Source organism: Camelus ferus, chromosome 20, assembly GCF_009834535.1.
Source record: "Camelus ferus isolate YT-003-E chromosome 20, BCGSAC_Cfer_1.0, whole genome shotgun sequence".
Classification (NCBI taxonomy): Eukaryota; Metazoa; Chordata; class Mammalia; order Artiodactyla; family Camelidae; genus Camelus; species Camelus ferus.
In genome coordinates, this window is record NC_045715.1 from 27,478,299 (window position 1) to 27,550,387 (window position 72,089).

At 46.7% G+C, this 72,089-nt stretch overlaps 1 long non-coding RNA gene across 2 annotated transcripts; it reads right to left on the minus strand.

Annotated features, from left to right (window-relative positions):
* Positions 1-5,414: 5,414 nt before the first annotated feature.
* On the minus strand, positions 5,415-31,395 carry LOC116658273. 2 transcript variants are annotated; one of them, XR_004313578.1, is made up of 5 exons: positions 30,223-31,395; positions 26,914-27,015; positions 8,009-8,115; positions 6,965-7,065; positions 5,415-6,402 (listed from the first exon to the last, which is right to left on the minus strand). It is a non-coding gene; the product is annotated as an uncharacterized LOC116658273 (long non-coding RNA). The 2 variants fall into 2 exon arrangements; XR_004313577.1 differs by having other exon boundaries at positions 6,965-8,115.
* Positions 31,396-72,089: the final 40,694 nt, after the last annotated feature.

Here is a 72,089-nt window from a genome sequence, read left to right on the forward strand (position 1 = left end):
GGGAGAAGGAGGGCGCTGCAGGGGCCACATACCCGGAGATCCAGGGTGACCTGGGCCACCCGTCAGGGGTATAAAGCAGTGTGAACCTAGGTGTGTAGGGGAAAGGGGACTGGCCCACCATAAGGAGAACAGGGCAAGATGGTGGCTACTTCCTAATGGTTTATGGGGCTTACATCACTGTGAGGTGGGGGATGTGAAGGCCAGCCCACAATACACACTGAAAACTGCAAAGGCAATGCCAAGACCAGGCTCCAGTGGCTTCCGCTGCTGGTGCCGGTGGTCCAGGCTGTTTATGAAGGGGCTGAGGCATTCAAGTGGCCCTGGTAACACAGGGCATGTGGGCAAAGTGGAGGTCATGCATTCTAAGAACCGGGTCAATATACTGACTACCACTGCCGAGGTCTGAGGTTTCAGTGTTGACCCAGTGACATGGGTTCTGTCAAACCAGGCAATATACTTTAAGTAAACCAAGGCATTGGAAAAACAATATTGAAATAGCTTCTGGGAGGCTCAGGCCATGTGAAGGGCCTGAGGTGTGGGTGTGGCCCCAGGGACCTGTGGGAAGACAGGCTGGGCAGTCAGGATACTCTGAGATTTCCAAGGCAATGCAACGACTAACTTGTAAGGGCTTCCGTGGCTGACGGTCCAGGTGCCTGGATCAGGGCTGAGTTACTGGTGTGGCCCCAGAGATGAGGCGGACATGGAGCAAATGTGCGCCCCAACTCACAGGGTTGACAGATAAAATACAAGATGCCAAACTTGAATTTGAGAAACAACAAAGAATGACAAAGAACATGCTCATAATAAAAGATATTTGTTTATCTGAAATTCAAGCTAAACTGAGCATCCTGAATTTTTATTTGCTCAGCCTGGTAACCTGGGATCCTAGCAGCAGAGACTGTGGGGCTGGCACAGAGGCCCTGCCCAACTGTAGTCCCCGGCGTGGCCAGGGCGACACAGGGACACTGCTCTCCTATCGCCCTGCCCGAACGAGGCCAGTGTGGAACTTTCATCATCTAGTAGACAAATTTAAAAAGGTAAAAAGAAACAGATGAAATTAATTTTAATGTTTTATTTAGCCCAGTATATCCTAAATACTGTCCTGTCAACATGTAATCAATATAACAATATTAATGAGGTGTTTTACATTCTCTTTTTAGGACTAAGGCTGTGAACACTGCTTTGTAAATTAATAGCCCTTCTCGATCTGAGCTAGGCGCCCTTGGAGGGCTCAGCCACTTACACTGCAGTGAGGCTCCAGTGGCTTCGGGGGCTGGCAGCAGCGATCTGGGCCCCTTGCCAAGGGCCCCAGGCACTGGCGTGGTTCCGTGATGTAAGGGAGGTGGGGAGAGCGGCGGGTCAGGCAGTCAATCAGTTCTAGGAAGACCCCAGGCAATGTGGGGACCACTTCCTGCAAATACAGAGCTTTCACCAGGGGCCCAGCCCACTGCCACTTTGGGGTCACCCCAGGGATGTGAGGGGCCAAGCAGGTAATACACTCTGAGAAGAGCCAAGGCAGGGCTTAATCCCCCTCTGATGGTTTAGTGGCTGGTACCCCAGGCCCCCTGCCAAGGGTCTGAGAGGGTGGAGTGGGTAACGGGGCCTGGGGTGTCAAATAACATCTGTGACAAAAGCCAAATCATGCAGCAGCTATTCTCTAGTGACTTCAGTGGCTGCCCCAGAAACGAGGCCCCTGGCCACGGAGCTGAGGCCCTGGTGTGCCATGATGATGTGGGGTGTGTAGCCAGCAGACCGACATGGTCTGGGAAGAACCAAGGCAGCATGCTGCGTTTTGGGGTTGGTACCGGAGGTGCAGGCCTCCTGCCAAGTGTCTCAGACATTGCTGTTGCCCACGTGATGTGAGGCAAGGGGACAGGTGGGCAGCAATTTGCTCTAAGGAGTAAATCCAAGGCAATGTGGTCTGGCAGGTGGGGCTGGGCAACTGCTGTGGTCATTTCACTCTGCCCAGTAACACCCAGAGCCCCACCCACCAGGACCACCAGGCCCCTCCTGCTTGGACCTGAGCTCCTCTTCCCGAGAATGTCTCCAGCTGACTCCAGGGGACGGCACCTGGGCACAGAGGGTGCCCACCCCCGGATGGCCCACCCCAGGCACACAGGCGGGGTGAGGTGGTGATTTTTCCTTGTGATGTAAGTTCTAGGTAATCTCTATTTTGTCTCTGGTGCTCAAATTCTAAAATGTCCACCAAGCCCTGCTATATCTCATGACTTTCAGGAGTCAGGGGGTTGTCCAGAGATCAGGTCCCTGCCAGGGACCTGGGCTCCGGGGCGGCTCCAGTGATACAGGAGGAGGGGGCCAGGCAGCCCACATGCCAAGACGAACCAAGGCAGTGTGTGCCGACCTCTAACACTCTCTGGGCCCGGCAGTAGGAGCCAGCTTTCCTGTCAAGATTTGATGCACAGGATGGAGGGTGGGGGTGGGCAGGGGACATGGCCTCAGCCCCCGGTGATGATGTAGCTCCTGATGATGCCACTGAAGGGTGAGTGAGGACCTGCCGAGGGCAGCCTCCCCCCCCTGCTTGTTGCCAGAAGCCAAGTGAAACAGGGCGGGCAGAACTATTTCATTCTCTGGTCGCTGTAAAACATGGGTGTACAGGGGGTTACGCCGACCTAGCCACATAGGTGTGGAATCATATATAACACATGTTGTGCTTGTCTGCAAAGTTAACGAGTGCAGGACCGAAGAGCGGGCCCCACTCCTGTCACACTGTTCCTAGAGGGAAGGAAGCAGGGACGTGTTCTGAAGTAGGAGCCTGGGACCAAAGCTGGCCCGAAGGAGGGGCTCTTCTTGTAGACAGGGAGGAGGGTGAAGGAGAGTTCAGAGGCCTTCGAGATGGAGGGCCAGGAAATAACGGTTATTAACCAGGAAACTTAAAATCATTCCTTGGGAGAGGTCTGAAGTCAAATAGAGCTAGCGCTGTCTGCAGAGTTGGGTTGGGGTGAGGGAAGGGAAAGGTGGGTGAGGGAAGGGAAAGGTGGGTGTGGAGATTCTGGGCTTGAAGACAGCTGATGCAGGTGTTTGGGAAGAAGGGCAAGGAGTAGGTTAGCAGGCCAGCTACATGTGCCCAAAGTGAACGTGTGGTTCAACATAACGACTGGAGCCTCATGGCAGAGGGCTTGAAAAGATCAGACACTAGCATTGAAATTGGGGTCCTCAGGCTAAGAGAAGATGAATGGGTTAAAATGCTCAGAAATGTTAGATATTGGGGTCTCTGGCTAGAGGTGTCCGAAGGTTGATGGTTCTCCTTGACCAGGGGTCAGGTTTGGCAAATCAGGGGCCAAATCTCTAAAAGGGTGAAGGGAATTGCCAAGGTCTCAAAAGTGAAATGACTGATGGAGGTGGGTGTTGGGTACAAGAGGAAGGTACAAGAGAAGCTGGAAGACAACTTTGGAAAGGGCCAAGTTGCAGTGAGGGTAAATCAGAGCCCAGGAGTGACTCAGTTTGGAGTTGAGATTAAATAGAAGGCGAGGGACTTAGGGTCAGAGGAGGAGCTCAGGGTTTGTGGTCTCGGCGGTATGGAAGTCACCTGTCGAGGTCCAGGTTATGGCTTGGCCTGTGGCAGCAGGGAGGGCAGTTGAGACATGGCACCAGGAAGCCAGGATACTGGGAAAGTCATCAACCAAGATATGGAGGTGATCATGGGGGGGGGTCCCCCTGGCAGGATGGAGGGGTACCAGGACAGGTTCTAAGCTTTTTGCAACAGTGAGAGCATCTTTCAAAGCATGTAGATGATGGCAATAAGTTATGCATGGAAGCTGGCCACAAGGGCTGTGAAATGCACACTGGACTCAGAGGATTGGTGGAGCGATTTTCTGTTCTCCCTGTGGTGGCGGCAAAGCAGGGGTTGGAAGGACCAGGGAGGTTTCTGTTACGTGAGGTGATGAAGCATCTGATCCAGAAAAGCCTGGGTGAGCAGGGGAGTCTGACACCAGCAGAGATGACGAGAGTGCAGGAGTCCCCTTGCTGAATGCTTGCTATTCACACCTACTCTCTTACCCTTGACCTTGGAAATGTTTATCAGAGAAATGCCCTGAATCTCACAGTGGAAAACAGCCAGAAAGTCAAAGATGCATCTGTGGTTGCTGAGTAGAAATGACTGAGCCAGAAGTCAAGAAGGAGGAAGTAGGAATTAGTTACACTATGTAGATACACTTCCTTAATTACTGCAAAATCCGCTGCATCTACGTGCATCTCTAGGTTGGGTGTAACATACCCAGGTTTCAGGTCACTGTAGACAAATCTTTCTGTGCACTTGAACTCCTTTGGAACTCTAATGGCTCCAAACCTAATGCTTCAAACACTATGAAATTCTCACAACGGATGACCACATTTACCCTTTTGCTTTTTAAAACATGCAATTTTTTGAGTGCAACATCTGCTTTCTGTATGAGACCTCCTCAACGTCTGTGTTCCCACTGCTTTTAGGGAGACTGTTTTCTCTTTAGTTTGGAGGCCACACAATCTCCAATAATCTGTTCATGGTTGTCATATGTGCTCCATCAAAGTTTGGTGATTCATTGTCCAAGCTTATAAGGTTGGTTCTTATTAAAGTGCTCAGAGATGGCATGAGTCCTTTCTGTGAGTAAAAACTTTCTACCCAAATAGGTCCCTGGCTTTCTCACATCCATGCATGTGAAGAACTGCTGCTGTTAAATCTGCCTCTTACAGCCACTATAAGAGGCTCCTAAGATGTTCTTGGTTCAAAGCTTCCTATATTCTGACTGTCGGGTTTTCCTTTCTGGGTTAAATCACAGAATGGGCTGACTGTAGCAAAATGAAAGGCAAATCTCCCACAATACCATGCACCTCCAAGGAATGATCTGCCCCAGTTGTTGGTTAATAAAGTGCCTTTTCTTTTATCATGGGCAGTTGTTCTCCAGCATAGATTAATACGTCCATTTCCCATGTGTCTCAAATATTTAACTTCAGCCATCCCAAGATAATCATTCATTAAGCTTTGGAATGGATATGCAAGTAATCGAAGGGAGTCTAAGCATTCTTCAAAGCCATGATCTAAAGTTCTGGGCATCGATGCAGGGAATGTAATAATGTAATGATTCAGCTAATGACTGAGTGCCTGCTGGAAGGATTTTTCAGGCCAGGCAGGATCTGAACACTATGGCATTGTTTAAGGTGAGCAATCTGAGGCACAGGCTAGGCAGCTCACGTGACGATGCCTTTCAGCTCCGTGCAAACACACGTGCATACATCTAAGTCTTATAGCTGTACTTGGCAGTGAATGACCTACAGACATAGCAAATATAATGGTTAAGTAAACAGTATATAGGGAAATTGTGTTAAGATATAGATGCCTTTCAGTCAAGGTCTAGTCAGGCAAAGAGACTCAGCACCAGTTTGTTAATAGAAAGAATTTAATATAAAGAACTGGTTGACAGGCACTGGGGAGTTCTGAGGGAATATGGTGAGGCTGGTTCTGGGTGTATGGAAAGAACTGGAGCCAAGTACTGCCGGCCAGGGTGAACAACAGTGGCTGGGGTGACAGTCACAGGAACCAGGCTCAAAGTACTGAGCAAGCCCCTGGCAGTGGCAGCCTTCCAGTCTCCTTCCAGTGCCCCCTCGTGGCAGAACCTATAAAAGAGCCCACTGGCAAAGGAGAAATGTGGTTTGCAGGGTTCCAGCCCAGTATTACACAGCAGGAAATAAAAAGGATGGTCAGGAGGTTAGAACAAGAGCTTAATAACCCAAACAAGATGTAGCTGCACCTTATGCACCATCTATATGTGGAGAGGGACGTGAAGCACTGGGTTGTGTTATTGTGTTCTGCTTCTTACCATTACTTAAGCTTGGAAGGATCCTAGGAGCTCCCTTAAATCAAGGGATTAAATATGTTTTACCCATCCAGTGTTCCAATGTCAGATTTTTTTAATCATTCCTTCAGTCATGTACCAAAAGTCCTTCCTACAAATCGAAACTTTCTGAGTCCTAAAGCAATACAGTAAAATAATTATTCTGGGTGTAGAAAAAGAATTATCAGACTGGGTTCATTCTACACAAAGCCTAACCCTGCCTTTTTGGAAAGGTAGTTATACATTTGGAAATGACAACTAGCAAGACCCAGGTGCTGACAGGAGGCTAAATTGCCCTTTAGAATGATCTTTTCTGCTACCGCCCAGTACTTTACCACTTATCTAAAAGAAGACAAAATAATAGGCTCTTTTGTTTCCGGTACGTATAATGTGCATTTGCAGGTTTGTTTGGGAGTACAGCTGTGAAATCTTTCAGCGCTGACATAATTCTCTTCCCATCCAACTGTCCCCCACTGCAGTTCTCACAGCGGCATGTCGGCATGTCAGTTGCCTCTTCTTCTTCCAGTTCGGAGTGCTCCTTTGCTGTGTTAACATCCAGCTTGAGTCTTTCCAGCTGTCGAAAGATGTCAGCATATTTATATGAACTACTTCATGTTTCCTAGAGAAACTTCCTCAAGTGAAGACCAGTATAGACCAGTAGTTCCTCATTCTATGGAGATATGACTGGGCTTGCATTTGAACTTCCTTTGGGGCCAGTAATAGCATTAAGTATTTCAAATGACATATGTAAGTACATAGTGTCATTTTATCTTAACCGAGCTTTGATCACATCCATGCCTAGCAGTAGAGTAATCGTATCATTCAAAATCTCGAAATGAGAAACTCTGTCTTATGGTAGGTTCCTCTAAGAGATCCCAAGATATTATTTATTGCAATGTTTCAGGCTAGCACAAATTCACTGAACTTTTTTGATTTTTCAAATTTCTCTTTGTCTTGAGTTTACATCCCTGTTTCTCTTACGATTATCCCAAAGGTACCCATAATCTGAGCATAACACATTTTTCCTTCACTGACAAGAAGTTTCTTCAAGAATCTTGCCTAGAATTGTTAAACCTCCTGTTGTGGGTTGAATTATGTCCCCCCAAAAGATAGGCTGACGTTCTAAACCCTGGTACCTGTGTAGGCGGCCATGAGGTCTTCATAGGTATAACTAAGATGGATGTTAGATGAGGTCACACTGGAGCAGGGTGGGCCTTTAATCCGGTATGACTGGTGTCTTTACAAGAAGAAAAGAGAGACAGAGGGAAGAAGGCCACGTGAAGTCAGGCAGAGATGGCCACAAGCTAAGGAGTATTAGGGGCTTCCAGGAGCTGCAAGAGGCAAGGAAGGAACCTTACTCCCCTAGAGGCTTCAGAGAGAGCACCGCCCTGTCAACACTTTGACTTTGGGCCACTAGCCCACCGAGGGGAACTGTGAGGGAACTCATGTCTGCTGTTGTAAGCCACCACGTTTGTGGTACTTTGTTACAACAGGCCCAGGAAACGGGTGCACCTCCCCCGTCTGCCATCTAGAATAACAGTAGCAGAACAGGCTTCTTTGTTTTTTTAACACATTAAAAACCATTCAGTTTCATTAACATATGTTAAGTACACATATAGTCTAAATAAAGCCTTTCAAAATCCATTGTAAGATCTCAATCAAAACACAGGTACAAGCATTCAAAACACTCTGTTCTACTCTAAGAACTGTGATTTCTATGGTTTATAAAACTGAGGGTAAACATGGATATAAATTAATTTTATGACCTTTTAGTGAAGGGTTACCTATACTTTTCTTGGATATCTGTGAAGATGTCTTTATTTCAATCATATCAACTAATATTCATGACTTCTATCTATCGTTATTATGAAGATACCTCAGAATTTTAATGAACTGCAAGTTTTTTATTTAAAAAAACAATTAGCATAACTTTTAAAAAATTAGAATGATCATCTGTATTACAAAGAATGATTCCCTGTGCACTTGTCTAATGGTGACCTATAGGAATATTTTAAATTAATGACAGCCAGCATCTCCTGTCTGTTTTTCTAAGTTATCACTTTCAGTGTGTGTGGGATTTTTCCTGTCTTTGCTTGGGCTGGACGCAGGAACAGAGGAATCTGGGATAAACTCAAAGGACCCTCCAGGTTGATGCCCGTGGTCCATACCTTCATACGTACCCGCTGATAATGGTGAGGCATCCTGGGAGCTGGTGCAGCAGCAGATTTTTCTTCACTGGTGTTGCACTGGGGACACTGTACATCCCCACTGAAGTCACTTATCACTGCTATTAAAGAGAGAAGCCCAGAAGCAAACGATGGGACTCCCAGCAACTTAACCCAATTCAGTAAACTTGTTTCCCAGGCCCCTTGGATCTGCAGTCCTGTATTTCCCCACAAGCACGCTGCTCCACAGCAGGCAGAGCTGTCAGTGCTGCCAGAGCCCACCTCTCCGATGTAGGTGCGGAGGTGACTTTAGCTTTCAAAGAGCACAATCCCCAGTACCTGCTTCCACTTATGTGTCCCCTAATTTCCCCAAATTACGGTTACTCTGGTCATCCATCCCACTTTTAGTGTTCTAGGGGCCTCTTACCAGATAATTCCTTATCCTTGTACCTATATTAGATGTTCTATCTTAAAATATCATAATGCTGACTGTATCTGAGAGTTCAAAGTTAAGTTATACCAAAAGTAATTATTGTAGTTTAATGTCCAAACCAGGACACTCTTTTTAGAGTAAAAGGAGATGTTAAAAAATTAGTTAAAATTCTATAATTTTTTGAAACACATATTTACCAAGGTTGACTTTTATTAAATTGGTAGACCTAAACGGTTCTATTTAAACTTTTTAAAGTGATATTTTTTCTATAAAAAAAAAATCCACTTACGTGAAAGCAGAATAAAAGATTTATATTGACAGTTAAACTTTTTAAAATTATGAGGAGGATAATTCTCATCGGTATATATTCACAACTGTCAACAAGTTTCTTAGCCATTATCTTTCACTGTATCTTTCTGAAAATTTTATCTATTTCAATATGATATTATTTCCAATTTAGCTTGCAATCCAAAGTTGCACGTTATGAAAATAAACTTGGAATGGATAGGCCAATTAACTCTTCCATTGGTTATAATAGTTTTAATGGTGAAAATAGGCTTTTTATAGGTGCTGAAGTACCAGATAAGGTCACAGAACATCTGCTGAATGTAGGATATTCTAAATTGTATTTTTTGAAATTCAAATGCATAAATATCAACCCAAACACTTTCCAATGTACTTTATTATTTTTATCTCTATTCATTACCTGTCATCAACATATATTTTTCCAAGACAAAATTGGCTAAATAAACCAGTCTCTGATGCTTTAGAATGTTTCACTAAATTTAAATGCATCAAAACTGCAGGTCTTCTCAATTTCAGTATTTCTGATACAGGATATAAACATGTCTAATTAAAAACAGGAGTTTCATCCAACGATTCTTCAAACAAGCCCACATACTCCCAGGCACAATTATAGAACCTAATTTTTTAAATCAATAAATGTGTTTTTTTTAGAGCCTTTTTAAGTTCACAGCAAAACTGAGCGGGAAGTACAGAGAGTTCTCATACATGCCCTGCCATAGAGATGATTTTTAGAGGATAAATCAGGGTTTCTCAATCTCCACTAAGACAGTTTAGACTGGATAGTTTCTTACTGTGGGGGGACTGTTCTATGAATTGTAGAATGTTTAGCAGCATGTCTGGCTCTTTCTTTTTTATTTCTAATTCCAGTTTTATTGAGACATAATTGACTTGCAGCACTGTAAAGTTTAAGGTGTCCATCAGACTGATTTGACTTATACACCATGGAATGATTATCACAATAAGTTTAGTGAATATCCATCATCTCGTGTAGATACAAAATCAAATAAATAGAAAAAAATTTTTTCTCGTGATGAGAACTCTTAGGATTTACTCTCTTCTCATACAGCAGTGTTAACTATATGTATCATGTTGTACGTTACAGCCCAAGGATTTATTTATCTTATAACTGGAGACAATTATACAACTTTAAATCTTGGGGGAAAAAAAGAAAAACATATACATTGGAATGGAAAAAATAAAACCATTTCTATTTGCAGGTGATATGACTGCCTACATAGACAATCCAAAGGAATTACCAGAAATTCCTAGAATAATTGAGTTTGGCAAGGTTGCAGGTTACAAGCAAAACACACAAAAGTCAACTGCATTATTATGTACAAACAACAAGCGTGGTGACATCAAAATTTTAAAAACACCATACAGTTTATAATTGCTCCAAAGAAAATGGACTGTTGAGGTATAAATCCAACGAAACAGGCATAGAATCTACATGCTGAAAAATTACAAAATACAGATGATAGAAATGAAAGAAGACCCCAGTAAATGGAGAGAGACTATATTTGTGGACTGGAAGATTCAATATGGTAAAGATGTCAGTTTTCTCTAAACTGATCTATAGGTTTAATACAATTCTTATCAAATTCCCCAAAAGGTGTTTTGTAGTTATACACAAGCTTATTCTAAAGGTTACATGGAAAGGAAAGGACCTAGAATAGCTAAAGCAAATTTTGTAAAAGCAAAATAACGTGGGAGGAATCACTCTACCTGATGTTAAGGCTTACTGTACGGCTGCAGTGATCAAGACAGCGTGGTTTGGGTGGTATCTAGACACAGACCAATGAAACAGAACAAAGAACTTAGAAACAGGTCCATACAAATGTGCTCAATTGATTTTTGACAAAGCTGCCAGAGCAATTCAATGGGAAAGGATACCCTTTTCGACAAATGGTGTTGGAGCAACTGACATCCACAGGCAAAAATAAAATGAGCATTAACCTCAACTTCACGCCTTATACAGAAACTAAGTCAAAATGTATCATGGCTTTAAATGTAAAACATGAAACATAAAATCATAAAACTTTTAGGGGAAAAATGGGAAGTCTTTGGGATCTAGAAGTAGATGAAGAGTTCTCAGATATGACATGATGAATAAAAGAAAAAATTGGTAATTTAGACCTCAACAAAATTAAAAGTTTTGCTCTGCCCGAGGTCCTCTTTAGAGGATGAAAAGATTAGTGACCGGCCAGGAGAAAATATTTGCAAACCAAGTATTCAACAGAGCTGTTGTATGTAAAATATGTAAATAACTCTCAGTACTCAACAGTAGAGGAAAAATGTCAGTCCAGTTAGAAAAGGAGCAACATACAAGGACAGAGAGGACACACAGATGAAAAATAAGCACATGCAATCACATAAACACCATCAGCCATTAGATGCACGCAAATTAAAGCCACAGTAAGCTATCACGGCACACCTATCAGAAAGGCTGACACCACCACATGCTGGTGAGGATGAAGAGAAACTAGATTTTCATATATCGCCGGCAGGAATGTAAAATGTACCGCCACGCTGGAAATGAGTTTGACAATGTCTTTTAAAACTAAACATGCGGTTTCTATATCACTCAATCATTGTACTCTTGGGAATTTAGCTCAAAGAAATGAAAATTATGTTCACACAAAAGCCTTTCCACAAATGTTCACAGCAGTTTTATTCAAATTTGCCAATACTGGAAACAACCCAGATGTCTTTAATGGGGAAAGAGTTGAATAAACTGCAGCACAGTCAATCCTACTATAGTTATTCCTCAGTATCCGCCAGGCACCGGTTCCAGAACCGCACCCTCCTCCCAACCAAGAATACCAAAATCAGAGGATGCTCAAGTCCCTTATATAAAATGGCGTAAGTATAATATTTGCATATAACCTATGCACATCCTCTTGTATACTTTAAATCATCTCTGGCTTGCTTATAAAGCCTAATACAACATACATGCTATGGAAATCATTGTAAATACAACGTAGATGCTATGGAAATAGTAGTTGGCTTGCAGCAAATTCAAGTTTTGCCTTTTGGAACTTTCTGGAATTTCTTTCTAATATTTTTAACCTGAGGATGTGGAACCTTTGGATATGGAGGGCTGAATGTACTCAGTTATTAAAAGGAGCAAACCACTGATACACTCAAGAACTTAAACAGATCTCAAGGGAGTTATACTGAGTGGAAAAAGCCAATTTCAAAAGATTGCACACTGTAAAATGGTGAACAAAATTCTAGAATATTCTTGAAATAACAAAATTATAGTGCTTGCCAGGGGTTAGGAATGGGGGTAAGAGAGCTGGTGTGGCTCTAAAAGGGTGACACACGGCAGCCTTGTGGTGATGGAATAGTTCTGTATCTTGACCATAATGGTGGTTCCATGAAGCAACACATGTAATAAAGTTGCATAAAATTATACACATACATAAAGGAACACACGTAAAACTGGAGAAATCTGAGTAAGTGCTGTGGGCTGTACCGATGTCACTTTCCTAGATTTGCTGGTGTGCTGTGGTTATGTACGGTGTTACCACTGAGGGAGGAGAGCTAACAGGTACAGGGAACATCTCTGCAGGTTTGTTGCAACTTCCTGTGAATCTATAATCATTTCAAAATTAAAAGGTTAAAGAATTAAATCTTGTGTACTATTTGAGTTCTCATTCGCACCAGCAATGTACGAGTGGCTCTGTTTCTCCACCAGCTTATGGTACGGTCGTTATTTTTTTATTGTAGCCATTTTGATAGATACAGTTCTTCTCTTGCGTTTGCAGGAATAAATTTCAATGTCTTCCTGTTTACAAACCTTATTTTAAATCAATGCTTTTTTTCCCCTAAAAACTGATGTATTTTGGCACCCTATTGAATGCTCTGATTAAAGTTTCCCAACTGATTTTTTAAATAACCTAAACATAGAGAGGTTGATCACAAAAATTCAGTACTACTGTAGGACACTTAGGTTGCTCTACAAAGTACTTTTCAAATATTCACACACACCAAAAAAAAAAAAAAAAAAGCCAGTAGACAGGGCAGCAAAGAGAAAGGTATATCGCCATGCTGAAATATTTTATGGTATGCAACAAAAGCTCCATTACAATTTTTAATTCAGCTAACTCTGGCTGAGTGACTCTAAATTGAAAATTCTGAAAATCACAATGTTTGTGTCAATTGGTAGGAAGTCACATCTTGTTTGGACTCCAGGGGTACCCACATCTTGAGACCTGATGGGGAAGATCACGGTTTGTTTCTGGGCCCCCCAAATCAGTGGTTGTTTCTGAATCCATGTCATGTACCAAAGCCAACTGGGATGACTTCAAAAGTTGTCATTAAGAAATATATTAGCCTTATTAGACACAAATTTCCCAAGGGACCAGCCTTCAGAAAATGTCAGTGCGCCCAAGTGAAGAAGCAGGCTGACCCGATGAAAGAGTCTGTATTTGTGTGTGCTTACAACGTCAGTGGGTTCTGCCTAGAGGGATTAAAGAGAAGGGAAGAGACCTAGTGTCTGTCATCACCTCTATATATTGTTGATAAAATTGGAACTTTTGAAAATTTGGAATACTGTCTGCTGGTTAACTGAATATGGCAGCCGTGGTCACCTTCCTCCAATCTCATCAGGGAGGTTGACGAGGGACATGATGTGTTCATGAGGTGGATGCAAAGTGCATCTTTTCAACTAAGAAGGTTAAATTTGCCACAGAAACCACCCCAGCTCGGGTAGCAAAACGTATGTAAGAGAACTACTTACTCCCCTTCCTCCTTAGAAACTGAAGTGTCACCAGTGTCACCAGCCTCCACGTAGAAGAAAGACTAAAGCAGTTAAGGAATGTTCTTGGGAAAGATTTGGAGAAACTTTAAGGTTTCTGTCAACAGAGAACAGCTTGAAGTTGATCTCTAGTGACCAGAGACGTCACAAACCTTGATATGAGTACAGAGGAGGTGGGAGAACTGTGATTGCTATTTTGCAAGTGACAGGCATCAGCTAGGAGTCCTGGAACCTCCCATAAAACCACCTTTTGAAAACATCAAACCACCTGAGAACAGCCCCCCGTATGTGAGACTGTTGGATGCTGTTTCTTAGAGAAAGGGGCAGGTCAAACCTCCAGGTAGATCCAGCTGTGGTGCTGGGGAAGTCCCTGCTGTCAAAATTCAAAATTAAAATGAGCAACGCGTTTAAACAACTGGGATGAAGAATGGGTAGTTTATACAAATACTCAGACTTAGTTCTCAAACACTTCAAAGATGAAGAATTAGCTCATATAATACTGAAGCCAAGGTCATGGAATACCTGTGGCCAGAATAGTTTGTGCTGCGCCAACAAGATCGGAAACCATGTTCATAATTAGTATCTCTTTCATGAGCAAATATTTGTCTGGTCTTCTCACTTTAGTCCAGAGTTTGGCAGCGCTTGGTACCACTAGTAAACACAATAGTCCTGCTGGAGACATGCCATTGCTCTCCGGTCATCAGCAAGCTCTAATTTCTGCTTTAAATCTACCCTTGAACCAACCCCCAACACCAATTTAAGTTGTTTAATAGGCTCCAATGACCACTAATACAGAATCTGACATTTTCCCAGAAGAGGGAGATTAATGAGGGTTTAACTCAACTCTGCACTTCCATACCTGGAGGAAACCTTCTTTGGTTTAAGATCTATAGAGTTATAGTGATTTTTTACAGTCAGTCCAGGGTTATTAGGGAACACACTATTTTAAGAAAAGGAGAGCGTGTTTTCCAGACTGCCTTTCTCTGACCCTCTGTGAGTCAGGCGCTCCCACTGACTTCCACCTGGACATGTCTTGCTGGGCCCAGATCCCTTGACTGGGTTCTTGTTCTGTACCCCAGGCCATTTCTGGCTTCCAAATTTCCTTTCAGAAATGCTTTTTTTCAGTACAAGCCAGTATCTTCAAGGTGTTTCTTTCTGATAAGTAGTCCTTAATTTCCTTAAAAAAAAAAAAAAAAAAAAAGACCTGCCCTGGAGTCCAGAATACTCTCCTCTCTCCCCTAAGGTGACTTCCTGGGCTTTGGCTGGATCTCAGAGCTACCCTGCCTAATACATTTCTTGGAAAATTTGGGCTCCAGATAGAACTGATTTTCTTTCTGGTGTCTACCTTCCTAGAAATAATAAAAGTGAGGAACTCAATTGTGCAAGTATCTTATTTGTCAAGTCTCACTCAGCCAGCACAATTCTCTTCTGTCAAAATATCCGGGTGAGTGCTTAAGCATTGTACGGGTGTGTTCTGGTGTCCAGGGCTATTGTTGCAACATTCTGGTTCAGGCTGCAAAGTCTGCCCCCGACCTGTTCTGCCCATGCACACATTTAGTCAAACATGTATTTCTGCACTCCAGCCATAGATTTAAGCATCACCTTTCCCAGCCTGTCTCTAGTCTGCTTCTAAGGGTCTTGGTAGCTAAAGCCTTTGTGTGTGTGTGTTTAAATCTCTAATCTTTTTTCTGTTCACTATCTCCTGTCTTTCCTACCTAGTGTCTTCGGTGGAAAGAGTCCCAGGGCTTCGTGCACCAGCTTCTGTTTTCAGTAGGCTATTTTTAAAAAATCTAAAATTCCAAATATCTCCTACATGGCTATATTAGTTGGAATGAGGCAGAAAGAAGCATGATTAGTCAGGAGGTCTGATATGGCCAGCCTGTTTAGGTTGAGCGAATGGGGAAGAAGGGGACCCTCTCCCAAAATCTGCATGGGGAAAAGGGCATCTCCTGCGACGCTCCGTGTGGGCTGGTTCTCGGTGCTTTGCACCACCTTCATCACTTCTAACCCTTTGGCTGAAGCCCTTCTGGCTGTATTCTAATGATTTAGGGGGGAAAAAATCTCAACACTGAATGCTGCTGAACAGCTCCGGGTTACGACAGGGACCATATGGAGAGGGGTAGATAGTTATTGTGGGACTGGCCACAGTAAGGGTCTAGCTTTGGAAAAGCTATTAGGAAACTGTACCCTCTAAAATGGGTATTCCTACTCATTTTTGAAAAAGTCATCTCAGAATGAATTATGATCAGGGATTTGCTTTTAAATAATCCAGTAAGGGACAGTCGAAACAAGACTGGATACAGGATAATAATAAAACCTTCTGCTTTTGTATATGATTAAGAGCTTTCAAAACAAGAATATTTTACATATCCCCAGGAGATATCACTTAGGAGATGTTTTATAAGTAGGTTCCTGATAACGTAGGGACTGCCAAAATCCTAGGAAGGAGCCAGGTCTCCGCTGCAGAGGAATACTGTGGATGTAACTCGCAGCCTCTAAAAGACATGTTACGTATGTATGGGCTATTGACCATGTGCTCCCAAGGAGTGTGCTAATGACAGACATTTGTGACAATTGACAAAAAATTACTAAAGTACAGCTGAATGTGCTTTGGGTTTGGGATGTACTTGCTTGTATATGCATAGACTGTTTCTACAAGGATTCACTAAAAAATTATGATACTTGTTTCTAGACTAGGGAGCCAGCTGCCTTGAGAAAGGGATGCAGAGGCTAAACTAAAAAACAAATTAAAATCTAAGTGATTAAAAAATAAAAACCATATTGCCACTGGAGGATTAGATTTGTTACCACCTCTGATACTGACCCGGGTGCAAGTGATCTGGCCAGGCAGCCGAAAGCCAGATGCATTCAAGGCCGTGTCCTGGCCCCCACTGTTCAGCAGATGAGTGACAGACTCAACTGAATGAATCGGTACATAAGGTCAGAGCTAAGGCAACACCATTGAAACTGTTTATCCCCAGCCATGGGGGCACCATGGAGACAACAGCTGTGCTCACATCCTTAAAATGCTGCAGGAATATGTCCGTAACACATGGGAAAGTGCAAGATTCTTGAAGCACACCAATCCCTGCACTCAGACTTCTTAGGAAAACAACTTATTAGTGATGTAGAAGGTACACAAGCCAAACTGAGTCTGGAACCAAGGTGTCCCTGTAGTAAAGGCAGATACAAGAACTACAACTTGGATGATGTCACTTCTGAAATGAGAATGTTACTGCATTTGTTTGTGGTTTCACCATTAAGCTTGTCCTACACCTGCAAATGTAGGTTCCTCTGCAACAGTTGAACACAGCCCAGCATCTGTTATTGAGTTCCTCATCTGTTCGAGATAAAGAAAACAAGCTCCCTCTGAAAGAACAAGCTGACACGGTTACTGCTAGCTGTTACAATATCCTTGTTTCATAAGAAAACAAATGAACTGAAAGACAGGAAAATCTGCTTAAGATGTTGGCTTTAAGACATGCATGTTGAGATGCATTCCAAATTTCGGAGCATTCAAATCCTGCTATGTGGACAGAACCTTTAGAATTGCTCCGGATGTCAGAGCAACTGTATGCCAATTGAATATTTGGGTTAAACAAGTCCATTGCCTTCTGCAGACAAATAGCGGTGAGGCCCATTTACCTACTGAGATGAGGGAGCTGAAACCTACTGCCACTTAGGAATTGTCTTTGAAAGAAGCCAGAATCAAAGCAAACGTAATACCCAATTCCAGACAATATTTAAGTTTCTGCTGAAGTATTACTAAAAGCGTATAGACCTTTGGACTAGGTCAGAGACATACCAACAATTTCTAGTTGGACTATCACCTACCATCTTTCTGTCTCTCTGTTTCACAGCTGGGAGCCATATCCTGTATTCTTTCTGTTTGATCATTCTGCTTGGCTTTCTGTGGACTGCTCTTGAGGTCATGAGAATTCTTAGATACTGTGATGAAATGTGCCACCACGTGTTAGATCATATGATAAAGTTGGTCATGGACCACCTCCAAACCAAAGCATTCTGAGATACTGACAATTAGCAAAAAATCAACAGTTTGATAGCAACACACTTGGTGAGGAAGGCAAGCTGGCAATGGCTATCAAAATTATAAACATGCAAATGCAACTGCACTTCTGAAAATTTATCTTAGATATGTATGTTCCAAAATGATGCATGTAAGAGGTAATTTATCACAGGTTTGTTTATATTAGCAAAAAAAAAAAAATTAAAACAATGCCATGTATAAGGGACTGGTTAAATTGCCAGCACATGCATATCGTGAAATACTATACAGTCATAAAAGAAGGAGGAATTCCTTCAGGCACTTTGAAATCAGGCACTTTGAACTAAGTAGAGGAAAATAACCATCATTTTGTAAAAAGGGTGCGGGGTAGATGAGAATATGTTTTACATTTGCTCCCATTCTTCCACGTCTATACAAAAGATTCTGTTAATGCTAGTGTCCTCTGGGGTGGGACACTCAATGTCAGCACTATTTTTCACTGTACACTTCCAATTTTCCAATCATGAGTTGTACATTAAAATTTTTGAAATTTTAATCATGAATTATCCATTCCAAAGGAAGTATTTTAAGTCAGACTTTGAAATGGCTATAGAACAGCACCTAATACATAGTTGGCACACTTTTTTATTGAATAATTCCCTGGATGTACAATTGAACAGGAACTTGGAACTTCTGCTTATAGCATTGTGACTATTGTAGATTTCTTTTTCCCCTACTCAGCATTAACAAAGGAATTGCAGAACATTTTTTTTAACCAGCCTCCCTCCTCCCCCGTCTTTTATAACTATTCTGAAGACTGCTGAGGAGTGTTAGGTGTAGGAGAAGCTCTGTGTCCTTGTGCTACCTGAGATTAAGCAGAAGTTCCAGGAGTGCTAAGCAATCACCTGGAGCAATTTTACTTAAGTTTATTTCTACCCACTAGGCTCCAGATTTCATATTTATGCATCTTTCCTCTCGACTTTTCTCTGGTTTCTATTGACTCTAAAACTACAAAACAGAAAGCAGGTATTTTTGAGGCCCAATTTGATCAGTTAAATTCTTACTCATGAATTATTTGGTGACATTTACTGAAAAGAAATAATTGGAAGTAAATCCACTTAAGTAATTTTCATGATTCTCTGATTAAATGAGAACAATGGATAAACAAAACTCCTTGAATTGAGGATCAATATGGGTAAGTCTTGGCTTTGCACTGGGGCATACCCTCCTTCAGAAAGAAACAGAGGAATTTAATCTTGGGATAGGGAGGGGGTGAAAAGAACGTGATGCTGTAAGACAATAAAGGCCCGCGTCCTGCAAACGGGCCTTGTTCTTATTCTTACTGTCCCATTCCGCCAGCCTTGCAGGATGCTGAGGATCAAATGAGTGTGGCACATGGGGGTGTTCTTCATAAAACTCTGAAGTACGCCTGCATTGGCTTCTTAAGTGAAAAGTATTCCTTTCTCTTCTATTTTCTGGAAAAGATCATTGTCGAATTGGTATTAATTATTCTTTAAACACTTGGCAGAATTTGCCAGTAAAACCATCTGGGCCTGGAGAGTTCTTTTTCAGGAGTTTTTAACCTGCATGTTCAATTTCCTTTATAGTGGTAGGGCACTCAACTTCTCTCTTGTATACTGGGGAACTTGGGGCAGTTTGTGCTTTGTGAGGAATGGTTCATTCCACCTAAATGGTCAAGTTTACATGTGTGGAGCTGTTTGTAGTGCCCTCATGATGTCTTCAGGATCTGCAGTGATACCTGCTATTCTGTTCCTGATATTAGAAATGTGTGTCCTCCCTCTTTTTTTCTTTGTCAGTTTTGCTAGAAGTTTGTCAATTTTATTAATCTTTAAAAAGCAGCTTTTTGTTTTACTGGTTTTCTCTATTGTTTTTCTGTTTCAAATTTTATTGACTTTCTGCTCTTATTTCCTTCCTTCTCCTTGCATTGTCTTTATTTTGTTCTTTTTCTAGGTTCTTAAGATGGGAGCTTAGATTATTGATTTGAGACTTTTCCTCTTTTCTAATATAATCTTGATGTCCTATAAGTTTATTTTTCAGTACTGCTTTAGTGTATATAAATACATATTTTATAGCATATTTTAAAATACATATATATATATATATATATATTTTTTTTTTTTTTTTTTTTTTTTTTGCCTTGAGACTTCCTCTGAGCCATGGATTAGTTAGCTGTTGCTTAGTTTCCAAGCAGTTAGAGGTTTTCATTTTATCTTTGTTTTGCCTTTTTGTTTCAGGAACACATTCTGTATGATTTCAATTTCTAAAAATTTGTTAAGTTCATTTCTGTGGTCCAGAATGTGGTCGAGCTCCACAGGCACTCAAGAACGGGTGTTCTGCTGTTCTTGGGTCGAGTGTCCTATAAACATCTATTAGATTCTGCCTGGGATACACCCTTCCTGAAAGAGCTGATACAGTTTTCTGTCTGGTTGTTCTATCAATGTTGAGGCATAAGTGCTGAAATCACCAACCATAATTGTGGATTGTCTTTCTCCTTTTTTTCCCTTAACATACCAGTTTTTGCTCTATATATTTTTCAGGTCAGTCCCTTGGTCTGTTCACACTTCTAGTTGCAATGTCTTTTTGGTGGGTTGACTCTTTTATCATCAAGTAATGACCCTCTCTGTCCCTGGTAATTCTCCTTTTGCTAAAGTCTCCTTTTTTTTTTGGTATTGATATAGCTACTCCTGCTTTCATTTGATTAGCATTTGCATGGTCTATTTTTTCCAATCCTTTTACTTTCAATCTACCTATATTAATACATTTGAAGTGAGTTTCTTGTAGGTAGCATATTGTTGGATCATGTTTTTTTATCCACTTGGCCCATCTGTCTTTTATATTCTTTTTTCAGCACTTAGAAAATGTTGTGCCACTTCCTTATAGCCTCTGATGAGAAATCTGTTGTCTTTCAAATTGTTTTTATTCTGTAGGCAAGCTGTCATTTTTCCCTTGGTGCTTTCAATATTTCTTCTTCGCAAGCTTTTAGAAGTTTGATTATGCTGAGCCTTGGTAAGGATTCTTTGAGATTATCCTGTTTGGGGCTACTCAGTTTCCTGAATCCTTCTGCTTATGACTTTCACCAAGTTGGGGAAATTTTCAACCATTATTTCTTTAGATATTTTTTCAGCCCTACTCTTAGGAGACCTAAGTTAAAGTTGACACTATCACTTAAGCAAATGGCTTAATCTTCCTTAGCTCTGTTTTATTCATTCTTATAATGTGCCCGTTGGTGGATTTGTTCCTAAGGTTTCTTCCAGCTGTTTTGGTTTGTAATCACTCTTCAGAGATATCTTCCCCACCATCACTGCACATGCACACGCGGGCTTCCCCAGGTAACTACCTGCCAACTACTTTGTCCTATACAAGTTTTTAAAGGAGGATTTGGCAACTTGCTTCGATGAGACATTTAAAACCTCACTCATCAGTTTTTGGAAATCTTGCTCATTTAAATTGTCACAGCTCAAGAGCCCTGGGATTTAAACCTTGGAAAGGGTAAGGCTTGTCAGCAGAACTTCTGTGTTAATTTGTAAGAGATGAAGGATATTAAAACCTTCCACTCTGCAGACAGTAGCAGAGAGACTATAGACGAGGAACCCCAGAGTGGTAGTAGAGGGAAAGCCCCAGACAATTGTCAAAATTCTCGAGGCCCTGGTTTTCCCACTGTATTGCCAGGGTCTCCTGCCCTTGTGGGATAAGAGGGACATGAATTTGCACGAGGGAAGATCACAGCTGGTAGACTCAAGTTTGGAAGGACCAGACACAAGAACAGAATCTGAATGTAAACGGGTTGCAAACAGCCGTGACTTATGAAATATCAGAGATATCTACCCTCCAGATACAAAGGCATTTCAGAAAAGCTTTTCCCATATTTTTCATCTTTGCCCTTTAGCACCTAAGCTATCAGAAATTATACCACTGGTTAAAGTATTTCCAGGAAATGCTTGTTCAAACATAAATTCCCCTTTGTACAGTGACTGGAAAGATTGTTTGAATCTGTTACAAGGAAGTAGATTTTTAAATTATTTATGCTTCCCACCCACCAATTAAAAAAAAACAAAAAAAAACAGCTGAGGGAGGTTTTCTTCTCCCCTAGGCAGTCACTGAGAATCCCTGCATGTGATGAGTTTTTTCTGATGGGCTTTTTGCATATACAACCTAGATGGAGGCAGAAGAGATGGAATCATTATGAGATGGACCATATGAAACACAAGATCCACAAGAAATGGTGGGGTAATTGGGATAATGGAACTTGGCTTCTGGAGAGCTCTTCCAGCTGGAAAAGAAAGACTGAAGGGGGTCTATGGAGAGGACATGGGGACAGATTGGCTGGTTTCAGATCTTTTGTTTCCACTACCCTCTCTCAAAATTCTTTTCAGGGAATATCTTGATGCTGTCCTGGGTCACAAAGGAGGCTTTGTGACTCAAGGGATTGCAGTATCTGTAGAACAGACAGTTTTTTCAATATTTTATTCGCATTTTTTGCAAATGCAGATTAAGATGTTCTGTTCCCCTGGAGCATCAGAATTGAAGTCTGACCAAGAGGGTCTTTGACACGGAACACTGTCCTGTCCCTACTCATTTCCTTTCAGCTTTCCCTCAACGCACAACGGAAGCTCCATGCTACCAGGCTCGGTGGGGAATTCGGGAGAAGAGTAAGCCCACAAGCCCCACGGGAATGGTGAACAGCAGGAGGAAACGGCACCAGCACCATTTACAGCCGTGTGCTGCCCTGCTATGTAACACATGCTTAAAATCTTGTGAGTCCCTAAGGCCTGAGATCATGAAAGAAGAGACCACAGAGAAGTAATAAAGTGTATGATAACATGTGACTCTCTGGTGCCAAAGTTTGCAGAAGAGTGGCCAACAGATCAAATGAACCAGAATGGACATTAGGGACTAGGAAGAGTATTTATTAAATTTTTACCACAGATTGTTGGTGATCTGAGCAAGAACAGTTTTAGCAAGATTATAAGGGACTGGAAGCTTGGTTATACTGAGCTACAATGGAATGAAGACAAGTGGAAGCTAAGAAGTGAAGGCCAAGTTTGAGAATGAAGAAGTCTATGGTCAGAATGGTCAGTCTAGCCTCAAAAAGTTTACAAGTAATAAATGCTGACGAAACAGAAATGACTCATAGACATAGAAAACAAACTTCTGGTTAAAAGGGGAAAGTGGGGTGTGGGGTGGGGAGGGATAAATTGGGAGTGTGGGATTAACAGATACAAACTAACATACACAAAATAGATAAGCAACAAGAATTTAGTGTATAACACAGGGGACAATTTTCAGTATCTTATAACAATCTATAACGGAAAATAATCTGAAATATATATATACATAGAGAGAGAGAGGGAATCACTGCTGTAGAAAGTGAAACTAACAATATTGTGAATCAACTATACTTCAATTAAAAAAAAAGTCTAAAGTCTATGGTGGCCTTAGGGAGAGGCTCCAGAGCAGTTTTGGTGGAGGCCAAGAGAAAAACTGAGAGTTTGTGGGCTGAATGGGAACATCTGAAGGGGTGCTGAAGCTATCGAGGAAGCATGGTTAATGGAGCAAGATTCCAGAGGGGGAGAAACAAGGGAGGGTTCGGGAGAAGAACGGGCTTCAAGTCCTAAGGGAAGGAAGATGAACTGCTCTGGGATGCGGCGGCACACTCCCCAAATCTGCCAGCACTCTGATTTACGGAGGAGAAAGTCGCCCTCCCTACGGGACGGCAATAACTCCAGACACTTTTGACACTTTACAAAGCTGCTCTCTGCATTATCCCACTTGCTCAGGAAGCCACTCCCATGAGGTCGGCCGGCCAGGCGTTTTCATCCCCTCATTAGAGACTAAGAAACAAGGTTACATGAATGGAGTGAGGACCCAGGTTGTAATCTGCCCCAGGCTCAGGCCTGCCCTCTCTGTGATATTCTACGTACTTTTCTTATCCCGCCTCAGGGTTTCCCCCAAAATGTGTTCATTCAAATAGCCTCTCCGCGTTTTTGACTGTATTCACCCAAGCACCCCTCACTGATTGATGAGGTCGTGAAAGGTGAGGTCCTGATTTGAGCCTAGTACTGAATAATAGGTGGCATTCCCGGAACTTTGGTGTGCTTTCTTCTAATATTCCTTAAAATAATTATTGAGTCCTTGAACTGAATTATTACTTTAGGATACACTCTCTTCCCACTGCCATGATTTCTCTATGGGGCTGCAGGGGCATCTTGGCAGCACTGTTTTTTAAACTCTTGCCTCCGATCCACAGTAAGAAATAAATCACATTGCAACCCAGTCCTCACACACACGTATATAAAACAAAAACCAGGTTCACAAGATAATCCTTAACCTGGGTGTGACATACTCTATTTTCTATTCTATTTTTTAATGCTTGTTGTGATCCACTAAATGGATTTTTCAACCCCACAGCTACCTGCAGTCAGGAAATTAATCCTTTACAGAATGTTCTGGCCAAACTTCAAAAGCCTGGTTTTCTGTTTTGTTTGCACTGCCAGCTTGAGGGGAGCTCCCAGTCCCCCTCCCCACCCACACATAACCCATCTCTCCAGGAGGCTCAGGTCCTGGTAAGCTGCAGCCACCAGAGGAGGAGGGGGCTTCTTGGACACCGAGAGTGTTGTAGCCCCAAGGCTGCTGGACTCAAGGTGAAATTCAGCGCCTTCACCACACCACCCCTTGAAAGAGCAGTGTGGGAGCCACTCTAGAGGTCTTCACAGCGTCTCTCCTGCGCTCTATAGCGGGGCAACTTGGAGATCCCAGCCTCCTTCCTTCCTTTCGTCACCCTTCTGCCACCACCTGAACCAAAAGCAAGCTTTGGTGCCTGTGGAGTGGCTGGTTGTTTGCCCGTGCAGTATTTTAATAGGGATATTTTAAACCCTGCTCTAAAAGATCTCTCCACAAATGCTGAGATGCTGCCATTAGAATTTTACTCCTGTAGTTTAAGTATTTCCCTTTCTAAGAGTCTTCTTTATATAGGCAAATACGACCAAATTGGGTCTCTGAGGCTTTACCCCTCCAGTCCGGCCTTACCTGTAAGTTCCAGAAGTTGATCTCCTTTTAAAGGGAAACCTAGAGCAGCAGTGTTACCCTTCCTTGAGACGTGCGCCCCCTTGGCACTGAGGTGAGGCCCATGGACCCTCCTCAGAATAAGGCTTTTAAATTCATGATGTAAAATATATAGGATTATGAGAAAACTGGTTATTTATACATCTCTCTTTATATTTGTAATTTAACCCATTAAACAAAATCTAGAGGCAGGTCTAAGAAGCCCTTTAGAGGAGTGTTAAGTATAAACGCTTTTTGGAGGTATCTGCAAAACTTGTCACATGATGAAAAAAACTGATTTCCATTGGTAGAAAAGTCTAAGGCACCACGAACCCTCCTGATGTTTGTCTACGTTCATGATTGAAGCAAACGCTCGACTGCGATTAGAAGTTGGCGAAATCAAGGATGTGACATTTTCCCACCCAAGTTCAGGGATCCCTTGAATTCTCTCCATGGACTCCACGTCTAAAGCCCTGGTTTAGAGGGCTGTCCACTACCGTTAGCATTTTCTTTGTTGGCTGGTACTTCCAGATTCTGAACTGGATGTGCTAAGCTCAGTTCCACAAATCTTATACTTCCCGCACCCCGGCCCACCCGGGGCCAGCTCCGTTGGAGGGGTCCGGCATCTGGGGGATGGTCTGAGCGACATGCTCACCAAGTTCCCAGAGACATTATATCAGAGGGCAGCCTGACTTTGATCCAAGCAGTTCCTAAATCAATTATTCTTCCTTGGATTTTTGTCAGGAGACTGTAATTGTCTCAGTGTATTAATAACATGAAGGAGAACCCGTTCCTATTTAAAGCAGAGCCTTTTTCATTTTCTGACCCTGTCTATGAATAATATCTTGTGCCACGGACCTTGGCTCCAAAAGATAGGTTTTTATTCGGCAAGTGGGAGTCTACCAAGCTCAGTGCAAGAAAGGGTTAACAGCTGGGCCAAGACATGCTGCCACTGACCAAGGGGTGACCATCTCCTGGTCCCAGATGGTGCAAACAACAATGCCTTTTTGCTCCAAGCTAGGCATTAGTGATGTATCAGAGTATCAGAGTGTAAAAAGACAACATAGCTTGGTGAGACTGGCAAGTAAGAGTGTGCATGCCCTGTCTCAAAGCAATTGGTTTCAACTGTTTCTTCAGTATGTATTCATGATATAACAAAAAAGAAAGACTTACAGATACAGAGAACAAACTAGACGGAAGGGAGGAGGGGCATTATAGGGGTAGGGGATTAAGTGGTACAAACTATTATGTACAAAATAAGCTACAATTATAAAATACTGTACAACACAGGGAATATAGCCAAAATTTTACAACTATAAATGGAGTATAACCTTTAAAAATTGTGAACCACTATATTATACACCTGTGACATACAATATTGTACATCAACTATAGTTCAATAAAACAATTTTTGCTAATGTATCTATAAACTAAAAATTTTACAACAAAAAATAAAGTAGATATTCATGGGCTACTGGACTGCACCTTTGAACATACAATGCCAGCTCTGAAGCCCACCACACAGAGTCCTCTCCAAAGCTCACCAGCACCATCCTCACAGCCTCCCGAGATGCAAGGGACTGCCCGAACAGGTGACTTTGAGGACAAGAGGAGAGATGAGTTTGCCTTGGTTCTGAGGAATGGTTAGGAATTGGGCCCAAGCTATAATAAGGATCATAACAATTTAAGATCCTGGTGAAACAGTTTAAAAAAAAAAAAAACCCTCAATTTTCAGCAAGGTAACTATGACAAAATACTTACCTTGAGGGGGAAAAAGCAGGGTTAATGTAAATAGTTCAAAGAAATCCTAGTAATGACTTAAAGAAAACTAGGCATCTTGGGGGACTGTTCCTAAGATTTGGGGATAAATAAGGATGATGACTTTTATATCCTTGGATACCCTGTTTTTGTTGCCCCTGTGAAGAGACAAAATCTTGGGCTGGGGAGTTTGGAGATTTGCCCAAAGAACCAGGTTTTCTGCCTCAGTTTCCTTCTCCAGTTCTTTCAACACAAGCCCCACACCTACCTCTGGGTCTGGTCCAGGGGAGAGGCCTCTGAGGAGATGGGCTGGGTTAAGGATGGCAGTTAACATGTGAGGGGCCTGGGGAACATTCAGGAAGAGGAATAACGTGGGGAAGTGAAGCAGGGGTGCCCACGGTGTAGATGGGCTACAAAGGGCTAATGGGCTGAAGAAGCCACGCTGAGCTGATCTGCTTTTCCCCACAAGCCCAAGTGGCTGAGGGACATGAAGTCGTCCAAATCTGACTGAACACCACCCTCCCTCTCTCCCTCTCCCGAATTAAGCTGGCCCAGGCATTTGGATGAGATGACAGGACGCAATCTGTACTCACAAATGTGCAGCAAGCAGGCAGGGTGGAGTTTCTATGGCAACAGCAAGATGGCTTGGAATCCATGGGGGCTACATGGATGTGGAGGACAGAAGCCCTCGCCACCTGAGGGACAGAGGGTGCTTGTTATATTAAAACTGGCTGACGGGGGTAGCAGAGGAGACAGACCCAGGGCAGCCACCTCACACATACATACAGGGCGTGAGTGGTGGCCTTCACGATTCATGCCAGTGAATGAATGTTTGATGCTTCATCTGATTTAACCAGAAAAGGATTCCTCTAGCCATGTGCATGGCCGACATATCACACCAGCATGCAAGTAAAAGCAGGAGCTAGGACCAGGGCTCTCGAAAGGACCACCACGGGCTCTTCCCTCCTTCTGGGACACAAGGTGCTGAGCCCAACCAGAAATCAGTTATAAAAGTCAAATGATCTGAGGATTGTCTTGTCACCCTCCTTGGTACCTCGGATGTGACGGTTTGAGGTTGGAGTGGTCATCAGATTGCTCCTCTGCTTTCTTTTTATTACCGACTCAGCTCATAATCTTTCAAAGTGCTTTATGTTCTTACTCTACAAAAATGTGGAATGTGTGCCCCTTCCTCAGGAAGGGACAATGATGCGTGGTGAACGTGGTGACTGATATACATGGAAAGTGGCTCCCTGGCCAACTCGGGAGGGCCTCCCAGAATGTCTGCCTCAGTGGGTTGTTAGGCTCAAGGGCCTAGTTCTTAGCCTGTCAGGTCCAGGAACTCAGTACAGTCACCCTTTGACAGATGCATGGTAGTCACAGGCAGAGGCTGACCAGATGCCATGTGACAGTGTATTAAAATAACTGGCCAAGTGGCAATGTAGGATGACAGAAGGTATATTTTGAACCCAGACACCTTGCATGGTGGGTACAAGGATTAAATGAGCTGACATATATGTATGCAAGTGCTTAGAACAATACTGAACACTGTAGAAGTCTTGTTATACTATGATTAAACCTGTACAGTAGTACAGGTTGTCTACTGCACAACTTCAGAAGATATCATTCATAAAGACTCCAGTGTGAATGGTGTCCCAGAGCTGTGCAATGTGCCATCTGCATGGTAGCCCTGAAATATCAATCCCCACCATGCAGGGTTATTATAAAAATTACAGATAAATGTGTGTGAAGTACCTTCTCCGTAGAAAGCACTGTAACTCATAGCTGCTGTTATTATTTATAGTAGGAGATTTATCTGGCAGTTTAGCAGTGATATTTGCACAGGTGCTTCTTGTTGGGCAGGCTTGCAAAGAGACTAAATTTGATTAAACAGCTACTGAGGAATTTTTTTTTTCTATTGAGGAATTTTGAATAAGTGAAAGGAAGTTGAATGTCATCTCAAGGTTATTTTCACTCCATCGGTACAGAGGGGCTTGATTCCAAAGGCATCACTCTTTGGATATTGGAACTCATCATTTGGAAAGGGAACCTTCTACTCTGGGCCACAGAAACACCAATTCTCTCCTTCTCAGCTCTCCTCTTTTTTTGGTCTCGATCATTTGCCAGGAACTTCTCTCACTCCACCACCTCATGGGCCTGCTACAATCAGATAGCTACATCTCTTGCATTAGTTAATCTTTAAATTGGTCTCTTTCTAATGAAATTTTAGGGAAGCCCCATAGGCTCCTTGATGAAATTTGGAAGGCCCCTTTGTCTCATTAGCCACATTTTTTACAAATTATTAACTTAGAGCAACATTAGAGCCCAAAGAATCCACTGAGTATGAAACTCAAACACCTCATCTCTCTGAGCTCCTTCTCAAGTGCTGTTAGACATGTTTTCCCCATGTCCTAACCACTGTGTGCCTCCTCTTTGCTCTTCTGCCTTTTCTATTCAGTGCTACTTCATAAACAAGACTTCAATATTAACCATGTTTTAATAGCAAGTTAGCCTAACAAAACAGCATTTAGCCCAGTGTGCTATGTCCCTCCAGTGAGGTGTTGGAGGCAGCTTAACAGCTCAACCAGCAGATATTGGGAGGAACATGAAACAAACACAGAAATGAAATTAACCATACAGCATTAGAGATGGAAGTATCTTAGGGGACTGTCTGGCCCAATCCTTTCATTGTACAATTGTGAAAACTGTGGCCCAGAGAGGGACCACGATGTGCCTGAGGCTATGTAATTAATTCATCTCCTCCATGAGTTAGGGACCAGCTCTGGCTAAGGAGGCATTTCCTCCAGCCTTTGGGGATCAGGGAAGAAGGGCTCCCACAGCGGCAGTGATGGATCACTGCTCTGCAGACATCCCTGAGCAGCTCACAGAAAGCCAGGTTAGAGGCATCGATCCCCAAGTCCTGTGCTGAAAGCATTCCATGGAGGGGAAGGAAGAGGCCTCATCAGAGCAAACATGTGGCATTCATCCACTCCCACTCAGCACTGGGAGGTGTGAAAAGACATCCCAAAAGGGAGAACTCAAAGGGGACAGGCAGCTAGGCCCTCCTACACGGCTGGCTTCGCTGCAAGGTAGAGCCAACATGGGGGCGATGCCCAGGTGGGAGGAGCCCTGGAAAAGTCACAAACAGCAGCTGCTCTGCGATCCCCCACCCTCCATGGAGTCAGTAGATGGATGTGCAACAGGATGGTGGGACTGGGATGGACGTTTGAAGCTAGGGAGTCGCACTGCCTCCTCTGACAGATGTGCAGACAAAGTCCCAGGGTCACATACAAAGGGAAGGACTGAGCTGGCTGTGGAATGGAACTGTCCTAATGCCAGCCCAGCACTCCATCTGGGGTTCCTCTTTTGCTGAGTCTAAGGAAAGTAAGTGGTAGCAACTGACGAAAAGATAGATGTATAAAAGATGATGGCAGTTTATTACCTAGGCATGATTAACTCCCACAAGCAAATCACACATTCTCCTAGACGTCAGCCGTTTACTGTATGAGTGGCTCTGTCTGGCTCTATGGTCTTAGGCACATTGCCTTGCGTCCTCTATTTCTTCACCTGTAAAATGGGCCTAATAATAGGACCTACATCATGGGTAGTTGTGCAGATGGCATGTGAAACACTTAGCACAACACCTGTGGTTGCAATAAATGGTAGTTATCATTTACCCCACTAAAAGGACTGTTTTTTCACCCACGTAGCCATTCTTGCCTTCTCCAGTGGGTTCACATTACCTGCTACCTTCTCAACATATCTATGCATCTCTGCTTTGAACAATAAAGAGCTGAGTCACCTCAAGTCCCAGACAAGTGTTTCCCAACTGGAATGTTTTCTGAAAGCTATAAATTCTTGAAAATTTTGTTCATCTTATTAATAATAGATTTAGGAAAATCTACCTCATCCCTGGAGGACAGAGCGATGTCTCCGAAGCACCTGGCTCTCACCTCTGCAGAAATGTCCTTTCTTCCTGATTTTCATCTGGTTCTGTCATTTGGGAAGAGAGGCACCAGGGATTAAATTAGAACTGGAAGGAAGGTGATGAGAAAGAGATCCAGAATGAATGACAGGCTATGAGAAGGGCAGGCTGCAGTTCTCCCCTATCCTCTGGGAGCCGATTCTGTTGTGAAGGATTTAGGGACTGTGAAGGCCCCCTGGGAAGACAAGGCAGAGGAGGGTGGGAACGAGAAGATAAGAATTTGTCTTCCCTTCAGGCTCCAAGAAAAACAGGATGGAGAATGTTTTCTATCCCTCTGTTCTCTTTGCCCCAAATCCTTGAGAGGCCAGTACCGCCTTCCTGGAGGTCAGCGTCGCGCCTATATCTTCCAATCACACGGGGTCCCTGTACCGCCACTGCCAGGTACCAGTACCACTGTTGGAAATTCTTCCCAATCAGCCCCTGCGGAGATGCTGGTGACCCGAGCGTGCTTCTGGTGGCCTCCGCGGGGAGAAAAGGGAAGGTGACAGTGACGATGATCACGCTGACACAGGTCTTACTTCCTCTTCACAATGGCAGTTCATTCTCCCGAGGGTTGCCTGGAGGGGCAGATGGGAACAGTCCTCCTTTGCCCAGAAATGGGTTACACAGCCCATTGTTGGGAGAACTTGCAACACTTGGCCTTAACCCTCGTATGCAAGAAAGAAATATAATTAACCCTGGAGGGGACATCTAGAAAACATCTCTTCTGATAAGAGAAGCTCCCCATTCTATTGACGAGACACGTGAAGCCCAGGAAGATGAAGGACCTGTCCCGGGCACTGGGCTTGTCAGCAGTGGGACAAAGATCAGAACCTTGGCCTCCTGCAGCCCCTTTTCCTCCACATTCACCCCCAGCCTCCATCCTGGGGCGCCTGGAATCTTTCTAGGGTCTTTGCGACCCCAGGGCCTGCTTCTCCGTGGAGCTCTGTGCTCTCTGCCTTTTCAGACCCCTTCTTCCTCCTCTTGTCTTTTCTTTCTCCTGAGTTACCACTTCTTTCAGGAAGCGTCCCCTAAATAACCAGCCCTGATCTTGTCCTTCTTCTTCCACTAGTCAGGGCCAGTGTTCATCATTTATAGCAAAGAAATGGACCCACTGGATATGTTTATTTGTATGGTTCATGTCTACATTTCTAATAAGAAATTTTTAACAAGCAAAAAGAAATTTAAGAAAACACAACCAATGTTATTGAAACTACTACACCAACTTAAGAAATAAAATATTACAAATGCAGCCAAAGCCCCCTGTGTTCACCTCCCTGGTCACATTCCCCTGTCTGCCTCCTCCAGACCTAACCAGAAACATTGAACTGAGTTTTTGTCACCCCCCACACATTGTTTTATAGCTAATATGTTATTCTGTACTGAGGCAGTCCTCCCTCTGCACAGTAGTTCAGGGCCATAACAATGACCACATAAGCTGAAACCATGCAAAATCATCTTAAAAATCCATGGGAAATTTTGTTATTGCTCTGTGATCTTTCAAAAAAAATGTTTTTTAACTTTAAAAACTCTCACTGTAGGTGATAGGGTCTGTATAGGGAAACATACAGGGAAATTCTTTAAAAATAGTAAAGACAGTGTTTAAAATATTAATTTTCTAACTTATTTAAAATATTAGAAACAGAATTACAGTGTTTTGTTTCTTTGTAAAAAAAACTTCTCAAGAATAGTTTGACCAGTGCTTGCCTTTTTCTTCTCATCATATAGATAAAGAGCAAACAGCTTTCAACTATGGGTTTTTTTCATCTTACAATAAAGAGCAAATATCTTTTCTCTCCTTTCTAAGTTTGAATCAACTTCCAATGTCTTGTCCTTTGCACTTTCAATGTCATAAATATCTCCAAGAGTTCCTTTAATGTGAAGTTTTTGCCCACGTCACTTCCTCTGGGATAGCCTCATCCTTTGCATGACAACCACTTTCCTCATTAATGTCAGTTAGCTGTCCTTCACTAAATCCATCTGACTGCGTTATCTACAGTCTCCCGAGGGGCAGCCGTGCCCACTCTCCCACGGTCAGCTATTTCTTCTGTGACTCCATTTACATTTGATTTTTTACTCCACTTCAGTGTTATCAGCTTTTGGTCTCTTTGCTGTGCTTTTCTCTTTGTTGGCCATTTTCCTTTTTAGATGATCCATTTTTGCAAAGTGCCACACGGGTCGATCACCAGGAGACATGGAAACAACACAGCCGCGCACTTTGCTGTCTGTGCATGAACTGATTAACAGATGTGCAGTGACCAGTCACCACAGAGGTGAGAGAAGTGACATGACTAGTTGCTGACCATGAAGCACATCGCTTATTTATGGAGTGATCTGTGGAATGAAGAACTAGCATCAAAGTTTGTGCCTTTTGTGCAATTACTCACTGTCAATATACCATGGTAACTTACATTTGAACTGTTGTTGGGGGACAGGTTTAACTAAACCATGATGGAAATCCATGTATATTCCACGTATACATACATATGGGAATGTATATATATGTATGGCATATATATGGGAATTGTGTATGTATGTATACACATGTATACATTTGGAAACTGCTCAAGGGCTGCCTGAACTTTATTTTTCATATGTCTGTCAGTTAAAGCAGCATATAGAATTGTTTTTCATGCTTTTAAATTTCATATAAGTGCTAACCCCACTGCACAAATATTTCTTCCTCTTCCAACTCCTATTTTTCCTCTCTTGTTTGTTAGCATATTTGTGTCACTCTCTTCTTGATGAGGCCAGGAGCTACATGAACCAGGAGCTCTGTTCTTCCCATCAGCTGGATGGACTCCCCAGCAAGAGCCTAATTTCCCCATTACCTGAGCTCACCTGAGAACCCAAGAGGTGCTGCCCATGGCAGCGCTGAGAGAAGGATGGATGTGACTAGCTGCAAACAGTTTGGGTTGGAGTCACACTCCAGTTGAAGGAGAAATCATGCAGAGACAGCCTGAAAGATCCCTGTGTGCAGAGCTCCTAACCCATAAGGCATCTTGTAGCATTCAGGAAGCCCTCAGGGCTGCAGCTGTGGGATTTCTTGTCTCCACCACTCATGCCCTTTAGAGTTAAAGTGATTTTAATAGCATCCAGTTTTCTCAAGTGCTGGAGAGACAGAGGTTACAAATGTTAGTACCATGTCATTTTCCTTCTTGATTCCCAGATGGACATTAAAAAGTCATTGCATCAGGCACTTGGCCCCTAGCCCCAGGAGCGTTAACTAGGGAAATAGTACTGGGCCAGGAGCTGACCGTTAAAATGAAAATCTTCCCATTTTGCTTTTTATGAGGGATAAGACAGAAAGTTCATTGGCCACTACTGGGTGTCTGTGGATGTATGAGTGCGTGCATGTGTGTACATACGTGCATGCATTTGTGATGGAAGTAAGCATCCTTTTAAACATGCCTACATGTGGGGTTTAGCCCCTGAAGAGATGTGGTTGCAGGGACCTGAGTATGTTGGTGCATATGTGGCTTACTTATGTAGGCATGCTCGGAGTTTGGCACACTGTGTATCTCAGTAAATAAGCAAATACTTGCAGAGCAAGTGTGCCCATCAATCGATGCTCAGCAAGGCTGCACACTGTGTACAGTCCTGTCCATTCTATGGGCACATCCCCTCCCTGCTCCTACTATTCTGTCAGGAGAAACCAGCCAGAACCTGTACCGTACCAGCATATGAGCCAGGTGTGTTAGGGACCTATGTACCTACTGCCTCAGGGATGGGGTGTGCATGGGCGTCCATTAGTGTGTGAATGTGTATTTTCACCTGAGGTCAAAACCTACTGCCAGATTTCTGCCCACCTGCCTTAGGAAACAGCCTCAGGCTGGGATCCCTCCCATCCCCGCACCTTCTGGGCTCAGCAATGTCCCCTGCTGGGTCCACACAGCTTTCTCCCTTTCTTCTTCTCCCCAGTGCACCGGCCTTGGCAGTGGAGCAGCAGCCATATCCCACTCAACCAGTAACCAGTCCTAGGATCCAGAAATCCTCCTCTCTCTCTTCCCTCTTTTATTGAGCAAACAACACGGATTTGTGTGCATCCAGAACCAGGCATTCACACAACCACTCAGCGTTTGTGGGGCACTGAATGCATGCCAGGCACAGTGCTGGGCGCAGGAAGTTACAGACAAGGAGATACCCTTTTACAGACAGGGACACTGAGGCCTAAGAGGCTGTGCATGGTCAGGGTCTAGGCAGTCAGGACTGGAACCCAGGTCAGCCTAACTCCCAATGTTGTGTCCTTGCCCTGAAACTGATGATGGCGGAGGGGGAGGGAGGGTAAGCAAGGGGGTGCTGGGCTGCCTGGGGGAGAGAATGACAACTTGGGTTAGGACCTGTGGTTTTCCTGAAAAGTGTCCCAGAGCTTCCGAGAGATACTGAGACATCAGGGTCAGCACCACAGAGCAGGGGCGAGCGGGAAGGGGGCGAGCCACTGGGGAGGCGTGTGTGGCGCTGCGGCACCACTGGGCCTTGTGCTGAGCACTCTGACCTGGAGCCCACACCATCGACCACTCTGACAGGCACCCAGGAGGTCGTTGAGTGGGAGTTCAGCTCCGAAGCTGCTGTGTCCCTCTCGGCCTCCAGCACAGAGCCAGGTCCATGGGGCAGGTCTTAGTGTTGTTCACTAAAGACTGCGGATCCACTGGCTACAGAGTTGAAGGGAGGTAGAGGAAAGGAACTAGAGGAGGACCCACTGGGTAGACATAGAGAAGAGATTCCACGGTCCCCTTAAATCAAGCACCCTCCTTCCTCCCACCCCCCAAGCTGTCTCCACTTAAATTTTTTTTTTCCCTCCTGTATTTCCTCCTAGGGCCGCTGTAACATAGCCCCACAAACTGGGTGGCTTAACACAAGAGAACCATATTTGCTCACAGTTCTGGAGGCCAGGAGTCTGAAATTAAGGTGTTGGCAGGGTCATGCTCCCTATGAAACCTCCAGGGGAGCATCCTTCCTCGTCTCTCCTGGATTCTGGTGGCTCCAGGTGCTGCTTGGCTTGTGGCTGCATCACTCCAATCTCTGCCTCTGACTTCACATGGCCCTCTCCCCACTACTGCTCTGCCTCCTCTTCTTCTAAGGACACCAGTCACTTTGCATTAGAGCCCACACTAATGCCCTCATCTTAACTTGATTACATCTGCAAGGACCCTATTTCCAGTAAGGTCACATTCACAGGTCCCGAGGGATAGGACTTAATATATCTTGGGGGGGGGGCGCTCAATTCAACCCACAATACCGCCTATTCATCAGATTGTAACATGTAAGAATTTAAATCCTTAATAGCACCATGCACTCTGTAATCATCCACTATTGAGATAAAAGCCCCTGGGTTTGTGACAGGCTTGAAAAAGTACTGCTTTCCAAGCCAACATTGCCACATGATGAATCCCTAGTTCTTCAAGATGTTTAACTTCTGTCGCTGTGAGACATGGGAAGTGACAGTTGAGGATGAAGACAGAGAGTGAACTGGAGAGAGGAGTATGTGAAGGAGCCTCGGGGCTGGACGAGCTGCTGGGTGCAGCCTCGCCAGTGACAGCTGCTGCTATGAGGACCCACCCAGGTGCTCTGTGCCGTGTGGCCCCACCCCTTTTCTCTGACCATGTCCAGTTTGAGGTTGGCAGACAATGACCCTCTTTGAGCAAGGAAACTATGTTTTCCAAAGGGAGACTTGTCCTCCCTGCGTCATCTGTCACTTCCCCATGGGCTGCCTCAGTTTACCCCTCCATTAAACTAGGAAACTAAGAGCACGTGAATTTACAGGTGAATAGCTATGTGCTACCCCTGTTATGACCCTGGGTGTCTCAGGTGTGCCTGGGGTGTCCTGGCTGCCCTCTGAACACCCAAGTAGCTCCAGCTGCTTCAGGGAGCTTAAAGGGCTTGGCCTCTCTGTCCGAGGGTCCTGGCTGCTGTGTCTGGGTTTCTGCACAGAGTCTAGAAACCTCAGTGATGGGGCAAAGACTACAGATGGAATGCTGACTACAGAACAGGAACAATGCTGTGTCCTTGGCATGAAATTGATGATGGCAGAGAGGGCAGGGGAGTAAGCAAGGGGGTCAGGGTGCTGGGCTGCCTGGGGGAGTCCTGCAGATGAGACAGAGAGAATGACAACCTGAGCTAGGACAGTGTTGGGAGTTAGGCTGACCTGTTTCCAGGCCTGACTACCTAGACCCTGCCCTTGCACAACAGCCTCTTAGGCCTTAGTGCCCCCGTCTGTGAAAGGGTCTCTTTCTTCTCCATCCCTGTGTCCACTCTTCTTTCCTCACTTTGCCCAATCTGTGGTAATTTCCACCTCTGTGAAGAAGTCTTTGCCCCTTTTTGTCTCTTCATCTCGCTCCCTCACTTGCTTTCTTCCTAAACAAAACCTCGCAACCCTGGGCTCCAGGACTGGGTGGGAACTAGAGTACCCCTCCCCCTGCCCCCAACAGGATCGGTCCAGGGTCAGGTCAAAGTAGGAGCCCTTGGTGCACGCACACACTGGGAGACCTGGCTTCTGCTCTGTTTCTGCCACTAAGGACAGGGACGTATCTTGGGGACGTGTCTTCCTTTTCCACTCCCTGTGTGCGTGGAGACGGCATTGGCTGGACTAGATGATCCTACATTGTCGTCCCAATTTTGTGGCACCGCAGTCCACTTTCTTTGGGCAAACTTTCACACATAGACACACGGGACCAACTGTCCCAGCTATGCATGCATTCCTGTGAGAGTCTGCCTGGGACCTCGGCAAAGCATTTGTGCTATCCCCCATTCTCGGCCTCAGCACCCCTTAGATCGCAGGGGGCCGGGGTGGGGACCTTGCTGAAGGTGGGTGAGCCCGGCAGGGTAGGGGCGCCTGGAGGAAGGCACATGAGATGGTCTACAAGCTACTTCCCTCATGAGACACTCTGGCCTGGACACTGGGGTAGAGGAGGCTCTCAGCTTTGGAATTTCTCTGGGGAACAGAGCCCAACCCACCCATTTAAAGAAAATGAGCTCCAGAAAGGAAAATGAAGCCCAGAGAGGTTTCTCACCCAAGATAGTATAAATCTCAGCCAGCTCTAAAGGAAGGAGGAGGCATCTCATCCATAACCCGGATGAACTGGCAACTTAATAAAGCCCAGCCCAGCCCAGTGAGGGCTCAATTAGCGGCAGGAGGAGGGCACCGCCCACTCCTTTCTCCTCTGGCCGTGGGAACCACGGAGCTCGGCCCTCCCTGCCCCGAAAGAAACTCCTGGGAAATGGCAACAGCTCAAGCTGAACCATTAGACTGGCTGCCTCTAGCTCAGGGACTGTCCTTGAGCAAGTGGGAGAAAGGAACTGTCTTCTTCCTCCCTCCCTCCCTGGGGGGGTGTGTGTGTGTGTTATCAGCCATCAGCCCATGCAGGGCCCCTCTCCTATCCACTTTTCCCAATCCCAGCCCCCATACCCACCATAGGCAATGACTCCATCCTTTGGGGTATACCCTGGAGTTGTATTTGTGTGTTTATGTCCTTTTCATTTGCTCATGGGGGTTGCATTATAGACTCTGTTGTCTTACTGTTTCACCCTCAGCGGCATTTCCAAAGCTCTAGCTGAGAAGCTGCACACCCATGTAGTTCATTGTTTCTGGTTGCTGCCCAGAATTCACAGGACCTGCCACCACATGCTGCTGCTCTGTTCCTCCCTGATGGACACCCATGGTCCCTCCAGTCCCAGCTGCCACAGCATCACTGCACAGAACATCTATGTATGTGTCTCCCCAGTGGACCTTCATAAGATCAGTGCTGTGGTTCACATCCAGGGTGAAGCGTATGGATCAGAGGAGATACACACTCTTCGTTTGCCCAAGTGCTGTGGATTGGGAGGCCCTGCTTGGGTGCCTTTGCCCATTTAGTGCCACTAGGAAAATATTGTTCTATTCAGTGGTTCTACAAAGGCATAGCTAAGCCTGAGCAAATGCAGGAGCCCTATTGGTCGGGCCCTGCCCATCAGTGACAAAAGCCTGCTTCAAGGGCAGTGGTGTGGGGGTGTCATCCACACTGTATTTATTTGTCAGTGTTGTGCCCAGGGACCCCTTCACACAGAACACAGCGTGAACAGTGCCCTGGAGTCGTGCTGCGTGTCAGCCCCATCCCCTTGCCAGCAATGTGGTGGTGAAAGCTCGCGGTGCCCATGGTCAATGCAGGGCCGTGAGACCGTCTGCAGTCATTGTAGGATTTAAGTTCCTTAGGAAAGGGGTCTTTTTTTGCTGGTCTCTTTGATTCCTCTCTGGAGGTGAGTGACTGTAGCCTCGTGTCCACCACAGTTGCTTACTGGGGCCAGGCTGGGAAGTAGGGAGAACTTTGACTTAAAGTCAGAGGACACTTGAGCACTTGGCCAGACAGAGAAACTTCCAACACAAGTGCCTTCTCCCATCCCTACTCCCCCAGTCCCTGCACCTCCCTCCATCTCTGCCTTTGCCTTTTCCCCCAAGTCACAGTCAAGCCATGTGAGGTCACCATACCACCTCCAGTTCTGCCCTGGGATTGGATCAGCCTCCTCAGATTAAGGACCAGAGTCCCAGCCTGGCCACCACTGGGGCCCAGGTGTGTCTCCACCACTGAGTTTCTGCAACCAACCAGATCTGGGACCCAGGTTGCTGACCAGCAGTGCTGGAGAGACCAGCTGTATGGACAGTGCTAAAACATTACTTGCAATAGCCCAAAGCTAGAAACAACATCAGCGGTAGAATGAGTAAACTTATTGAAATATATTCATGCAATGGAATACTGGAGGGTAATGAAAAAGGACATCATAAATGAACTTCATATGCATCATATCAAGTGAAAGAAACCAGAAATAGAAGAGTTCGTTCCATCTCTATGAAGTTTAAAATCCAGAATAGGCAAATCCATAGAGACAGACAGTAGCTTGATAGTTGCCAGGGGCAAAGGGCAGGGCATGATGAACAGGGAGTTACTCTTAATGGGCTCAGGGTTTCTTTATGTAAAGTGATGAAAACGTTCTGAATTAGACAGTGGTAATGGCCACACAACTGGTGGATATACTAAAAATTCCTGAAACTTAATTCACATCCCACAAATTTAGTTTTAATCTCAATAAAGCTGTTATAAAAATTTCATTGAGTCATATACTTAAGATTTTGCATGTTACTGCATATGTCCTACATTAGTAAATAAATTTACCCCAAAGCAAAAGTTCTTTAAAAATCAGTGCCAAGAGTTAAAAAAGTGAAACACAGAACAAGTCCATAACACTACTATGCGTACATACTCAGAATCACATGCATACAAGGCAACGATGGATTTCTACAAGGATTCTTGCTAATTCAGGGGTACATACTAGATTGTCCTTCAGGGAATCCTAATTTCTGCTTCTGATCTGAGTTCTACTCTAAGCCTTAGGTGTGGGCTGATGGCCCCAATTCTCACTCAGACCCCACCTGACCTCATTCCCCTGGGCTGGTTCAGGCCCCTGAGGTCCCACCCACTGTCTGTGAACAGGGCTCCTGGGGCTGACTGATTCTCCACTTGCCTTCTGAATTGAAACTTCACTTGGGATACTCTTTCACTAAATTCAAATATCCTGGTACTTGCAATTGTCTTAACTTTCCATGAGATCTAAATGCCCTGTGGGCACACTAACAGGACCACCTGGCCTTCAGGGCAACCCTGTGTGCTGGGTCAGTTTCCCAAGCCCACTCCCAGCCTGAGGAGTATATCTCCACCCTCCTGGCTAGCTGAGAGATACTCAGGGTCCAGTGTAATTGATATCCCAGTCTGCTGGATACCCAGGCACAGAAGCCCGTAGACTCTGGGGCATTTGAAATGGCAGACACAGGCATTTGTCTCATCAAGTGACCGGACTGGTAATGAGCAATCCCCTAGCTTGTCTAGATATTGATTTATCTCAAGCATCCCTTAAGAGGTTCTTTATTGCAGTGTAGACCTCACTGAAGAGACGTGTACAACTCCTGTGTGTGCTGGCTGATCCTCTGAGTTGCAGACAACAGAATCCCCAGTAGGTAGGGTCAACAGAGAGCAGTTTAGTAAGGATATGGAGAGCTCACAAAACCACCAGAAGTGCTGAAGAGATAGTCTTATGCTCATCTGCTGGAAATAAATACTGGGAGAAACCTTAGAACTGGCCTGAGGGGATCTATCCCTCTGTAACAGATGGCAAGCTGCCATCACCTTTACCACAAAACCACGCCGGCAAAATGGGTGTCCCCTGCCCCAACACCTCTCATTTAACTCAGTCCTGGGTCAAAGATACCATTGAACCTAACTAGAACTCATATTTGAGCTAGAAATAAGGTAACCAACCAGCCCAGTTTGCCCAGAACTGAGTTTCCCAAGATGCAGGACTTTCAGTATGAAAATCAGAAAATCCCCAGGCAAACCAGAGTGAGTTGGTCACCCAAGGGGGAAAGGTGGTGCTTTTGGATTCTACATTGGGAAGGTAGGCAACTGGCAAATGTGAAGAGGAGGTTAGGTGATTTGCAGCAGCCACGGTGACAGATAATCTCTAAACTGCATGATAAAAATGATACATTACCACCAACATACACGGAATATTTACTCTAGGCATGTGCTTGTACATGCTTTACTATGACTACTGTTGTTATTTTTCTATCATCTCACTTAATCTTTCCCACAAACCCATAAAAGCATATTATTTGTCCAATGCTGTTGTAGGTCCTGCTCTCCTGGACCCTACATTGTTGTGAGGAAGACAGACAATAAACAAAGGAAAGCATGGAACCAGGATTGTGTTAACGTGTAATGAAGAGACAGGACAGGGCGACGGAGAGTGACAGGGCAGGGGGGCGACTTTAGTTAGGGTGGTCAGAGGTCAGCGAGGGCATTTCTGAAGAGGGGATATTTGAGCTGAGACTCGGGAGATGACAGGGAGCCAGACACACAGCGATCTGGGGAGAGGATGTCCTAGCTGGGGGAGCAGCAAGCGCAAAAGCCTTGCGGGGGGAACAGAGCTTTGCACACTCGGGGAAGAGAAAAGCGCTCTGTGCGGCTGCAAGAGCCGAGTGAGAGCGGAGAGGGGTGTAAAAAGAGATTTAGGTCTGGTAGACGATGGTAAGGAGTAGGGATTTCATTTTAAGATCAAGAGGAAGCTAGTGGAGGATTTTAAGTAGAGAAGTGGAATGATTTGATCTTCATTTTATATCCAAGGTCACAAAGCTGGTGAATGAGAAATGAAATTTAAACCTGTTCTCAACTACCATGCCAGCTGGCTCCATCCAGGATTAATAAGCAAGTGCCCTCATCTATTTCCTGTTCACACATGTTCATTCTGTGTGTCTACACATGTGTGTTAATTCTACAGCACTGGTTCTCAATGTTCAGATGGGGGTGGATTTTTGCCCTCCGGGACATTTGGCAATGCTTGGAGAGATTTTCAACTGTTACAACTTGGGGCGGGGGCTGCTGCTGGCATCCAGTAGGTAGAGTCCAGAGATGCTGGAAAACATCCTACAATGCACATGACAGCCCCCACAATAAAGAGTTATCCAAAATGTCCACACTGCTCCATAATGACTAGCACAGTCATTTCATTTTCTCTCACGTGCAATGACGGGTCAACTCAAATGAAAGCTGAGGCTCCTTCCAATTCTCTGAATATGCATTCTCTTCTTAGGAGACAGTCCTTCAAAGCAGGCAGCATGCCTGTTGCTGGGTTTCCCGGTTCCCAGGCAGCCAGCCGGGGGCGATACACCAAGCAGTTCCCTGTAGCAGACAGGCTAATGGAGAGGAGTCCGACGAGCTCTCCTCCCAGCACTCACGTCTGGCGTTGGGGCTGGAAACGTTGGTGGATGACCGACTGCCCTCACGCTCTGCACCACTGTATTTGCACACACTGCGGCCACTCCCATAGCCTGCTCTCCCCAGTGACATCTGAACACGTTGCCCCTGCTGCACATCCAGTACCCTCTCCAATGCCTGCATGTTCACCATCCATACGCCCTCCAGGAGGCCACAGGAGCAGATCACAGGACCACACGGGGTATGAGGCTTTGAAGATGCCCCACTCACGCTTTACTGACGGACAAGCCTTTGGAGACCCTTGGTGCACACGATGCACCTCCACTTACCAACATCATAGACTGCGCATCCTCGGTGCCCCACAAACAGCTCATCTACCCACAGAAACAGATTGTGCACTTCCCATGAACCACCCGCTGTACCAAGCACTTTAACACAGAATCTCTTTATCTGATTTCCTTCCAAAGCAAACCTTGAAGCCAAAATTTGGGAGCAAGTAGTTTGATTGGGTAGTGATCCGGCAATGACTACGAGGGAATGCTGGAGGAAGGCATCAAGGGAGAGGAGCCCACGGAAGGAGTTACTGCTCCAGGCAGCTGGGGCTGGTGCCTGCAGGGGCCTCTGGGAGACCATGTACAATGAGGCTGATGGTTGCCCCCTCCCAGAGGAGAGGAAGCTGGGATATTTAACCACCAACACTGAGGGGTGTTCCCTCATCGATGGGTGTTCACAGGACATCAACTCCTTGGCATCTTCTACCTTCTGCAGGTCAGACACTTCCAGCCGCAAGAGAACACTGTCAGGCAGAGAGGCAAAAAGCAGGAGGGCAGGTAGGGGAACCACATGCAGGTAACCTCCAGGTTGGCTGAGGGGATGCAGGCAGGACACCAACAGCAGCTGCTACGTCTCCCAATCCACTAAGACAGGTGTGCGGATGACCCCATTTTGGATGAAGCAATGGGAGTTGGAAGAGGTTACATTAACTTGCTCAAAATCGCACGGTTAATGAAATGCGGAATCGGGATCCAAACCCAGGCCTGTCTGATGGCAAAGCCCACATTCTTACCCATCGCATTAGCTTCCTGGGGCTGCCTTCACAAAGGACCAGCCTAGGTGGCCTAAACAACAGGAAGTTACTGTCTCACAGCTCTGGAGACTAGAGGTCTGAGCCAAGGTGTCAGCAGGGTTGGTTCCTTCTGGAAGGCTCTGAAGGAGAGTCTCCCATGCCTCTCTCCCAGCTCCTGGTGAGTTGCTGGCAATCTTTGGTGCCCGTGGGCTGGTAGAGGCATCACCCCCATCCCTGCCTTCATCTTCACGTGCTGTTTTACCTGTGTGCGTCTCTGAGTCCACATGTCCCCTTTTTGTAAGGACAGCAGTCATACTGGATTGGAGCCCACCCCAATGACGTCATCTCAACTAATTACACTAAAACAACCCGATTTCCAAATAAGAGCACATTCACGGGTTCTAGGGGTTTACGGCTTTAAAACATGAATTAAAATATGAATTTTGACAATTCAACGCATAAAATCATCATGCTTGCAGCTTCCCCTCCATTCTCCACGGGCCCTTGTTTTGCATGTCCTTTTTGATCCTTGAAGCCTGTCCACTGCATCCTGAACAGAGCACAGCACCCTTTAGCTTACGTCCCCAGCTGCTCTTGGTGGCCTGACCCCTCAGGCAGCGGGTGTGACTGGGTCACAGCCAGAGCGCAGAGGACTGCGAGGGATGGAAGAAATTCAGGGGAAGGCCTCAGTGAAAGAGCTCAGGCCCGAGGTCCACTTCACTGTCACCTTAATCATCGAGATTCAATCATCAAATACAATAAGGAAAAGTACCATGGAAATAAAACACTGCCAAAAAAAATCTCTCTAAAATTGCGAGCGCATGCAGTGAGCAGTCTGGGTTTATGAAGAACAAATTATGCCAGACACACTTGATTGTGCCTTTGAGGAAACTAAGAAATTAAGGGACGGGAAGGACAGGAGAGATGCAATACATCTTGATTTTAATACAGCAATTGATACATTGTCTTGTGAATTGTCCCAGCAAAATTAATTCAAATTGGCCTGGGGACGAGAACTGTCCCTGGGGTTGAAAACCAGTGGAAAGATAAACAAACAAATAATGATTAAAGGAGAAAACCAAAGCCCACAGCCCTGAGGTAGGGAAAGGAGTGGGAATGGGAGAAGGGGATCGGACGGGGGAAGGCCAGGCTTTTCCGTCAGACTCAGAAATGTGTGGAGGTGCAGGAAGGGATCCAGGTGTTTGGGGAGGTGAGGGAAGGGGCTGACCACGAGTCTGCCGAGCAGGAGGGGTTCACCCTCTTTTCCAGCCCAGTGGGTCACATCACCCACTTAAAGAGGCCGGGAAGCCGGAGGCTGAACCTTGAAGAAGCCCACAACCTGGATGGGGTGAACTCACTAAAAAATAAACGTGGTCACAGGGTTGGCTTCAGTAGCAGTGTCAGGGACCGTCTTGCTCTAGGTTTTTGTTTTTACAAATGCAGAAGAAGCGAAGAAAGAAGGAGAAAGGAGAGGAGGAGAGGAAGGGATGGGGGAGGGAAGGAAGCCTGGGTCTGTCTTGGAAAACCACTGGCATCTAAGGGAGCTGATGGCAGGAAGAGCCCACTCGTGACCCCGGCCTCCTGCCTCTTCTCCACCAGCTCCCCTCCTACAGCTTCCACCTCGTGGCTCCCCACCCAGGGGTTGGGATCTGCAGGTGTCTCCTGGGTCAGCTCTGAGGGTCACAGCTGCATCCTCTCGGTCCCCTCACTCACCATTCCTGCCAGGTGACGCCCGCCCCTGTCTGAGGACCCGCTCTTGCTCAGGAAGCTGACGGGTGCCTCCACCACCAAGCCCTCCTTTCCTGCTGTCAGCTCAGCGGTTCGTTCCTGTGTGTTGCTTCTCTGCTCCATCCTTCCACGTGCTCTGGAGTCCACCAGACCTGGGGTGGGTCCTGGCTTAGCCACCAGGTACTTGTGTAAATGTGGACATTTATTTCACTTGTCTAACCCCACCTCCCCACCTGTGAAATGGGCCGGATAATCATACTGACCTCCCTAGTGCCACGCTGCATGGATATTATTATTGTGATTATTGTTCTTGTTCTCACAGTCCTGTTTCCTGGGCACCTGAGACCCTGTTCTTCCCCGGCAGCACCTACAGACAGCACCCTGTCCCTTCTTCCTGCCCCGCCTTCCCCTCCGATGGTGACACTCCCCCATCTCTTAGGCATCTCCTGGCTCCTCGCCAGTCTGGCTTCCCTGCTTAATTCTGAATGTTGGCCTCTCTAGCTCCTTTTCCCAAACCAACCACTTCTGAGAACTGTGTCCCAGAAGGACCTAAAGATTATCCCGTGATCTCAAGGCACTTCACATTCTTGTCAAAAAATTAACAGAACATGGCTATGTTCGTGATACCGGTTTTCCCAACTTTCAACTACTAAAGTGATGGAGAGATAAAGGCAGACTTTGCAGAGATCCTGCCACCCTCCCCTACATGAACACAGCAGTGATTCCTGCTGGGGATTGAGGTGGCCCCTGGGGACGGGGCTGCCTGGCCAAAGCAAGCAGAGCCACACTTCCCATTCTCTTGGCACAAACAAGATAAGAAAAGTCATTTGTGCTCGTGAAAGCCACCTCCCTCCTCCGAGAGATCCCCAGATGTTATGGAGACGGCCGCTTTCTAAAGCATTTATTCAACAGCCATTTACAGGGAGCCCACCACGAGGCAGGCACTAAGTGCTGAAATTGAATTCATTTCTTGCATTAAATCTCGGGGAAGACTGGGAAGCCTTGTCAGCCAGGCCTCCAGGTAGAGTCTCTCTGCCTTTACAGAATAACATGGGCATTGTTTGCTGTGTTATTTATTGTTCCTGTTGCTTCCTTGGAGGGGAAAAAAAAAATAAGATCTCGGCCTCATGGGTTGTTGGCAGGCAGGGGGGCTGTATATTTTAGTGACTAGCTTGAAGGGGCAGGAGTTGCCTCTTTTTTTCTGAAGCCGGCTTAATTCACTGCAGTGGTTCATTTAACATGGTGTTGGAGGGGGAGGGCGGTTACTGTTTCTAAAGATCAAGTTGAAGTCAAGGATTGATTGGATCATCTGGAAGATTTTTTTTTGGTCATCGAATCTGCTAACTAGCCTCCGGTACCTATTCTCCTTTTAGCAACAGAATCCCAGCATTTTAGTTCTGGCCTCCACTGGCATACGCTTCCCAGTCTCCCTTGCAGCTGGCTGCATGTGGCTATGGGGCCAAGTTCTTGCCAAAGGGATTTAAGGAGAAACAGTGCCACAACTGCTGAGTCTCACCCTTAAAATGTTTAGGTGTTCACACCCCTTTATCACTTAGACACAGTGCCCATGAATCAGCAGTGACCATGCTGATGAGGATGAGGGCAGAAAGGAGTCTGGGACCCTTGATGACTTTAGAGTTGGATCACCTACCCACGGTGAACCATCTCCCTGTCTGGAAGATCAGATAAAAGTAAACCCACTGAATTCTTTGGGTCACTTTGTTACAGCAGCTTAGCCTATGTGCTAACTAATACTTCCTTTACTACAGTAAAATTACTAAAATTCTAAATTCTTTGGGTACCTTTAGTACAAATTATCACAGACTCTCCTTCCTTACCCCAAACTCACAACCATTTAGTCTCCCTCAGCTCTGGGGGGGGGGGGGGGCGGGGAGGAGGCAGGGAGAGGATCCCAAAGAGTCCCAGGACAGGGACCTGCTCTGGTTTTGCTCTATTACATTATAACTGCTGGAGAAGCAGGGGGAAACGGCACACAGCTTACTTCTGAAGACATAGTTTACCCCTGAGAAGTTCGCTTTTTCCCTGCATTGATCTCTCTGTGTTGGAGAGTGTGTTTGCATTGTAGGTTTTCACATCAGAGCAGTGAGGTGGCTTCTGTTTATAGTGGAATGTTTTCCAGCGTCTCCTGTCAAACTGGAGGGCTCTTGGGATCCACTCTCCCCCTTCCCAGGGACTCAACCTCCAGCTGTTCTGGTTAAGCCCTTGGTGCGAGACAACTGTTACCTGTTACTTGACAAGAAGCAGCCTACAAGGTGAGAGATGGGAATACACAAAGTAAAGACATTATGTTTCCTTTCACAGGAGAAGAGGGAGGAATAAAGGAGCAGGGAAAATCATAGTAATATAAGTTTTTAAAAATCCTTGTCAGGCAACCCTTTAGGCAGGAAAAAAGTGTTGAAATCAAGCAAACAATGACAGCATGCCACCACTCCCACAAGGCTGAGTGTCGCTGGTGTAAGCAGCCTGAGAAAAAGGATGCATTTAGGTTGAAAATTAAATAGAAACCAGATCACGGCAGGTAAGGAGTGGAAATCCACAGGTGGATCCAGGTCTCTGTTAGGCTGAGGAGCTCACAAAATGCACAAACCCCCTTACTGAAACCAAGATGATGGCTCTGACAGCTCCTGCCCAGCATGGGGAGGCAGGGAGCCTGCAGGACGTCAGGCTCCCACCCGGCCACCAGTGGAGTCAGCTGTGCAGTCACGGTGCCTAGTGCACCAGGGGTGACTCTCAAAGACACCCACACCCAGCTAAGCCCCTCACCAACCTGACAAGTGGAAGACTTTGGATATTGCTGCCATATAGACTTGGGTTCAAATCCCACCCCTGCTACTTTGTAATTGAATAATCTTCAACAAATTACTTAATGATTCGCTCTGTATCCTCCTGTTAATTCACAAGGTTGTTTAAGGATTAAAGGGAGTGATGGATATTAAATGCCTGCCCTTCTGTGAAGAGTAACTCAGTTCTTTCTCGCTCTTCAGATTCACAAGGCCCCTGCCCTGCCCTCCCCTCCTTGTCCTAACAGCCCACTTACTGCCTGTTCGGGACGGGGCTTCCCTTCTGCATTAGGTCTCTGCACCCACTTCAGACCTCTGCCGAGGCTGCCTCCCCCGACCACCCCCAACTCACCCCCATTCTGGGCCAGCCTTACAGCCAGGTGACCCGCGCCCCAGCCCCACCCTGTCCTCCAGGCCAGCCTGACCTCCCCAGACGCTAAGATGCTGCACTGCCTGCTGAGGCCCAGAGGGAGGAGCTCCCCGGGAAGAGTGAGCTGAGGAAAGCCCCCAGGCGTAGCCCTGCAGACCAGGTCACAAGCCCACTGCCAGGATCAAATCTTTTCTTTGCTCCTTCACAGCAGCACGACTCTGAAGTCCACGCCTCTCTGGAAGTCTCCTATGGGAGATAAATACGTGTCTGAGTTGTTTAAGCCAATTTGACTCAGAATTCCTGTAATCTGTGGCCAGACACATGACCTAAGATCCACCACTCATAGGACGGCAGCCCTGGAAGTTCTTGTCACTTCAGCGAGGCATCATTTTCCTCAGGGCACATTATATTGTCTGTGACGCCTGATTTTCTTCCCAGTGGGGTTTACTCTGGCCCTTCCATCCCTCCTTCTTGGTTTTTGGCATAGTACCTGCTCCCCAACCAGCCCCTGTGATCGATCACACTGTCCGTTGCATACCACCCTCTCTCCCATCAAGGGCAAGACCAGGGTTGGCTCATCAGAGATTTGAAAATGCTTTGATAGCTGGATCAGGAGATAATGATGGTTTCTCGGGCTCTGGGTGAGACCAAGGCCTCTTTCCCATGTGAGTGGGCTGTCACTCAAAAGAGAGGGCTATGTATCCCTTAGTGGGGGAAGGCATATTGTGGGGAGGGGGCACTCAAGGACTTCTTGATAACTGCTGCTGTCAGCCTCTCCCAGGAGGCAGAAGAGGTGCCTTCAGGGGTCGGGGAGTGGAGCCAACCACTCGGGAGTCTACAGAAGGGCCCCAGCAGCCGTGTCACACTTCCTCCCGCTGCAGTGCTGTTTCAAGCTGTACAGCCCCTCTCTGGCTCTGGCTCCCCAGGGGGGCGAGTCAGCCATGAGTGAGCCCCTGCTGTGAGCAGGTACTGGGCCAGGCTTGTCCTAGAGGGGCACCTGCCAGTGCTGCACCAGCCTGCTTCCAACATACACCTGCAGCGCCTACTGTGGCCACCACTCAGCCAGAGAAACAAAACATCTCATGGACCTGCGCCTTCCTGCTCTTAAGGATATAAAGACCCTAAGTTTCAAAACTGGAAGAGGATCTGGGGACCATCTGCTGTGGGGTTTCTCAAATGTTAAAGGAGAAGCCTTTCATCAAGTGAAACCTTAATCATTATTCAGTACAGAGTATGAAACAGGCAAAAGGGGGCCACCCTGGTTGAAGCGGGGGAGGTGGTAGGCCCTCTTGAACCTTTGCCCCACTCAGAACCCCACAGGTGTCCACAGACCCCAGCGAAGAGCTCTCGGCCAGGTGATGGGCATGGTTTCGTTCCCCTCTGATTCCATGTAGAATCCAAGTGTTATCTGCATCCCCCAGGGTATTCCAAACAGAGTCCAAAAACTACTGATCTGGTCCAGCTCTTTGAGAGTTTATGGAGAACAAAACTGGAACCTGGGAGGTGAAGTGACACTCCCAGGACCCCTGCCCAGGCTCCCGATTCAGCCTTTCCCCACAACGTGCTGCCAAAGGGGAAAGGCATTCCATGCCTCCCCAGTTTGGTCCTGAGCACGAAGTCCCACCTGGTTCCTTTATGACTCTTAAGGATCCTGGAAAGCAGGTTGCTTAACACAAAATGAAGGTCAGCCATGAGCAGGGGTGTGGAGGGAGAGGCTGCCCTGCGGGGCTGGGAGGGGAGACCACATCTCTGACTCTGGTCACTGACTGTGGCAACGAAGTCACGGATGTCAGTCTAATTACAGGCCTGTCATTATTCATTAGTTCTGTGAAGGAACTGGCAGGGGTGAAAATGAAAGAAGCATGAGGGGAAGGTGGGGAAGTGAGAAGGAACTCAGCTAGGAGGGCCCTGGGGAAAGTAGGTGAGCGGGCCAGGCTGCCCTGGGCACCCTGCATCCCTCCTGCCCCACCTCCTCCCCAGCTGCCCCCTCAGTGCCCAGAGGATGGTTGGGCAAACGCCCACCGCCCAAGGCCTCCGTCCTGCCGCAACATTGCACCCCGGGCACGGCAGGCTGCTTCTCCACTCCCCTCTAACTACTACAATTCATTCATTCACATGGACACATTCAACAAATAGTCATTAAATACCTACTATGTGCCCAACATTTTTCTAGGAACTGAGGATATGACGGTGACAGGTCTGATTTTAGGTGACGTGGTCAGAGAAAGTCTGAGGAGGTGACATTTGATTTGGGACATAAATGAAGTGGAGGGAGGGGGATCTAGATGAACAGAACTGTGCAAAGGGACTGGGGCAGGGCTGCAAGATGCCTGATATGCCAAGGGAGACCCAGGGGCAGAGCAGAATGAGAAACAGGAGGATGGTGGGGAATGAGGTCGGGGGACAGGTTATGAGGTGCCAGGGTGGGAACAGGGAGATGGACCAGGAGGCTGGTGTGGTGATCCTGGTGTGTGATGAGATTAGGGTGGTATGGTGGTGTGGTGAGAAACCATCAGAGCCTTTTATTTAAAGAGTTTATATTTTATATATTCTGACCTCAGCTCTCATCATCTCCCTTGGTGATTGCTCCCCATCCAGATTTTGTCTGTCCCAGATCACAGAGAATAAAAGGGCTTGGAGTTTCGTTCGTGCCACCTTCACATGAGAAGGTCCCTCTCTCTCTCTCTCATCATGCTCCCTTTGCTTCTTCCAGGTGCTTACCCAAGTAAGTGGGAGGCCCAGCCATCTGACCCTGGGTGGGCTTCCAGGAGCTGGGAGCAGGGTGGGCAGTGGGCAAAGGAGGGATCAAGCCAGTGTCCACACGGATGGGTAGACAAGAGTAGCCACACAGATGAAACAGGATGCTCAGGACACAGAGAGACTGGAGCCAGGACGGCAAGAAGTGGGTGGGTTGGGGAAGAGAGTCAGACCATCTCACACCCTCATCTCCTGCCTCAACCCCAATCTCCTCCTGTAGCCGGCACAGTCCCTTCAATGCAGCAGAGGCGTCGAAATTTTATGGTCAGGGACTCTGAGTCCCCAGTGGGTGGTGCTAAACCCATTGCATCACACTCTTTCAGGCCCAACACCCTGCTCACACACATGGGACCAGACTCCAGAATCAGAGCTTCCAGAACATCTCCAAGATGAGAGTCAGAGAGGTTGACTGTGCACTCCTCTCCCCCATCCCTTTCTTTGAATATTTAGCCAAAATGACACTTTTAAAAAGTAATTGGAGACCTTGTCAACATATGGGCTGCCATTATGGAAGAAAGACATCACAGTTTACCCATGACAGTGGAAAGCAGGAGATGGTTATATGGCATTGAACTAGATAGTTGCATTAAACAGATCACATGATTTTATTTAAAGGAGTGAGCAGGAGATGGATCGTGGCCAGGCTGCTTGTGGGTGAGGAGGAGCTATTAAGCCTGACATGAGGATTCGCACCCTTGGGTTTATCCCCTCAACTAGACATAAATCTCTTGAGCTTCCACTGTGTCATTTCTCCGTCTACCCACCTGATGTAGCTGACGCTCTTTTGGCGTCTGTTAAATGCATGGAGCAATAAATGAGGAGACAGAAGGATGGCTGCCCTGTCCCCCAGGCCCAGCATGGTGCCCAGGGCACGGGAGAAAGTAACTGGGGACCATCAAGATGGTGACACTGTGCCCTTTCTAGGCCCCACTCCCATCAAGGGTTCACCCTCTGCTTCCTCAGGTAACAGTTTACTGACCAATGGCCAGGAGAAGGAAGCCTGGGTGTTGGGGGCTATTACCCCTTCAAGGAAACAACTCACTCACTTTGACAGGCATCTTCTGGAGATGAGCTTGGCTGGTGGGGGAAGGGTAGGATGTTGGCTGGGGACAGTTTGTGCACTTTTCAAATCCTAGGGTAACTGCCCACTTGGCTTACGTAGCACAGGCCTGGCCCCCCTACAAGAAGAAGGTCCTGCCCGATGATCTGAGCTGCAGCCCTAGGGGGAGGGCCAGTGAGAAGCAGAAGCAGGCTGTGGGGTTCCTCTCTGTTCCAGTAACCACGGCGAAAGCCACTGCTAACTGGGCCTTCCAGGACACATGACACTGTCTCACACAACCTCTGACCTTACTGCACCCTGGAGGGAGACAGGCGGCGAGGTTGCCATTTCACCCTCAGAGATTTGGAGAGGGTCGGACGACCTGCCCACCTGTGGTTCTGCAGGAAGAAGGGTGTGTGAGCCCTGGGGGTGAGCCCTTGACTTTTCCAATTCCAAATTCTTAGTTCTCTTCGCTGCACCACTGAGCTCCCTCTGAAGTTCCGAGCAGGAGGGGGTCTGAACAATCATTTGTTCTGAGCTCATCACTTCACAAGTGAGGCCCAGGAAGCAAGAAGTGAATGGGGTCCCCTGCGCCCAGGGCCCCACCCTACATACACACCGGGTCACCGAGTCCCCTGGGATGGTCCGCCTTCTTGATATCTCATCCTGCCATCACCACTTTCCTCTCCAGACTATATTTCCTCTCCACCACAAGACAGCTGTGGCAATTTACAGCTGTTTACCAGCAGTCGGATAGAAGACTACCTAAGTGGAATATAAACTATCGAATTAAATTCCCCTCTTCAAATGCCATTGGGACTCGCTCTACCTGAGAATTTCAATCAGTGCTGGTGACTTCTTCCAGCTCCTTAATGGGATGCAGCAGACACATTCTCTGCCTGCCATTGGAGCTGGGCCGCTGCTGCGGCAGATGCAGTCAGAGGGGAAAGGGATGTCTGCGGAGCCGGGTGTTACAATAAGTCACCTGAAAGCGCGGCTCCCTTAAGCTCCGGGCAATGCCATTAAATAGGCTGGGAAACAGCTTCACTTCCTGGAAACTGGGTATTAGACAGGCCTGGGGGCCGGCGTTGGGGGCGGAGGGGGGGGTTCTGTCCTTCGGGACACCTTTTAGGGACTCAAGAAAACAGTGGGTGTAGGGAGGAATGGTAGGGGGAAAGGAACACAGATTCCCTCCCAGAAACAAAACATGAGAAGACTTATCCAAACAAACTGCCAGCGAACTGCCCAGTAATATCAAGCCAAAGGGATGGAACATGGGCCTCAGCATTTTTGAGCACAGAATGGCCCTGGGCTGGGAGCCCCTGAGTTCTAGTCCCAGTTCCACCATTTATTAGCCCTGTGAGCTTACACAGGTCAATTCTCTGTGCCTCCATTTCCCTTCTCTATAAAATTGCTTCCCCGCCTGCATTATGGGATGGGAAAGCTAAGAACTGCTGAGTGTGAGCTAGATATACTGGGGAGAGAAGGGGAAGGAGGAGCCCCCTGAGAGACTTTCCTCCAGACCCCACAGACCCCAGAGTTCACCTTGGGTCCAGATGGGACAAGAGGGGCCAAGGCCATTTGTGTCTTGGAAGGAGGGCTCGTAAGGGCGGCCATCCCAGAAGTGTCCTCTGGGAGGCAGCAGAGGAGATGCTACGAAGCCCTGATACCCTGGAGACTCAGGGCTTCTCCCACCCCAAGATCCCTGGAGAATAATGGGGAGGAAGGCCAAGGGCTGAAGCTGAGTCATGTCACCATTTTAGAGATGGAGCAGCAAGACGCCTGCCAGAGTTTCACAGGCCTGCTGGGGCCTCTGCTTGCTGATGTCACCCCCAGGTGGGGTCCTGGTGCCCTTCCCTCCCCTAGAGCTGGAGCCTCCTCCTTTCAGTCCTGGGACAGAAAACAAGATCCTTCCAAGTCCTTCCCTCACAACTATTCCCTCCTTAGAACGGGCTTTCTTGACTGGTCAAGACACACTTTTAAGCCCCTCTATTTGAGGGCAATAGAGCCCACCTTAAGATAGAAGGAAAAACAAGTCAACAACAATAACTGAGCACCTGCTGTGTGCCAGTTGATTTACATACACTGATCTCCTCTACTCCACGTGATCACCAGTTGAAGGGGGTTAGCCCCGTTTGACAGGTGAGGAAACGGAGGCACAGAGAGGTTAAGTAACTTTTACAAGATCACACAGGCGGTAAAGTGATAGAGCAGGGATTGGAACCCAGAATTCCCAGACTCCAGTACCCATGTTCTTTCTACCCTGGCAACCAACTGAAAGCATGAGGTTGTTCAAGGAGGCAGACCCAAGAAGGACTGGAAATCACAAAGATACAGAACAGTTGTGGAGCCCAGACTTGAAGAATGTTCTTACTGGTCTCCTCACCCATTCTGGATGTGCCCCCCAGTAACAAGCCTCCTGCAGCCAGCCTGCTCTTTGCTGAGAGTCCTTTTACTGGCGTCTTTGTAAAATTGCTTCCGTGCCTACATTACCTGTTTATCTCTTGCATTCTAGTCCTCACTCACTCCCTTAGCTCTGGGCAACCCTATGCTGCTCTAAGGCTTTCTCCCACTACCAATATTACTTTCTCATTTTCATCAAATTGTGATGTTTGAGCTCCAGTTGTGTGCTGGCCACTAATGAGGGCTTGAGGTCCATACTGGTCACCAGGTAGTGAGCACTCGCTGCTGGACAGGGTCCATATGTGCAGTATGTGGGCACACAGGACCCAGCTGAACTCTGCCCACAGCCTTAGGGTCGGAACTAGAGCCTGTTTCATAGACTAGGCAACTGAGGCCCCGAGTCACCGAGTAAGTCACCCATCACCAGAGAGCCAGTCCTCAACCCCATCTCCATGTGGGTCCAGAGCCTGTGATGTTAACCCCATCCACAGGGCACCAACAGGAAGATAATCTGCTTCCCCATCCTCTCCATTCTGGATCCCTGGCTCTTAATTTAATGCAGAGAAGTAAGTCTATACCAGATACCTGGTGCTCTCCCGGGAAATAAGAGAAATATGTAATATGCCTTCAATATGAACTGCATTCCATGATCTCTCTTGGGTCCTGGGACGTTCTTCTAGTGTGTCCCCCCTCCCTCCCCCACGTAAATGTCATGGGAGAGGAGACCCTAGAAATCCCTCACTACCGTTCACTGCTTGTCCTTGGCAGGATGGCAGAGACTGTCCAAGGGCAACAAATTTGGTGAGAAGTTTCAGAGAAATACATCTGAACGGAAGAGGAAATGGGACAGAACTCACCCCGGGGCCGGTCTCTAAAACAGATAGCTGCAAAGAGAGCTGCTCTTCTTTCTTGGCCTTTGATTTAAGTCAATACAGTCAGGAAGCATCTGGATGACTCTCTTGGTTCACTGTGGAGTCCTAAGGGCCACCGAGGAGCCTTGCTGTTTATTCACTACCCACAGCTGGCAGTAACTCAGCAGACACAGGGCAGCAGACACAGCCTTGCTCTTTCCGTGGGCCCAGCGAATCCGATTAGACAAGTGGGGATCACTGACCCACCACCCAGTGTGGCTCACGGGCCCCAGGGGAGTTGGGATGGCATCTTCTAATGCACCCAATGTTGCAGGCCAGCCCTTAGCCAAGCTACAAGATGCCCTGAGAGTTGTCTCTGCACCCCTTCTGCCTCCCCATTTGCCATCCCTGGCCATCCTTTGTGGGACCCTATATGAAAATGTATACTAGTTTAATGTTCACTCCAATTTTCCCCATCAAAAGAATGCACTCAGTTAAAGTGTCTATCAGTCAGTGGCCTGCTAGTGCAAATTAAAGTCTTTCTCAGGGCTACATGCCAATTAAATCTCATTGCTCCTAAGGCACCTTTGATGTATTCATCTCGAAAGCTTTGTGTCAGGTCTTAGCCACTGCATTGCATTGGTTCTCTCTTAATATTAGTTCATTTTCATTTGTTTTCTGGTTCCCTAACTAGACTATAAGTACCTCAAAGACAAAGCCGACTTCTGCCCAGACTTAGGATTCAATTACTTGTTCATTCATTAACAAACATCCATTGGGTATGGCCTAGGTACTAGGCTCTGTGTTAGGTCTGAGGGTTCAAACATGAATAAATCATAGCCCCTAATTTCAAGCTCCTGCAGTCAGTCTATGTGGGACAAACTGCAGAAGCAGATAGTTAGGTCTTCTTCTCCAGGATGTCCAGGAGTCCAACTCTCCTCACTGCTCTGATTTGTATCCTAGCCACACCCATCCCGCACCAGCCTGTTTTTGAACTCATCAAAGTCAGTCTGTTTCTTGCAGTCAGACAGAAACCAATTACAACATCCCCTAGGGCAAGAAACATTTGAACTGACTCTTAAAGTCTCAGTGCAAGGGAAATGAGGGCATGGGGAGGATATTCCTGGCAGAGGGAATAGCACAAGCCAGAGCACGAGGCCAAGAACAGCTTGTTGTGGGCAATGCCAAACACATGTGCATTCCCTTCTATTTTGGGGCTTTCATTGTGGAATGGAAGGCTTTGTCCACAGGAAAGCAATCCCAAACATCAAAAGGCTGATAGAGAAGATATTTTGGGACGTGCGTAGGGGAGAGAGTCCCTTCCCTGGAGCCTGCAAAAACACAGTGGGGAGGCAGCTGTCTCCGAAGACCAATGCTAAAGGCCAATCCTGCTGATTCACAGCGGCTCCTTCAGTGGCCAGGGAAGCACTGAGAAAAGGGAGCAGTCTACCTGCAGCAGCCAAAGTCCTCAGAGAGAAAAACATTCTCAAAGTGGGAACGGCCAAGCTGAAAGGGACCCTGAGATTGTTGCACTCAGCTGACTCCCAGGGCCTCACACCAAGACGGGAGGGATGTGCAACTAGAACCCAGCCTTCCATCCCCTGAGAAATACCATTTCCCCAGCAATTTGGTACTTATGCATCAGAGGAATTCAGACTCCCGAAGCTCAGGAGTATAGGAGTTTGGGGAGTATTGATATGATGAGCTAGGTTTGCTCCCCTCTTAGCTTCCCAGAAGAGGCCGGCTCCAGCACACACAGCCCAGTGACACATGCTCTAAAATAATCCCAAGCACCTAAACAAGGCAACGTTACCCCCTTCCCCTGTCAAGCCTCCACCGGGCCGTCAGCTAGCAGGCCCAGCTTCTGGGGAGCCCACAGCTTGATAAAAGGTTGCTAAGAATCCACTTAATTCCACAGAAATTCATTGAAGATTTCCCAAGTAAAGCCCTGCTACTGGAGAAGTGTGAAGAGCTCAGATTTTCTTACTTGGGACCCATCCCAATCACCCAAAGCCAGAGGATCAGATGTGCTTAACAAGGACACCCCTGCCCTGTAAGGACATTCACCCCAAGCTCTGGCTTCCAACCAGCCCAGGGGATTGTCTTTCCATGACCTCAAGTGGCTGCTGTTGGCCGCTCATCTAGCAGGAGCCACAGACCTCATTAGTTTTTTAAAAAGTGGTGCCCCTTCACTCCCCTTCCAGCTTTAAAGATGCTTCTTACGAGCAAAATATTCCTATTCAAATGAAAGTTCAATGAGGGCAGGGTCTTATCTTGTTCACTGTTTAACTTCCAGCACCTAGGACAGTGCCCAGCACCTAGTTGTTCAACAAACATTTGTTGAACGAGTAAAAGAATTTGTTGACTGCCTTCCCTCCTAGGCTGCAGCCTTGTTGTTCATTGTGTCCTCTTTGTTTAGAGCAGTACCTGGCACATAGTAGTCTCTCAATAAACATTTGTTAAATGAATGAATAAGCACACAGATTACTGATTCTCTGACAATCTTTCTTAGGATGTCACCAGCACTCATTCAATGAATTATTGATCCTCTACCATCTGCTTGGAAGGCCAGACTTGGAGATCTAAAGATGCCCAGGACAGAGTCCCTGCTTCTAGCTACTCACCACATCGTGCAGGAGATAAATATGTAAACAAATGAAGAAGCAGCCCTCCAATATGGCAGGACTGGGACTCACAGTTGAAAAATCAAAAATGTCAAGGTGAAAAATCATTTAAAAAAAAAAGAAAGAATGAATGACACCAAGCTGGACGCCTTCCCTTTGCCCCCCAATCCACTGTCTTCACCTTCCATCTGCTCCCCACCCTGAGAGTTTCACCAGCACAGACTATACCAATGGGCTCCTTTGCCCCCTGCCTCCCTGTTGGGTTTGGCCAATAGGAGACACTGGCAGGAGACTGGGGGGAGAGAGAAATAAGAAACCAAGGTATTTATTCCCTCACTCCCTCTCTTAACCCAAAGCCCAGCTGCTGTCAGGAGGAGCCCTGGGTTCCCCTCACCTGTAGCCCTCTCCCTTGTGGTTTCCCTAATTTCTGCTCACAGTTTTATAAACAGTCCTTTTATTAAATTCTCTTCAAAGTATCTCATTCAAGTATGCCTTTTCCTGCCAAAACCAACCAACACACTTCCTTTAAATATTTTTTATCTTAAAACGTATGAATGTACTAATTCTCCTCTTATTTAATGTGGAAACCAAGCCCTTTGCTGGGAGTGTGGGTCTGCTGGCGGAAGTTCCACACTGCCTTTCATGCATAAACAACATCCAGCACTTAGAGGATATGATTTTGCCAGTTTCTTTTTCTTTCAACTGGAACAAGAATTTATGGACCCTAGTTAAAGCAATCCAACTGCAGAATCCCTCCAGGCTTTTCAGGTCTTTTTCTGATCTTCTCAAGTTGTTTCATCCACACCTAATTTTTCCACACTTTGTTTTCATGACTCACCTGTAGGGAGACTTGTTTTCTCTTTCAAAACCTCGACATTTATTTCTTCATTTATTTTTTGATCTGCCTACATTCATTGACTCCTACTCTGTCTCAGGCCTTGGGCTGGAACTCGAGGCACAAAGCTAAGGCCACTGTGATCTCCGCCCTCGAGTTCAGTCTTGGCAGGACGCAGATGGGACCAGGTAACACCATTTCCTTAATGTCAGGTCACTCAAACCCCTTCACACGTCAGCTGCTTCGTGTGTCATCCTGAAGCTTTCAACTTGGGATGTGTAGAAACGACCCTCCCTCCTCTCACACTTGTATTTCACTGGTCCATGTCACACTTAATTAAATCCCGTAACTACTATAACAAGTAGAATTAAGCCTAAGTGGGCTTGGGAGTGAACACAACCAGCTCCTGATCAGTATATAACTCAACAGGCAGAACTAGAAAGTCGCTTCCCAGGCCGACGGGCTCAGGGGCCTCAGGCATTGATCAGTGTGAATCGCAGAGGGGAGCAGTTTACCTTAGTCCAGCAGAGGTGGTTACGAGAGGCATTACTATCATCGATGTATTGAGTGAGAAGTGTTTGCAGTGTAAACCCTAACACGTCTTTTTTTTTTCCTTTTTTTAACGCAAGTACCTGACTTAAGCTTTGATTGACAAGGCATCCACTTCAAAGATGGTGATCTCAAACAAACACATCGCCAGTCTCACAACTAGATGATGAGCCCAGCCACCTCCCCACGTGGAGACACTTGTTTGTTTTTGAGATATCAGTTGATTTGATAACTGACCATTTGGGCCACTTGTTTTCTCTTTCTGTGCTTTAAATTACTGCTCTTAGGCTTTAAATTTACCAGTAAGGGTGAGCCTGCAAAACCCTAAAACCCAACTCTCAACCCCAGTAAAAGCCAAGCCTCAGCCCCATGTGTGCTCTCTCCTCGAGACCTCACAGAGTGGCCCCAGGTGTGCTGTGTCATTTCCAGGTCCTGTAAGTAACAGACCTTTATTTTCTCAAAGTTTCCTGATGGCTACTGCTGAAGGGCATCTTGCAATCATAATAAGAACCAGAAAGGCGAGTCCAACCACGGCGTTGCTTCTTGATAGGCTGAGACCAGCACAAAAACAGTATCTTAGTGGCAACATAGACAAAGCAATAGTGTAGAGACTTGGGGAGGAAAGTTCTCAAAGAAAATGTGAGTCGGTCTTCAGTTTGGCAGACAAGAGAAGAACAGTGAGGAGGAGAGTCCAAGCTTAGGGAAGAGCTTTTATAAAAGCACTGAGTGTGGAAGGGCACATGGAGCATCCCCGGGCCGCCATGCCCTCAGCTCACGCTCGTTTCCCATGGGCCTTTCTCCCCCTTTATGGCTCACCTCTCGTGTCACCTTCTCTGTGAATCTGCCATTGTGGACATCTCTTCCTCAACACCATGCATACCCTCTACCTTTGTGACAGCACTTTTCAGACTGTGCTACAGTTGCTTCCTGATTAGCCCAGTGAGCTCCTGCTGGGAATCCCAGATTCAGCCTCAAGGCCTGGAGCTTAATAAAGCTTGCCCAGGCAGCTGCTAGCTCCCCACCCTGAGGGCAGGAGGCCTGAACTACAGGATGAGGAAGGAGAGGACACCAGAAGGGGAAGGAGGGCCTTAGAAGCAACAGCCAAGAACCCCTGTCCCTGCACAGGTGGGCCCCTTCTCCAAGCCCAAACTCCTTCGTTTCTCCTCCCAAAGGTCACTGCACAACTGGAGCCCACCCAACCAAAATATAAAGCTTCATCTGTTTAGCTAGTTGGGCCTTTTCCCTCTTCTTTTTATAATCATGGGTCTAGTTATGTAAACTCCTCTTCCCTTCCACCAGAGCTCTGCACCCTCCACTCACCCTCTATGATCTGCAGGCACAGCTTGTGCATTTCTGGCCCTGCCTGCATCCTCTGGGAACCATCCTTCTTAACCGGTCTGTTGGTATTAGTTTCCCTGTCTCTTCTTCTCAATGTATTTTCTCAGCAGCCCTTTTTAATTACATATTCTTTCCATTCTAAGTTTTCAGGTAGCTAAGCCAGCATAGATCAGCCCCAGTTCAGGTGCAGCTGGCACAGGTGACTTCCCAAGTGATGCAAAGAGGCACGTGGTCATAGTTCATAATTACAGGCCACAGAATCCACTCTAGCTAGTCTAAAGACAGGGGTATTTATTAAGGGGTATAAATAGCAGGGAAGGCAAAGAAATAGATGTAGACCAGTAGTTATCAACTGCACGTTAGAACTGCCTACAGGGCTTAGTAAAGTACCCATGTCCAAGCCTCCCTCAAACCAGTTAAATCAATATTTATGAATATTTTTTAGGTCTCAGGTAATTCTAATGTACCACCAAGATTCAAAATGACTACTCAAGGCCAGCAAGTTACAACTCTGGCTGCATACTGGAATTACCCAGGGAGTTTTTTAAATGCTGATGGCTAGGCTCCACTCCTACAGATCATGGTTTAACCAATCAAGGGTGTGCCCTCAGCATACTGCATGGCTGCACCTCACCAGTGACTGTAACCGTAGCCTTGGCTGCGTCCACTATAATCCAGGCCAATACTTTTCAATCTTGAATGTGTATGTGATCCACCAGGGAGACTTCTAAAATGCAGCTGAGATTCATTAGGACTGGGTTGGGGGCTGACATTCTGTTCCTGCTCTCCAGACAGCAATCTGGGGTAAAGGCACCAAGCTGGGCTTCCAGGACCACCTCCCAAGACTACACCACAGAACTGGGTCTCCTGAGGAACTGCTGCCTCCCCTCGGTCAGGAAGCTTCGGTATCAGATATCGGCCCTCACAGCTGTCCTCAGAGCTGCCCTCACAGAGCGGGCACCTCTACCATGATGCCAATTGGCAAAATGAACAGCCACACTCCACCACTCTGTTCAGCAAATCAACTCCAAATCACAATCTCACCCTGAATCTACCTTCACAGATGCCTGGGAAATTTAGTTTTTAGCTTTCCAGACTTAGCACACTAGAGGGGTTGAAACAAGTACTGAATAAACCAATTAGCAGTAACCAACCCAGTGCCAGAAAAGTCCCTTTCTCTGCCTTATTGAAGCCCCCAAATCCCACCATTTAAAAGTAATTTCTCAAGATGAAGTACTGTCAATGAATGTACAAAGTTATGCATACCAGCATGGTTTGTACCAGCTAAGGACTGGAAACAATTGTTGAAGACTGGTTACGTAATCGTGGTACATTCATATAGTGGAACACCAGGCAGCAGATGGAAAGGAAGAGACAGTCCTCCATGAACTGATACTGAAGGATCTACAAGACACATTAAAAAGTAAAATGTAAAAAAGCAGGATGCTGGTTAGAGGATAGGGGCGGGAAGGAGACTTTTCACCATACCTCCTCTTTAAACTTTTGAATTTTGTTTATATTATATTATATTATATTATATTATAATTATATTATATTATATTATATATTATTCAGCTTCATTTAAAAAATGTTTAAATTTGCTTTATAAAACACCCTGCAGGTTGTAACACATAATGCATTCATTCATTCTCCTTATCCCAGTTCTGGAGCAGAGGAAGGGTGACCGGCTTACTCTGAGGGGCCCCAGGAAAGTTAGATAGAGAAGATACTGTTTAAACTGGGACTTGAGGAGGTGTAGGACTGTGTTTGGTGAAGAGGAACATTCCAAGCAGAGAACGCCCTGTGCAGTAGGCGCTGAAAGGAGACATGGCACACAGCACACTTGGATGATCCCACACAGTACAGTCTGATCCGGTGCAGGATGAGCAAAAGTGTGTGTGTGTGTGTGTGTGTGTGTGTGTGTGTGTGTGTGTGTGTGGTCTCCCTGGGCCTCTGCACACCCCTGTGTGGAGAACATCTTCACTGGGCTGAACCCTGAGGGTGACAAGCACTGAGTCTGAGGTTCCCAACCACAGAGCAGTTCTATCCTTCTGACTAAATCCACCTGGAAAATTCCAAACAGAACTCCTGGGCGCAGACGGAGACCCAGCTGTGCTCGAGGACAGGTTCACTCAGAAACACCTTGAACTGAGGAAGAGAACAGGACAAAATATCACTTCAATGGTTTCTCTGAAAATACTGTTGTGATACTTCAGGGCCTTGATCTGAAGAGATGACGCCATGCTTTGAAGGAATGACGTGTCCCCACCACCATCACCACCACCGCCACCGCCACCTCCCAGCCACCACTGGGCTGACTGAGGCAGAATTCTGAAGCCAGAGAAGTCCTTTCTCTGCATTCTCACCTTCCCCTTCCTGGGGCCCCCCTCCCCTGTGGGGGCCTAACAGAGATTCAATCGGTCATGCTGTGGCAGCCCAGATGGAAGACAAGTGCATCTGGGAAAGGCCCGTGGAAGACGTGACAGCAGAGGGCCATCCGTGCTGAGCCCCAGCGGGCAAGAGGGTCTTAGGAGGAATAGGAGGCGGACAGCTGGGGACTGGGAGATGACACAACATGAGTGTTAGAAAAGGAGGATGGAAAAGAAGTGGCCAGAGGATGGAAAACACAGAGGCATTTAATGGGAGAGAAGGCCAAGTACACAGAACTCTGAAATGGAATGAGACGATTTCCAGAGATGCTGTATTGGTTTCCTAGACCTGACAGAGCAAAGTGCCACAAACTGGTTGGCTTAAAACACTAGAAATTAATTCCCTCATGGTTCTTCACTTGTAGTCCCTCCAAACTCTGCCCTTCTTATCACACAGCAATGCTCTTCCTGTGTCAAAATTTCCCTCTTCTTATAAGGACACCAGTCATTGGATTTAGGGCCCACCCTAATCCAGTAGGACCTCGTCTCAATTACAATTGCAAAAATCCTATTTCCAAAGAAAGTCACATTCACAGATACTGGGGGTTAGGACTTCAACATATCTTTTGGGGGGACACGATTCAACCCACAACTCATGGTAAATAAGATGGAGATGGCATAGATTTTCTTCTGGAAGAATTCTTGGACTGCCTTCAAGAGCAGGTAGAGAAAGTGACCCGCAAGGCCCTCCCTCATCATGGCAGGGGAGCTATGCCAAGTGTCTGCCATGCCTGGTTTAGTCTTGGGTCACAAGCAATGGGAAGCGGTGGGTGAAATGTGAATTTCATCAAAGGGTAAATCCTGTCCCCTTGGGGGCTATTCACATGCTGTTCCAGTTCCAAAAAAAAATCTTCATCTACCTTCCAACTCAGCCTGCCTTCCCCAGGGCGCCTTACTCTCTCCATCTTTTTCGTCCTCCTTCCTCCATCGCCCTCACTTGTCCAATGTGATGTTCCCTCAGGCTTCACTCCCTGTCTAATAAACTAATTGTTGCCCATGGCGCAATTGGTTTCATGCCTTGCCTCTGCCAGCTGGCAATTTGCCTCTTACTAGGAGCTTCCTGGAGACACAATTCCTTGTCACACAGGAGAGATGGAGCCCACTGGGACTTTATCATGGTCCTTCCTTTGATCACTGAGCATCTGTGAGAAGTGGGACCTGGTCCTCAGAATAAGTTCCATGTTGACTGGCTGACCTGACAGACCTTGTGGGTAAGACGGGGCAGAAGGACAGTTGTATAACCTACTCATGAAAAAGAAAAAAATGCAGTGGCCCAGGAATTACCAAGCCTGAGCTCTAACCCCCAACTCTGCTCAGTTGCTTTGTGATCTAGGGTCTCTCGTGTAGCCTCAGGATTGCAAACTCACTCTGAAAACCATCCGTGCGACCAACAGCAGGCCCTTCCTCCTGTCTGGGCCTCAGTCCCTCCCTCCTTTCAGTGGGGGTAGTAAATAGAACACCACAAAGGTCTCTTGACTGTGACACTTACTGGAGGTTTTTACAAGATTGTTTGACTCAAATTATATTTTTAAAACTCCAGTCTGTGCTTGAACACTTCAAATATTTTATTACTAGGTCTACAATACATAACACAGTAATTGTGTAATTAAGGGATAATGTCAATGCTTAGAGCAAGGTTGACAAGATAATAGCATCTGAAACCACATAAATGCCAAAGCAAGGGAACATATTTATAGGTGGAAAAACAGAAAAACAAGTGGCAAACAACCCAAAGACTCTTTGTGGTTCATCTGCTTCATAGCTCAGTTTCCATCATGGCATTCCAGTGTTGGCCCACATCATGCCCCTGGGTCTCTGTTGTGTGACCCCCTCCACAAGCATGTGGGTCAGCACTGAAGAAGGCAGGGTCATCTGCAGAAGCTAGTCCCCATCATTCCATGTGCAGACTCTCAGAAACTTAGTTACAGGACTGCCAGGCCTGGTGGGACTGGAGGTCATTGGGTTCAAACACTCCTCGTGCCCCACCATTGCCAGATGAAGAGGCTGCGATGCAGATTCAGGATTCTGTCTTGGTAACTTCTAAGCTGGTTTATGGAAGGAGCAGGGGAACCCTTGATCCTTTTCCAGTTTGCCACTTTTCCTTACTCTAGCCAGAATGCCTTAGATCAATCCGGTTTCTCAAGTGAGCAGGAAAGAGCTAGAGGTGGAAAAGGGATGGGTCATGTGACCCTGAGACCCAGAGCAGACAGAGGGGGTCGGGCATTGGACTGCCTAGAAAGATGGAAGCTGGGGAGGATGGAACCATGAAGGTTGTGAGTGAGGAGGAGGGCTTGTCCACGACATCTTACAGTGTTAGGGAAGGGCTGCATACCCTCAAAGTGGAGGTAAGAACAGAGCAAACAGGGAAGTGCCGGCTCAGGGAACGGGAAAGGTTAGGCTCTTCTTGGCTGGAAGCGCAATACAGGTGCAGCAAAGAGCACTGACTTTGGAGTCAGAAGAACTGATTTTAAGTCAGCAGTAGTGTGCCAGGTGACTGAATAAATCACCGATTTTGCCTCTTTGGGCCCACAGTTTCCTCACTCCTAAAATGAGGGTGCTGAACTTGATTGGTAATGTCCAGACATCCTGAACAAAGGCAAACTTCTATTTCCAACTAGCTTCTTGGGTGATGGGGACGACCAGGGGGACTAGGTGCTCTGTGTAGCTTCTTGCGTCCACAGAGCCTATGAAACTATCAGGTGGATTCACATGGTTTTGTTAAATTCCTGCATGCCAGGGCTATGATGGGGTCCTAAATATAGTTATGGGGTTGAGGCGCCCCTGACCTGTGGGAGTAATGCAGGTGGAATTCAGTCCCTTCACTTCCCTGTTAGACACAGAACCCAGAGTCAATGAGCCACAGGTCCAAAGAGGCGTGAGCCCCATTCTCCCACGTCTCCACGCCTTTGTACATCCTGTTCCCTCCATCTGGAACCCTCTTCCCCTCCAACTGAAAGCCTTCCAATTCAACTAGGGGGTTACCAATTAAGGAAGCTTGATTCCTTGTTGATTCTCCTAAGCAGAGTTAATTACTTTCCTTGTCACATTGAATTATTTATTATTCTGACCTGTCAAGATTATTTGTTTTCAGATTTATCCCTCTGGTTAGACTTCTTGAGGGCAGAAACTGTCTTTTCACCCCCTCTCAATAGGGTAATGGGCATAGTGTCTGCACAGAGTAAGAGCTCATTAAACTACTGTTAAATGAAAGGAAAGACAAGAAAAAAAAGGAAGGAGGGAGGGAAGGTGAGAGGAAGGGGAAACAGCAATAAAAGAAGGGCAAGAGATGCTACTATTTTCCTGTGTTTGTTCACAGGGATGCAGTTTTGATTCTTGTGACTATGGTATGATCCGATTTTTTATCCTGTTTTTCCATTTCACATTAATCTGTAAGCATTTTCCATTTTGCTACACAATTCTCATAATTATCACTTTAATGGCTGCTTAATATCCCATCAAGTTGATGTGCCATAATTTACTTAACCATGTCCCTCTTTAGAACACAGCCTTTTAAAACATTAAACAGAAAGCTTGACAAGGTTTTAAAATAGACGGGGAAGGCGGTTTCTTGGCAACACGTGTGGCATTTCTGAGGTGCGTGTGCTCAGGAAATGAGGCGCCCTGGCCTGACCAGGGTTTGGAGGAGCAGGGATGGGAGCTTGGAGCTGGGTCTGAGTGGGTGAGAGCTGGGAAGGAGAAGGGAGAGGGTGGGTTCTGCTTCCAGTCCCCACTCTCCCTCAGCTGCCAGTCTGTGCCTTAGCTCTGACTTCGATGAAGTAGGAGCAGGCACTGACCATGCTTCAGAAACTATAGAAGTAATAATAATAGATTGAGCTCTGCAGCAAAAACTATACAATTTATCTCACTTAATCCTCACAAGCAGACAATAAAGTAGGTCCCATTTTTTAATTCTCTATTTTACAGCTAAAGTGAGACCGAGAGTTCACACAGTTAGTGGGTGGTGGTCCTGACCCCAGGCAGTCTGGCTTTACAGTCCAGTCCTGAGTCACTCTCCTCCCCTCATCTGTGGCTTCTGCCACTCAATGATTCGCACTCCCCAAACCCTTTCTACACAGCCTATTCAGGCTTTTCCTTACCAGGTGGAATCTGGAGCCCGGCAGGACTTCAAAACTTTAGTCAGAGACCTGGGCAAGAATGTAGGAGACTCACTGAGCCCACCATCTGTGGGTGACTTACAGCTGGGGACAAGGTACACGTGTCAGGGACAGGAACTGACTCTGGCATCCAGGAGACAGGTAATAGCGCAGGAACATCTAGATCTGGGCCTGCATCCTGGGCTCTGGTATTCACCAGCTCTGCAGCCTTGAGCCACTTACACCTCTCCAAGTCCCAAGTGCCTAGTCTGTAAAATGGAGATGATAATACCTACGTCCCAGGGATGCTGTGCGGATGCGAGATGATGAAGTGTGACAAATGCGCAGTGCTCAACAGAGGGCAGCTGTTTCTATTATCTCAACAGACCAGATGGGAGCCAGGGGCCAGGGGGAAATATAAGGGTTTCATTTTCATTCAGCTCCAAAGGCGTGGCTAATAGGATGATGATGGTGACGGTGATGGTGGTGATAATGACACCAAGTGCTGGTGTAGGCACTGTGTGGAGCACTTTACATATGTTAACTCATTTCATCTTCAAGCATCCCTATGAGGTGGGGGCTACCATTATTCCCATTTCATAAACGAAGAAACTGAGGCACAGAGAGGCTTTTGTGGCTGCCTATGATGTTCCTATGGTCTTGACTGTGTGGACATCAGCAGAGCATCTCGCATGAGCCCACTCTTCTCCATGCTGGGCAGAGCCCCTTGGAGGATCACCTTCAGTTCTAGAAGGCCTGGAGGTAGAGAGAAGAAGGGGGAGCTTCTGACTGGGCAGGTCTAGAAAAGAACCAGCATGATGAGTCGCTCTTTGAAGGGACTCCCAAAAATGTCCAGTGAAGACCCTGAAGACCTCTGCCCCATCAAAGAGGGGGTTGGGGAAGGACTGACTGCCCTCCTCAAAGATCAAGGCTCCACCTTTGGTGCTGATGCTGGGCCTGTCTTATTACTCTCCAAAACCCCACTCCTTACCCAGCCCGTAACAGGCATTCAGTAAGTTTGCTGAGTGAATGAATGTGAAGGACAAGGTCTGTGAGGTCTCAAGGGGTAGCACTCTACCGAGTGTGGAAGCTACAGGGAGAGACATCGACTCCTCATGAGGAAGACATGTCTATTTGAGTGTCCGAAGAATCCACTGTCACTGGAATCATTCCACGAGAGATCCACCACCACCCAACCCAGAGGCTGGCCCAAATGGAAGGCTGAACCGCATGACCCTCAGGGTCCCTCCAAGTCCCAGGGTTCCGTGACTCACGTCTCCATAGTCTTCTCTTAAAACTTTCTTTTTCATTTCCCATTCTAGAGCTGGAAAGGAACTGAGAAACTGATAAGCCACTTCCCTTGGAGGAGACAATAATGGAAAATTAGCTCCATATATTTAACAGTGAACTCGTAAAGACTGATAATGCCTGAGCTTAATCCAGAGCGATACAACTTTAAAGTTGGCATAATCCCCAGAGTACACCTCACGTTGGGGTGGAGATAATACAGAGCCACAGATGGCCTTGGACATCTTGTTAAGACCTGAAGACTTCCACTGTAGGGACCAGGTTGCCTGTGGATGCCAGATAAGGGTTCAGCTCAGGAAGATAACTCTGACAAGGGGGAAGACTGCTGACTCCTCACAGACCCACGTGGGGGCCTGGCCTTCCCCCTGTTTGGAAACATGCAGTCACAAACCACTCCCAAACAAAATATTCCTGCCAGCTAGGGCCCCATGTGCTGGGAGCTTGCAGCCATGATCTCAGCACAGGTGAGGCTGAGCTATCCTGTGCTGGCCTCTGGTTTGGTGGCAGCCTCTGATCTCACTGTAGAAGCAAGGGAGAAATCCAAGGGGTATGTTGCACAGTATCAGAAGGTCGCCATGCCAGACAGTTAAGCAGGAAGAGGCAGGCCAGGAGAGGGGCAGAGGGGCTAATCCGGGGGCAGAGATTGTACAGACCAGAGAGGGACAGGTGGATCCTGGGCTTGAAGGGGCGCCCAGAATGCAACAGGGCAGAGGCATCATGACTTGGACACCGAGGAGCCACGTCCGGGTGGGGTCTGAGTCGGAGTTAGGAGCAGCAGCAACGAAAGAGAAGCTGGTGATGGAGGTCACTCCCTCCAGAGGGAGGATGTGTGCCTGCTGCCCAGGCCTGAACTGGCAAAGCAACAATAGCTCCTGATAGACTCTGGAGGAAGGCTGAGAAGAGGGACCCAGCATGGGAGGGAGAGAGCAAACAGAAAAGATGCAGAGAGACAGCCCAGCCTGCCCACCTTGAGCCCCAGAAAGCCCACAAGGGGCCTGGAACTGGATGACATTTGGGGTGATTGAATCCAAAAGGTTGCACTGAAGAGGCAGGAAGTGGAAGAGAAACCAGAAATTATCCAGTCGGCCCCCAACCTCACATGAGGACCCTGAGACCCTGAGGGTTTGGGGTGGGGGTGTCAGCGGAGGGACGAGGCCTGGTTTCCCGCTTCTGGGCTGTTCTGGCCCTTACGCTGCAAATGACCACAAATGTGAAAGCTTAAAACAGCACCTGTCCATTATGCCACGGTTTCCTTAGGTCAGAAGTCAGACGGCTTGGGCGGGTTCTCTGCTCAGGGTCTCACAGAGCCAAAGCCAAGGTGCTGGCCAGGTTGGGCTCTTCTCCGGAGCTTAGGGGAAGAATCCACTTCCAAGGCTGTAGAAAGGATTGGGTTCCTTGCAGCTGCAGGGCTGAGGACCTCATTTCCTTGCTGCTGTCAAGCAGGGATTGTTCTCAGCTCCTAGAGGCCCCGCTCAAGTCCTCTCCACATGGCCCCTTCATCTCCAAAGCCAGAAACAGCACCTCAAATCTTTCAAGTGCCTCGAATCTCTCTAACCTCCCCTTTGCAACCAGAGAAAACCCTCTGATCTGAAAGGGCTCATGTGATTATGTTAGGCCCACCCTGGTGATCTCTGTTCTGGAGTCAACTGACCAAAACCTTCACTACATCTGCAAAAGCCCTTTTGCCATATAGCATAATATAATCATGGGAACACCACCAGGGGCAGAGAGCATGGTGGCGATCATAGAATGCTTCCTCCCATGCCAGCTAAGTGGATGGAAAATGGCGAGCAGGCAGTGGTGACAGGGGAGAGAGACAGGTGGAGAGCCAGCAGGGCTAGTGTATGGCCTGGGGGCTCCCTGCTGCCATGGAGACAAGGGAGCCATCAGACACTGGTGCTCCCCAGGAAGACCCTGCAAAGCTAGAGAGACTACTACTCATAGGCCTTGCTCCCCTGCGTCTTGTCTCCCACAGATCCCCAGATGCCCCTCAGATAACACATACAACACCCAAGCCAAGCCCAGACCGCAAGTCCCATCTGGCCAAGCTAACCTGTGAGCAGCAGCCACAGCCTATGCTGCCAGCCTCCTTAGAAGGTGGGTGCCAAGGAGAAGTCTGGGGAGCCTGAGGTCATCAAGTCACATGCACTGGAGAAACCTGTGTCCCCCAGATCACCAGATACCCAGCTTCCATCCGAGATCGCTCTCCAGAAGCTGCCCAGCCTCCTGTAGGCTCCTCACCTCGGTTCTCAACACCCTTTTGCAGGGTCAGGGCCTCCTTGCGATATCTCACAGCTGGCTAGGGGCCTGACCACCTGCATCTGGTTACCTCCCACCCTAGGCAATCCTCACCCACGGGAGGGTGCCTCTTGGTACCTGTGCTCACCCTGCAGCTGCACATGTGACCAACCCCAGTCCTCCATTGTGTCCTGCACTCACCCAGCGCCAAAGTTCATCCTCAGTCTTCACCTGCAGAAACTCTGATCAACTTCCACTAGACCCTCCTTCACAGTGGAGGAAGGATCCATCTTCCCCATACCAATCCCCAAGCTTCAGCAACTACAGACAGACTCTAAAATACATCCGGTGTAGTCTCTGCTACACTGCGAGCACCCTGAGGGCAGAGACAGGGCCCTTTTTATCTCTGCATCCTGAGCACGGTGAACAGTGCCTGGTGCAGGGTAGGAACTCTGAGATTCTGATCAAGTATGTAAACCATTTTTTTGCAGGATGCAGGAGGGGAAATCATGGTACCTAGAAGCCACCTCTGGACCAGGCTGCCAGAACCAGGCAGACCAGCCACGTTCAGGAACACACAGGACCCCTCCTTCCATTCCTCTGTTTTTACCAAAGAGAGTAATGCCAGCTGAAAAGGATAAGGAAAGGCCATTGTTCTAGTATTTCATGTCCCAGTGCAAAGTGGTGGTGAATCTGTGACTTGCTCCCCTCTTTCCTGTTGAGTCTCTATTTAAAGCCAAATTCATGGAAATCAGTGAGACTTGTAGTAAAGGAGTTGGAAATTATAAAATTTGGAAGTCACAGGATTCCAGCTGACCCTGTGCTTGAGCTCTCTTGGACTGGCTCAGAATCTGGGATGGGAGGGCAGCAATGGAACAATGACCTGAGACTCAGATGTTCCTCAGCATAGAGAGAAATGCCACGCTTTACCTCATGTGGCATCCTTTCAATGTTAAGGAGAAGAAACCCATTACCCCTTCCTAATTAAGTCCAATTTATGGGGAAATGCAGGCAGATGAGCCTGTTCACCGCAGCTGCCGCCTCTGGGAGCGGTGGTATCAGCTGCTGGTGGGGCTCGTTTCTGCCTCTCACAGCTGCTTCAGCAGCAGGGTGAGGAATAAAGAATTCTCTAGCTCAGTCTCTCTGGGTTCATCACAAAACATCTCCTGAAATGCTCCAGGAATTAGCCTGGAATTTATCACACATTCGGGGCAAATAAGTCAACCCAGTGAAAAGATGTGCTGCAAACGCTGAGAGTTATAATCACACTAGAAATGGCCTTTCAGATATGATGGTATAAAACCTCAAGTTTTATAGAGGAAAAAACTTAGGTGGGCACGTTTACTCAGACCGTGCATGCAAGCTGGAAGTTCTGGATGCCTTAGCCACTTCGCTTCTCCTCAAAGGCTTTCTCACGGTTTTTATTTGTTGCCTGTGTGATTGTCCACGTCATGCCTCAACCGCCTCTGACTACAAGTTCCATGAGGGCAGGATGGTTTCTGCCTTTCCAACACCGACCCCACAGGAGGCATTTATTATCTAATTGTTGAAAAAAAAAAAAGAAGTGGATAAAGTTTCTGTTTAAAGCAGAACGGAAAGTCAGAGGACAACTGAGCAGTAATTGATAATGTTGGGAATGA